Source organism: Cryptomeria japonica, chromosome 11 (assembly GCF_030272615.1).
Source record: "Cryptomeria japonica chromosome 11, Sugi_1.0, whole genome shotgun sequence".
NCBI lineage: Eukaryota > Viridiplantae > Streptophyta > Pinopsida > Cupressales > Cupressaceae > Cryptomeria > Cryptomeria japonica.
The window spans coordinates 585,517,536-585,589,624 of record NC_081415.1 but is presented as its reverse complement, the minus strand read 5'-3'; positions in this window follow the sequence as shown (position 1 = coordinate 585,589,624).

The window sequence follows — 72,089 nt, the reverse complement described above, 5'->3', positions numbered from 1 at the left end:
TGCCTGAAACTGTGCATTTTTTGAAACTTTTAATGGCGCCTTGCCTGGGGCTTTCATTTGTGAATGGGATTTGATGTTGCTACCAGAGGAGACCACGTGAGGAGCATTGGACTGGTTTATATTTGCTTTGAAAACCTTGAACTTTGCCTTCAAACACTACGTGAGAGGTGAGGTTTGTTTGCTCCACTCCAATCTCCATGTTACGCAGAAGAGGGGAGCTGAAGATTGTTTGCATTGGTTTGAATTTTTAAAATCTTTCAATTTCCATACACAGCATGGGAGGATTCAGGCATACACCAATTGCATTTTTTGGAGGGCTCACGTGGAGGGAGGGTCTGATTGTTGAAGTCTTGCCTGCTGCACATTGTATTTGTTTTAAAAGACTCCAGCTGCTGGCAAACATGCATTTGAACTTTGCTTTAAAAAAAACACATTGCCTTCTGATGATCACACAGGGAGGACTTTACTGGCATTTGTTTGAATGGTTTCCTTTTAAACTTGTATGTTCACCACCACATGAACTGCCAATTTCATTTTGTTTGAAGTTTTTGAGCCCTCCAAACTCCATCTTCAACGCTGCAAAAGGAGATTTAATTTTACACCTGCCAAATGCATTTGTCTGAAAGTTTATTGTTGTTGTAGCTGCTATCAAAGGGAGTTTCAATGCACTTGGTACCTCCAATGCCACGCACACAATAGAGAAAACAAAATGGCATTTGCTGCTAATTTTCTTTTGCTCTCACACTCTCCACGTCCAGCAATGGCTTCTGCAGGCTCCTTCAAACACCACGTGAGAGAGGTCTTTGGAGGTTGTTCCCAATATTCAGCAAGATGACTGGGCTTCACTCTTAAATCATAAATGATTCACTTAGGTTGCTGATTTGTAGTTGCTTGAATGACTCTAATTGGAAAAGTTAAGAACCATGCCAATCCGCAATGCTAATATCATACACCACCATGAAAGTTGAAATTCTTCTTTCCATACCATGCTACCAAACAATAAGACTAAGAACCACCACTCATGGTCTAGTGAGAAGCTAGGGTCCATAATCTCCTCCTATCTGGCTTTCACTTTAAACCTTGAATCATATAACATATGATTTTAAAATAACAATTAAAACTTTGCCTGAAAAGATGCCTGGAGCAACAAGTCAAGTCGGGCCCCAGAGTGGGTCTGACTAAAAAAATTTCGTTTTCAAGCTACTGGCCTCTGGAATATCTTAGGAACCTCAAACAAACCTCTGGAATCGATCGGCACCACTTTTGGATCATAAAATTGCATTTTACATCCTTCAGGCAATTACGCCACAATTTTCGCATTTAATCGCGAAGACGTAATTTTCAAACCTGTCAAAACACCTTTCTGGAGCTAGCCATCTGACAAGCGTGTACTTTGATATACAAGGATGACATCTACCAAACGGTTTCTCAAGATGAGTCCCGAGTGAAGAGATATTAATTTCCGAAAACGGCCAACTGGCTTTGTCGACACTGCGGACCTGATGAAGTCAATGTTCTGGCAACACATGATGCCTTTCTCAAAAATATCAAACGACCTCCGTAGGCTCTCAAATTTGGAACATAGGTACCTTTAAGTACATGTTAAATATTTGAATTCTCAGTTTGATCACCAGACTGACAGGATGCAAACGGTGCGCTCACCAAAACGGCTACATTAACTGATCTAACACTGGAAGTGCGGATAACTGAATTTGATGGCAAAATGAATCCTTTTGAAAACCGATCAAACGGATTGATAAAAGCTTGAAATTTGAAATGTAGCTCACCATTTATACCAAAATTAGCCCGGAACAAACATTCTGACATGACGCTCACCGGGACATTTTTACACTTGTGCAAACATCACAAACTACAAACGGATTTGGCTATGAAAACGGAGCAAACGGATTCGTAAGGACTTGAAATTTGAAACATAGCTCACCATTTATACTGACATCAACCTGGAAGAAACACTTTGGCATGATGCTTACTGAGGCAAGTTTTACAATTGTGCAAAACAGGGCTCCGACTAGCTGTCGAAACAGGGACTTGCCAAAACACACAAACTGCAAACGGATTCGGTTTTGAAAACTGAACAAATGGATTCGTCAAGACCTAAAATTTTGCAGGGTGACTCACATTAATGCATGCAATTGAATCCATTTTGAATTTTTTCATGATGATCAACAGGGCAAAAGATGTAATCGCTCAAAGAAGGCTACTCCATAAAATCTGCATTTGTGCCTAAAATGCACTTCCAGCTCACCCCTCAAACTGGGTACCTCATAAACTTATCCAAATTGAATTCTGAAAGTTTCACATCACTGAATAGGCCAAATGAAAGGTGTGGGACATGAATCCCGAGCCTTACCCTTTGAAAATCAACTCGCTCCATTTTACCCCCTTGCTAGCTAGGCCATTCAAACTGACTCATTCGGGTACTTTTCTGACATGCAAGGCAAAATTTTGAAATGGGCCTCTAAACTTGATTCAATTTTAATCAGTCCCAACAAGCACTTGGTTGATTTTCTCTCACATGAAAAAGTAACACTTAGTCACTTTGCAAGAGCACTATCTTCTTACATACAACAAATCTAACTATGTCTTTGGCTTACATATTTATAGACTGGTTTTCCTACCAAAGGCCAATTCAAATTCTAGGCAGTTAGGGTTTCCTCCTCATCCTTGAGGAAAACCAAGTCCAATTGGATCTTGCTCGATTTGATCTTTCACACAACCAACTGTACAACTTTGCCATTTACGTGCCTCCTAGATCACGCCTTCCATCTCTAGCGATCTGATTTTTACCCTAGTGGCTAGTCTCTTGGTCAAACACCAAGATTTGGTTCTATTGTTTCCTTCATCCACCTCGATCTCCTCAGCCACTCTTAGCTAGCTCGTAGTTTTCCTCCAGACCTTGACCCGCAAACCCCTACAACAACTATGCAACATGTCCCATGATTTGTGGGATCTTCCATTAATATCGACCAACCTTGCAACTACCCTATCGGTTCTCATTGCTTCTTCATCTAAATGCAGGTCTGCCACCTTTACTCCATGTTGACCAACTGCCAACTTGACTCTTTTATGTCAGTCCAGATAGGATCACCAACCAAACACACTACCGGTTCCTCTTTCCTATCGGTATACTAAACCTGTCGATATCTCACATTCTATCGATTCACTCATCATGTCTATACTTTGTTGAACTATCAGTGGAACTCCTTGACCAGTCATCAGAAATGTCTATCCTAAGCATGCTCATTCGCTCAAGGTGGGAAGAAATTTTCATCTACACCTTGTCCATATTACCGATGGACTTACATACCACTAAGCACTCTTGATGACACTTTGTCATCAATCTTCACCAGACACCATCTTCAGTCAGGCTACATTCCTCTCTTTGTATATGCTCAGCCATGCCTTCTCCTTGATCAGCTTAGACCATCTCTCAGCCGGTTTGTCAAGATGACAAACACATCACTCTTATTCTTTACCGACATTTCAACCTACCTTATCTGTCAATCCGGTGCATAATATTGTTCTCATGCACCTAAGACATTCCCTCAATTCACTAGTAGATCTGGTGTGAACCTTCATGTACTTTCCTTTACCTCTTCACTCTTATCTCACCAAACTATAATGCACATAATGCATAATAGGAGATAAGCTCCACTTACCGGTGGAGTGACACCTTGTTTTCTACATCCTACAATGTACTCATGTGACTTACCTATTTGTGAAACATATCTTCAAACATGAACATGTGGTCTAGTGTAGGCACATTCATTGTCTATCATTTCTTCATATGGTGATTGCATTCTTCATCTAGTGGGAGTCTTGTTGTTCTGCAACCTCACACATTCTGGTGACCTGTTCATTCTTCTATTCTAGTGTTGATGTGATTGAGGTAACATTCCGCCTCTTCATCACAAACACCATCCAAGCATCCGACCCTTCCTGCTTGCCCATTGTTGGTAACCATAGATTGTTAGCACAACACTCATCAGTTGACATCCTTTCCTTGCCAATGATATACTATGTCGATACCATTCCATCCACACAAGTCAGGCACTAACATGTATATTGGTGTCACCAGTGATCACTTCCCTTACTTCACTGGTGTTCTGCAACACACAGTGATATCCAAGATATCACATCCTGTACTCCTTCATAACAGTGTTGCACATACATCTCTACTATCGATAGTCATCCCATATTGGTTGACATCAATGACAACATAATGCCAATATATAGGATATAGGGAAACTTAGTGTAACCAATTGAATTCAGTTTCCAGTTCATGTATTTTGGCTGCATATAAGATGACGAGGGATATTATCAAGTTAGATCTTTGTGGTTGGATGCTTGAAGAGTTATTGATAAACTTAGGAAAGATTAAAGGTGAGAAGAAGGGCACCTTCTGGTATGGAAATTTATTAGTTTACTTAATGATATACTTCTTGAATGATACACCTAATTCTGGTAGGAAGCAATGGGCTTTTGACATCTTGGTAGGAAGATAGTTAAAGCAATCAATTTCTGCATTGGGAAGTTTGAGAGATGATAAGGTATGGGGTTACTTTAAGGCTTTTCAAAAATATATGAGGTCTAGAATAAGAATACTTGAGCATATAGTAGAGAAATACTCTACCGACATTTTTTTTATGGTCAAGAATGATGTGACTCTCATGGAGACAATCAAGCCCTAGAAAATTTGGATAGAGGAAATGGGATATGAGGTGGACACATATATTCTTGATGCCTATGCAAAAATGCTAATTGATGCAGAAATAGATGAGGCAAAGAAACCCTATGGAACTGCACAAAAGAAGATTCTAGAGGTTGAAACAGAGTTCAACCATAAGAAAAGGAGAAAACAAGAAGGAAAGGCAAGCAAGTTTGTACATGAAGATTCTAAGGACATTAAGGTACTCATTGATGCTATCCCAGAGAAAGGGAGAAAGAGGAAGGATCTGGTAGTTTACATTGAACCTATGACTACAGACTTAGAGTCTAAAGATAACACACCATTAGCCTTCAAAAGGGTTGTGAGGAAGAAACTGGAAGAACCTAAAATGGAAGCAAAGAAACAACTAGTTAGGAAGGTCACCATCAAGTTACCGGCACAAAAGCAAGCACCCAGGGCTACATCAATAGCTGCATCTAGTACTGTTAGAAGGAGGAAGAAGAGTGACATTGATCTGGCACTAGAGATTGGTAATGTGACTATTATACCACCTATGAGTTGTGCTGAAATTGTTGATGAAATTACTAAGGATGGGATGCTTAAAAATGTTGTCTTATTATGATAAATTAGAAGTTGATGAACAAAGAGAGGTAGAGGAAGCAATGCTATTGTATTTGGATATTTATAAGAAAGCATTAATAGAAATAGAAGATCAAATACCAATAGAGTTATATAACATGTTAGATTCTAGAAGGTAATTTGCTATGCAAGAAGACAAACACATTAAAACGCAAGAACTTTTATCTATTTGTGTTGCTATAACTCTAGATGAGATGGAAAAGACAATTGAGGCTATTGACAGGAAGGTATTCAATAGTAAACATATAATAACTAACCTAATGTTAGGAAGGATGAATGAGGTAATACAATAAAAATGAAAGTCTTGGATCAAACTTTTGGGAGAACATAGAGGATTCTTTACTTCACCGGAGACAAAAATAGAGACTATAGATACACCAGCTGAAGGGAAAGGAAAAGGGATCATGGGTATTCCACCCTTAGTTTTGAAGAATATCAAGATAGCGGAAATTGAGCCACTGGTAAACATAAATGTATAGACAAATATTGAAACACTGGTTAATGTAGAGAACATTGTATAAGATTCTAACATTGAGGATAATTTTTCTCTGGATACTAATGTATAGGTTGAGGATACTATTCCTAGAGAGGAACTGACAGTTGCATAGACTACACGAAGTGGTGAAGCCACCGGTGCAAGTGAGGAGGTAATAAAGGATAAATTGTCTGAGAAAATAGGGGAATCTGGTAGGGAACCAGTTGCTGGTACATCATTATTGACAATTGACACTTCTCTAGTGGAAAAGAAAACCATCATAGAGATGAGTCCCACAGAACTGATGACAATGGCTACTCAGAAACTGGTGAAGGAGGGAACCACAGACAAGGGAATTATAGATCAATCCATAACTATTTTGCACAAATTGGTCCTAGAATGTAAGATTGAAAATAAAGCAAACCCTTTCGGTAAGCTTAAGGTAATAATTGAGCACATATCAAAATACTTTCAATTCTTACAACAGATCTCTATCCAGCAAGCACTTGAAAGATTCACTCAAGCTAAGAAAGTTCCTTTTGATCAGATAATTGAGAGAGAGAAGAAAAATATTGAGGAGAAGCTAATTTTGATAGAAAATTCTTTAAAACAATGTACTAACATATATAGGGTATGTTGCAATACTGAGATTCTTACAACAAAAGTAGATGAAAAGATAAAAGAGATACAGGACAAAATTTCTAGTAATGCTAACTCTTTTGATGGACTAATTTTACTGACAACATCTATTGATGGACAAATTTTGACTTTGGAAAGCCAAATTTATGCTCTTGAAAAGGAAAGAGATAAGATCATTCAGAGAGCCAGAAATCTCAAAGGTTTGGTGAGTCCACGATTAGATTCACTTGGTGTATATAAGAAGGAATGCATGGATATGCTTGGTAAGCCCACACCGGTAGAAGTGAATGAGAAACAATCACTTGCATATTTACTAAGTGGACTTGTATCTATCTCTGGCACATTGAAAACTAGTTGGGATACTTATATGAAGTTAATGGAGAAAGCTTACCCAGAAATCTTGAAACTGGTCAAACTTCGGTGAGACATTTTTGGAGGTATTCAGTGTACAGTACTTATTCTTTGACCTATTTTTGGGCATTGATGTCAAAGGGGGAGAAGTATAGATGTGAAAAATAATGAAGGATTCTATACATTAGGTGGAGTTATAGGAATTTTGGAGATATCGAGCATTTTTCATATTCAGCTCAGGGGGAGTAGGGCAGGATGAAACTGACAATTGAAACCATGACCATTTTTCACATGAGTGTTGCCATCAATGCCAAAGGGGGAGATTGTTGGCAATTAACACTCTATTGCTTAGGTTTCTTTATGTTGTCATTTATGGAAACATGATTTTGGGTTTTAGCTTCATATGGTGTACCAATAGGCACTTCATAGACTCTACACTGGCATCGGCACCAGCACTGACAGGATAGAAGATTTCTTTGGTAACCAGTAATGCAGGCTGACATGGTATGGTAAAGGTAATCGATATTGGAGGCTGACACATCTTGGATTTGGCATCGACAACTTGTTTTAATTTTTATTCATTTTTGTTAAATGGCCAACATGTAATCTGATATTGTATATATCTTTGTAAGCTAACATAAGGCATAAATTTATATAGGGTATATAGAATTGATTTATTAGATCATTTTAAAATAAGAATGGGCATGTGAAATGGATATGTGAATGTAATGTAATGCAAAATATATCAGAGAGACTATGTATGTGAGGAATTCATTGTAAGGGTTATTCTGGTACAGAGGTTTAGGGTTTTAACTGAAATAGAAAAAGCTTAAACTGGAACTGTATTATGGCATATAAGATGCTATCCTAGTAGTTCACACTTCTTTGGATTGCTGTCTGGAGTTGTATGTAGTCAGTGAGTCTCCTTTGTGATGAGCAGTGTGCTCTAGGCTGTAAGCCTTCCTGCAAGTGCAGGCCCATCATATATTGTAATATCTCTTCATATGGCCAGTGGATTGATATTGTGGGTCACAAATCCCACTGTGGTTTTTCCTCTTTGAGGTTTTCTACATATAAATATGTGTGTTATAGTTCTCATTTATGTGTTTGGCTTATTGGTTGCATTACTTCTTTCAATTCTATTTATACCAGTAAACTAGTTGGTGAATGAATGTTTTGTTAAGGCTAAAATCTTATATTTAGGTATAACACTGATTCACCCCCCCTCTCAGTGTTATTGGTTTCCAACAATTGGTATAAGGACTGTTGGTGATGATATATTGAAGGACTATTGGTGATGATATATTGAAGGATTTTTGGTGATGATATAGTTGATATGATAAGGAGAATGATGGCATGGTGATGTATGACTGGTATAGATTGAGATATTGGTTGGTGACTTGGTGATTAGTTATTTGTGTTGTCATTAATGGCAACTATGGCAATTTTTTATTCTTGGTTACTTTGTCATCTAGGTTTACTAGTGTAACCTAACCGGTAATAGATTAAGTTGGTGAGATGAATTGTGCAGTTGATAAACAAACTGGCAAATAAGACTTTAACCGGTAAACATGAAACAGTGTTAAACTTAAGAAATTGGCTCTTAAGATTGATGACAAATTAGGTGTCGCGGTTTGAAACACGTGTTTATATCATTGTAATGAGTCAATAAATAGAACCACATCATGTTCTAATAACTAGAAGTGATGTTTGTGATTTACTGTTGTATTTTCTATAGGGTTTTAGTAGGGTTTTAGAACTGGTAACAAGATCTCTTAACCGGTGATGCTTCATGGTTTGGCGGTGAATTTCATTATGTTCATAACTTGATGGTGATGTTTCACAACCCATGTGAGAAATTAAAATATTGTTTTGGCATGATTAAGGATGGAATTTCTTGGGAAACATAAAAGAGTATGGAAGAATGTTTTGAGGGTTTGACTGCTTATCGGATCGATGTGCGGTGTCGTGTTATGATTATTCAATGGTAGAAATTGTCATGATATTTGTTGTAGTAATCTGTATGATGATTTTTAATCATTTGTGATGATCTATGATGTAAATTCATTTGAATCTTGATGTATCTAGGGTTTTGTAACCAACAAAGATGTAAAGCATATTTAGGTAAGTTTTGATGAAGTTTATTATATCGGTAATCTAAGAAAAGAGCATGTAGCCAAACCAGAGGTGTGTGTCTGCAAGAGTGAAGCAGATTGGAGCTCAAGTGGATCTGCACAAGCAAGCAGGAATTTCTATTTCTAGATCATTCTTATGTTGTTCCCTAACAATTGCAACATGTTCAAAATCCCTTAACCAAGTAGGTTCTAACAAGCGTTGTTCATGTAAATCCCTTAACTGGGTAGCTCAACAACTTGAGTTTAAATCCTCCTGCAAGGTTTCTTCTAATAGGGAAAAGCTTGTAACAAAGCTCATATTGTAAATCCCTTGACTAGGTGACTCCTAACAGGGTCTTCACCTAACCAGGCATCATTGCAAGCTCCTAACCGGGCTAGACTCCTAATAGGGTGCATTCTGAAAGACTGCATTATCTTGTGGGTACCAATTCCCACCGATGTTTTTCCCATTTGGGTTTCCACACGAAAATCCTGGTGTTCATATGGTGATTGATTTGTGTTTGTGTTAAGTTGATATCTTTCTATTACATGCATGATATGGAACACTTAAATGAGCAGTTTGGTAAATCTGATTAGTAGATTGATTTCAGTGGCTATTGGTACTAGTTATGATCTGTTTTGGTGTAGTATTGATCAGTTTGGTTTAAGATTTCACTTTTTTTGTTTATACTGATTCACCCCCCCTCTCAGTATTAACTAGATCCTCTAAATAACAATTGGTATTAGAGCATTATGTCCTCTATGTGTAGGAAGCTTAACAGCTTGAGGAAAAGATCTAGAAGAAAATGATGAAGGAGGGTTTGAAATTTACTAAGGACAACTACACAATATTGAAAGACAGAATGAAGATTAATATCTAAGGTATGGGTTCTCAATTTTGGCAACATGTTACTACTAAATATGTACCTCCTACCAGTCCTATAACTCTAGATCAACTTAAGAAGCATCAGGAAAACAAGCAAGCACTGGAAGCCATTGTAAGTGCACTATCTAATAATGAATACATTGATGTACATGGATTATAAACTGCATTTTAAGTTTGGGAGAAATTAGAACTAATCTATGGTGGTGATAAACATGTTCAAAAGGATAAGGAAGAGAGTCTTGGAGGTAAACTTGATGATATGAGAATGGTAGAAGGTGAAAATATAGCTCAGTATAGACAAAGGATCAAAGAGGTTGTTGGTGGTATTAAAAGTATTGGAGTAAAGATTGAAGATGACACTATTGTAAGTAAGATGCTTAGAACTCTTTTACCTACCTATGCAATCAAATTTTCTTCTATTCAAGAGTTAAGGTTAGTGAGTAGTGATAAGGTCACTATTGATTCACTTATTGGTAAACTGACTGCATTTGAATTGAATAATTTATATAATAGTGTTTCTAAGTCATCTGAATCAGCTTTTAAGGCATCTATAATTGATGCACATGTGAGAAAAGGAAAAGATATATGTCAAAATGATGATTGCAGATCAAGTCATGGTGGTAGTAGGGGAGATGTGGATGATGAAGACAACTTGATGGATTTTGAAGCTCTTCTGGCTAAGAGACTTCTGAGAGGCACTGGTAAATATAAAGGTAAACTACCTCTTAAGTGTTTATCTTGCAATAAGATTGGACATATAGCTGCAAATTGTCCTAACATTGATAGAAAGGAGAAATTTAGGAAATATAAAGGAAAAGGGAAGAAACAATTCTATGTTGCAGTTGGTGAAGGAGTGACTGATGAGGATTCTAAAGATGATAACAATGAGGAGATTATCTTTGTTGCTATAAAAGAAGATTTGTCTGATGAAAAGGCTTTGGTATCTCAGTTTGACTCTAGTGATGAATGGATAATTGGTAGTGGTTGTTCACACCACATGATCTGTGATAAAAGATAATTTATATCTCTTGAAGAATTTGATGGTAGTGTGGTAAGATTTGGTAACAAATCACCTTGTATGGTTAAAGGTAAATGATCTATCTCTCTGAATGGTAAAAGTAATGCAGATGATGTTTATTGGGTATAAGGCTTAAAACATAACTTATTGAGTGGTTGACAAGTGAATGAAAAAGGATATTGCCTTGAATTTAAGAGTGGACTGTGCGGGATCATGGGATGCAAAGGAGATTTGATTGCTACTGGAAAACAAACCAGAGGTAATCTATTTCATCTAAATGCTAATGTGAATAGTTATTTGGTGGCTAGAATTGAGGATAGATGGTAATGGCACAGAAGGTTTTGTCATGTGAACTTTGATAACTTGATAAGGGTCAGCAAATCTAGTATGGTGAGAGGTATCCCATAGCTTGTGAAACCAAACAATGTGTTATGTAAAGAATGTCAGACGGGTAAGATGACTTCTACATCTTCCAAGAGTAAATTCTTTTCTTCTGAGAATATTCTTGATTTAGTGCATACTGACTTATGTGGTCCTATGAGGACTACGAGTTTTTATGGTGATAAGTATTTTATGATTTTTACTGATGATTTATCAAGGATGATGTGGGTCACTTTGTTGGAATCCAATAACACTAAGAGGGGGGTGAATCAATGTTATACTAGAAAGAACAATTTTAGCCTTATTAAAACATGCATACACCAATCGGTATACCGGTACATATAGAATTGAAATAAGTAAAACAATCAATAAGCCAATCACAAAAATGAGAATCATAACACATATAATTATATGTGGAAAACCTCAAAGAGGAAAAACGACGATGGGATTTGTGACCGACAATATCAATCCAATAGTCATATGAAGAGATATTATAAAATATAAGGGGCCTGCACTTGCCGAAAGGCTTACAACCTAGAGCACACTGCTCAATCACAAAAGGAGCCTCACTGACTACATATAAATCCATACTAAAATCTAGAGAAGTGTTGAACTACAAAAGATAGCATCTTCTATACCATAATATAGTTCCGGTTAAGCTATGTCTGTTTTGGTCTAGAACCCTAAACCCTTTGCTAGAATAACCCTTACATAAAAAATCCTCACATACATAATCTCTCTGATATATTTCACATCATATCAAATTGACATCTCCATTACATTTCCATTATCATGATTATATGAAAATGATCTAATCCAACTGACCTATATACCCTATACAACTTATCATGCCTTATGTCAGCTTACAAAGATTATTACAATATCAAGTTACATGTCAGCTAGATAACATAAATACATGAATAACAAAAACAATTGTCGATGCTGGATCCAAGAGATGTCAGCTTCCAATATCGATAACCATATTCTAAATCATGTTAGCCTGATTTTACGTTAACCAAAGAAATCCTTCTATCTGTTGGTGGCGGTGCCAGTGTAGTGTCTATGAAGTGCCTATGGGTACACAATTGAACTAAACATGAAGCCAGAACAAAACATCATGTTGCCATCAATGACAACATAGTGTAACCAACCTATTGAGTGTCAATAGCCAAAAATATCCCCGTTTGGCATTGATGGCAACACTTATGTGAAAAATGGTCAAGATTTCATCTGTCAGTTTCATCCCACCTACTCCCCCTGAGCAGAATATTCATCAATGCAAAAATGCGAAATACTCCATGCCTCCATATCTCCCCCTAATTTATACAACTACTTATTTTCCTTTTTCACATCTATATCACTCCCCCTTTGACATCAATGCCATCAAAATTTCAAAAGAATGTCAAAGATCCAAAACTGTACAACAAATATCCCAAAAATATCTTATCGGAGCTTAACAAATTTGAAATTTTTTGGATATGCCTTCTCTAATAGCTCAAGATAAGTATCCCAACTAGATTTGAAAGTGTCAGAAATATATACAAGTCCATTTAGTATATGTGCAAAGGATTCCTTCTCATTTAGCTCTGTCGGTGTGGGCTTTTCAACCATATCCATACATTCCTTCTTATGTACACTGAGTGAATCCAACCAGGGACTCACCAAACCTCTAAGACTTCTGGCTCTTCTTATGATTTTGTCTTTTTCTTTCTCAAGAACAAAAATTTGGGCTTCCAAAATCAAAATTTGAACATCAATGGATGTAGTCAATGAGGTCAATCCATCAAAAGAATTAGCTATACTTGCAATTTTCTCCTGAAATCCCTTTATCTTCTTATCCACATTAACTATAAGTATATCTATGTTACAACATACCGTATAAATATTTTTTACATTGTTTCAAAGAATTATCTATCAGTTTCATCTTTTCATCATTCTTCTTCTTCTCAGATTCAATCACCTGATCAAATGCAGCTCTTTTAGCCTGTGTGAACCTCTCCAGTGCTTTCATATTTGAAATCTGCTGCAAGGATTGAAAATATTTTAAAATGTGCTCAGTAATTGTCTTAAGATTGTTGGATGGGCTCGCTTCCCTATCAATCTTGCAATCTGGGACTAGTCTGTGTAAAACAGTGATAGACTAATCAATAATCCCTTTATCCGTAGATCCCTCCTTCATTAATTTATGTGCAACCATCATCATGAATTCAGTAGGACTCATCTATTGGTATTTTGGTATGGTTTTGTCAATGATGTCAACACCTACTAATACACCTACTTTGGAGATCTAGCAACATTCATCGGCAAGCAAGTAAATTGTGCAACAGTTACTGGTATATGGTTCACCGGCAAGATATATTGTTCACCGGTACCTGGAATGATATGGAAGACACTTGGCAATGTCAAAGACATCATGTGGACACTTTATTTTGAAGAAATAATCATTGGTATATTCATATTTGCATATTTTCTTTTACCAGCAAATAGGTCTAGGTTATCTAGGGTTACGCCGACAGGTTTATCTTTTCCAGATCAGCACGACACACTATGGAGATGATTTATTATTGTTGTAAATGCATTAAGCCGACATGTTCAATCGGTTATTGCATCGGATATTATATTGTTTGTAAAATATTTTTATTGTAATATCTTGTAGAGCCGACCTACTAAAATTGGTCTTAGGGTATGGTATAAATGTAAGATCTTATTTGTAAGATCGAATGTGGAATGCGAAAAGAACTAAGTGAAGGTATAGATGAGATCAAGCAGGGATATACATGAAGACATCATTTGAAGGTGAAGTTAGGTTTTTGTAGAAGCATATAAGCATTACACCAGTACTGAATCCAGCATATGAAGATTCTATTTTGAGCAGTACATTCTTATTGGATTTAACCATCCAACTGTAGTCAGTGTGACTCCCATTTTGTGATTGAGCAGTGAGCTCTAGGCTGTTGGTCTTTCTGCATGTGCAGACCCCATTTATGTACACATACTATCTATAGTAGTATCATCTGATTGTGGGTAAGGTTTCCCACCATGGTTTTTCCCCTTACAGGGTTGCCACATACAAATATTGGTGTCATGTGTTGTGGATGACTTTATGTTTATGTTTCATGTATTAATCCTTACCGGTATAGCAATTTACTGTTAACACTGTCTACCAGCATACTTAACTGGTTTACTAGTATTAAGCATTAAGTTGGTTAATAAGTTTTTGGTTCAAATTTATTTCACAACTGATTCACCCCCCCCCCCCCCACCCCCCTCTCAGTTATCTCCGGGACCTAACTATTGGTATCAGAGCCTAGTCCTCTTTTGTAGAAGTTTAACAACTTGAGGAGATCCAATGTCTACTAATTATTTTAGGAAGGACAGTCCTAAACTTGATGGAACCAACTATGGGATATGGAAGTTCAAAATGGAGACACATCTAAATTGTATTGGTAAAGACATCTGGGAAGTTACTAAGAAAGGTTTTATTGCTATTGTAGTTGGTTAGATTGCTCCAACTACCTTACCTAAAGATGAAGAAAATGATTGCAAAGCAAGAGAAGCACTTTTGAGCGCATTATCAGATCAACAAATCATGGGATTATCAGATAGGTCTACTACTAAAGCTATTTGGGATCATTTGGAAACACTGAATGAAGGAGATTCCATAGTCAAGATTGCAAAACTTGAAAGCTTCGGAGTCAGGTATGAACATTTGAAAATGGAAGAAGATAAAAGGATTTCTGCTTTTATGGAAAGAGTAAATGAAATTGTTTTGGGTATTAAATGTTGTGGAGGAACTCTGAGTGAGGATGAAATTGTTTCAAAAATCTTAAGAGGTTTTCCACTGGCATATAAAATGAAGGTTATCGCTATAAATGAATTGAGAACAATGCCTAATACATCAGTAACTAGGGATACATTGATTTTAAAACTTTCAGCCTTTGAAATTGAGGAATTTGGTCCTGTTGCTATAAAGACTGATTTAGCCTTTAAAGCATCAACATCATCTTCTCCATCATTTGAAAAATCAGACTGGAGAGCCTTTTATGAAAGAGAACTTGAAGAAACCAGAAAGGAGAATGAAGAGCTTGAAGAACTTGAAGCACTATTTGCAAGGAAAATGCCAAAAGGTCCAATTGGAAGTAAGTATGAAGGTAAAGCACCCTTTAAATGTTTTAACTGCAATAAGATTGGTCATATGGCTTCAAGATGCCCTGATAGACATGCTAGACTAAAAGAAGAAGCTAGAAGAACATACAAGCCTAATCCTGAATATCAGAGATACAGATTTAAAAGGAACAAAGACAAATCTTGTTACATTGTTGATGAAGGTGTGACTGATGATTTTGATGAGGACCTAGCAGATAATGGATGGGTTTTTGTTGCTATAACAGAAGATCAACCAACACCTATTGCTCAACCAGTATAACAAGCCCTAGCAGCTAAAGTTGAAGCAAAGGATGAATGGATTATTGACTCAGGATGCTCCCATCATATGACTAGAGACAAAGGTAAATTCTTGAACTTTCAAGAATTTAATGGAGGTTTACTAAGATTTGGAGATGACAAAGCCTATTCAATCAAAGGTAAGGGTTCAATATCTCTTGACGGTAAACATACCACTGACAATGTCTACTATGTTGAAGGATTAAAGCATAATCTTTTAAGTGTTGGTCAATTAGTTGAGAAGGGATTTCAGTTACAATTTAAAAATGGCAAATGCAAAATCATGAATAGAACTGGTTTGGAAATTGCAACCGGTAATTAGACTAGAGGCAATATCTTTCATTTGAATAATAGTGAAAAGGCATGCTTAATTGCACACATAGATGAAAGTTGGTTATGGCATAAGAGACTATGTCATGTAAACTTTGATTGCATGGTAAAAATCAGTACTTCTAAGGCAGTTAGATATCTACCTAAAATTGTGAAACCTCAGAATACAATTTGTAAGGAATGTCAATTTGGAAAACAAGTTAGAGCTAGTTTCAAAAGTATTCCAGAAAAATCCAATAATGCTCTTGACTTAATTCACACTGATTTATGTGGTCCATCTAGAACTAGAAGCTTACAAGGTGATAGATATTTTATGCTATTTATTGATGATTATTCTAGAATGTGTTGGGTTACTTTTCTCAGAGAGAAGTCAGAAGCACTTGGAAAGTTCAAACTATTCAAGGCAATGGTTGAAAATGAAATCGGTAAGAAAATCAAATGTTTAAGATCAGGTCAAGGAGGAGAATTCACATCTAAGGACTTTAATACATTCTATGAAGTGAATGGAATTATAAGACAGTTATCAACACCTTAGACACCATAGCAGAATGGAGTTGTTGAAAGGAAAAACAAAACTATCTTGGATGCAGCTAGAAGTATGTTATCAGAAGCAAATCTACCACATGTGTATTGGAGAGAGGCAGTTAGCACTATTGTCTATACATTCAACAAAGTTCACATCAAAGGTGAAACTGGTAGGACCCCTCATGAACTATGGTTTGGTAATACTCCTACTCTTAAGTATTTCAGAATTTTTGGAAGTAAATGTTATATTAGAAGAGATGAGTATATTGGCAAATTTGATCCTAGAAGTGATGAAGGAATATTTCTTGGTTATTCATCTAAGAGAAAGGCATATAGATGTTTTAATAAAAGATTGCAGAAAATTGTTGAGAGTACAAAGATTGATGAACAATTCAGAGGAACTTCAAGGTATATAGACTCTGAACCAGCAACAGAAATTGTGACAAATGAACCTATACTGAATCCACCAATACAAAATGAACATCCAGTTACCCCGATATCATCAAAAGATTCCACAATAATTGAAGAACAACATCAAACTAAGACACCCCAGTATGTAAGATTGAATCATTCTGAAGATCAGATAATTGGAAACAAATTTAAAGGAGTTATGACAAGAGGAAGATTGGCAAATGAAGAGGTATGTCTTATTTCTCAAATTGAACCATCATCTATAAATGAGGCATGTGAAGATAAATTTTGGATTAAAGCTATGGAAGAAGAATTAGGACAAATTGAGAAAAATAATACTTGGACATTAGTTCCTCGGCCTAAAGATAAAAATGTAATTGGAACTAAATGGGTATTTAGAAACAAACTTAATGAAGATGGTAAGGTTGTTAGAAACAAAGCAAGACTAGTGTGTAAGGGATATTCTTAGAAAGAAGGAGTTGATTACAATGAAACCTTTGCACCGGTAGCCAGAATTGAGGCAGTTGGATTATTCTTGGCTTTTGTAGCTCACAAGGATTACAAAGTTTATCAAATGGATATTAAATGTGCATTTTTGAATGGAGATCTTGAAGAAGAAGTATATATTGAACAACCTGATGGATTTTCTTTAATAGATGACAATGATATGGTTTGCAGGTTAAGAAAAACTCTGTATGGATTGAAACAAGCCCCAAGATCTTGGTATGCAAGGTTGGATAAGTATCTTCTGAAGATTGGTTTTACTAAAGGAAATGCAGATAGCAATTTATACTACAAAGTAACTGTAGCGTTGAAAATTGTATGCACTTGCTAAAGTGGTACAATTTCACACTTGGTTTAGCTCCCGCCTTGGCGCATCTTGCACTTTGCATCGCATTTTCCCTTTAGCACTTAATTAATCAAATTAATTAGGTCTAAGGTCCTATTTCATCATCTTCCAGTTGGCCCCTTTCATTAAAGTGTGTCACTTTCATTTTATTCCTCCAATACATCATTTAATCAAAAACCCTAATTAGGTCCTATTTTGAACTTGGGGGCTTGATTTCGGGGGTCAAAACATCTCGAAATCACCTGTAACTTTGGGATTATCTCTAAAATTATCATATCCGATGGCCCTGAAAATTTGGTGAAAAGTTGTCGAGACCATGGCGCCCGGAGTGCACATGGTCCCCGACATTTTTCTTGAAATTTTAGGAGTGCAATCCAATTATAAAATAAATCTTAACCCCAAGAAATTGGCGGGAGATTCAATCTCTAGGTCGGCCAAAAGTTGAAATTAAGACCTAGGGTTTCATATATAAGAGCTCTCTTTCTTCATTTGAAAGGATCCAAATTTTGGTTTCAGGGGCCTTCTATGCAGCGAAAGAGTAGATCTTTGAAGACTTCAACAACATTCAACATCCATCTATCAAGCATTGATCAATTTCATTCATCCATTTAGGGCTTTGAAGACATTGAAGAGCAATATGGGATCACCGACTGAAGATTGGCTTGTACCCCTCCCTTGGGGTTGGGTATGATTTCATGTTGTTTTCATGTCTTTTCATAAGCCTCATTATATCATTTGTATTCATGATTTAGATCACTTTGCATCTTGATTTGGAGCATTTACATTATCATTTACAAGCAATTAGGGTTTACTTTCTAGGTTGCTCTAGTTTGCTTACTTGCATTTTAGGATCTTCCACACACACAAGGTCTGCACACACACTACTTTTACAATACAACTTGGCTATTCATGGAGGTGAAAATCACCAAAGCGGGGGTTTGAATAAGGCAAAACCCTATATAGCCACCCACCGTACCTTTTTAGATATAAGTGCAGATTTTAGGATTCGGATGACGCCGCAAGTTGCAGATCCGGCAGAAGCAGACAGAAACTAAGCTACACACCAAATTTTAAGGCAAAAGACTAGGATAGGGGCGTGGGGTGCCCTGGTCCTGCCAGGACAGGGGCACTAGGTGCCCTGGTCCCTGGGACAGGGGTACTAGGTGCCCTGGTCCCTGGGACAGGGGCGCTGGGCGCCCTGGTCCCTCTGTCAGACAACAAGTTTCAGCATTTCCGACAGCTTTTCAGGTTGCAAAACAACAGTTTTAGGAGCAGTTTCAGGGGCAGAATCAGGATAGTGGCACCTGCGCCCCCGTCCTGAACATTTTCACTCAGATTTTAACTCTGAGTACGCATTTGCATTCTTGTCTTGTCCTTGTGTTTACAACTTTCCATTGTTTAATCTCAATTCTGCAATCTTGTTATTAGTTCATACTTGCACTTTGGGGTTAGGTATTGAACTTGCATCATTTTATCTTTCAATTACAACAAAGGAATAGAAACCCTAATAGGTAGCCCGTGGCTCTCTCTTCCACAAAAAGAAGTAGCCAATTGTGTGATACCTCTAGGCTCTTTCGTATTCCACAATGTATGTCAAAAGGTAGGATTAGGGCATGTTAGCCTAGTCTCGCTTTTTCCCCTACACATTTTGGTGAACCCGACGTGAAACTTATTATTGCTTTTTCTTGCATTGCATTTGTTAGATCTAGATCTAGATTTAGTGTGTTTCATTTAAGTTTCATTTTCATTAAAGAAAAGAAAAAAAAAAGGAAAAGAAAGAGTGTGTTTCTTTATTTCTTTGCATTGTGTGTTTAAGTTTTATGCAATTTTTATTTCAAAATGTCAGATTTTTATTTGCAAGATGTTCATATTTATGATGATGTATGAAATTATGTTGATTATGAGTATAGCCAAGATGAATTAGATGAAGCTTTAGATGATTTTTTGAACCCTAAAGATACCAAACCTTCATTTTACCAAAAACTCATAAACATTGTTACTATGCCATTTCGTTGTGATGAGAAAGATAAGTCGAATGATTCCTCTCAAGGGTACATTCCTATCAACTCTTCCACTAAATCTAGTAACATGGTTGTTTTCAATGATCCCCTCTATGAAGAGATGTCTCCTTTTGAATCAAAAGATAAACCTTTTAATCGATATGATCATGCTTTGTTGGATGATGCTCTTGATGACTTTGTGGCTTTATCGAAATCTTTAAACAAGAACAAAACTTCTAAATTAGTTAACATGATAAACCTGAATGAGCATAATAAGCCTCTATTTGGAGTCCAAGGTGCTTATCCTTGTCCCACCTTTCAAGTTCCTAAATCACCTCTCCTTACTGTCCAAGGAGGGTATGGTCATGATTCCTTTCTTACTATGAATAAACCTATCATCACTGTGCAAGGCAGAAAACCTATAAGTCCTTATAGTTATGCCAAGCAATTAACTAGAGAGAGTTATAATGCGGTTTCCCATACTTATAATACTAGAAATAATAGGCAGCATAATCCTCCTCCTATTTCTCCAGTTTCTCTTCCTTATCCTCAACCAATTCTTCCGCAAGCTCCATGTATTTCACAAGTTCTTGGTAAGGAATATGATCTCATAGAACAACTTAAAGCTACCCCTTCTAAGATATCCCTTTGGGATTTGATCCAAACTTCTTCCACTCATCATGGAATGTTACAAGATGCCTTGAAAGATTTGAATGTTCCTCCACCTAATACATCTAGTAATATAGTGTCTTTGGTTAACTCTATGATGAATCCTAAAGCTCAAATTGTGTTTACTCAAGATGAATTGCCTACTAGTGAAATTCAACATCAATATGATCCCTTGATGATTGTGGTTATCATAAATGACACTGCTATAAGATGAACACTAGTAGATAATGGCTTTGGCCTTAATGTGTGTAGCATTAATGTATTGCATAAGATTAATGTGGATACATCCCTTATTAAGCCTAACTCTCTTCCCATTCGAGGCTTTGATAATGTGGCTAAGTCTTCATTAGGTATTATCACCTTACCCATCACAGTGGGACTTGTTACTTTGCCTACTCCTATCCATGTTATGTCAGGAAATCTAACATACAACTTGTTATTAGGGAGACCTTGGATTCACAGTATGCAAGTTGTCCCCTCTACATTGCATAGACAAGTTAAATTTATTTATAACAATAAGACATATACCTTGATAGGTGATACTAATTTTCAAGCTTGTTTGCAAACATCTACTTCCAAAGGGAGTTCTTCTAAACCTTCCTCTTCTAGTGATGATTCTTTAAACAAGATACCTATGGACGAATCATCACCCTCTGATAATCAAAATTCTTTGGATGAGCCTAAAGTTCCTGAAGAAGATTCTTCTCAACTTGAATCTACACATGAAAAGGCTTTTGATCCTGAGAAGGTTCTTGCAGAAGATGATTGGGGATCTCTTGATTTTAATCCCACCTTTGTAGGTGAGTATAGGGTTCCTCCTAGAGAGCTTAAAGTTAAAAAGAAGGAAGAAACTAAAGATCAATCAATCTTACCTGAACCTATGAACAATAATTTTGTGGCCGCTTCTCAAACTTCTTCTCCTCACACCTCTAATCCTGAAGAGTTTGATTCTTTGTCTTACGAAAAACCACCTTCTCTTTCTGAAATGGCTAATCGTTATGGTCATGTTTTTCATATTTTAGCTAAGTATGGGTATAATGGAAATGGTTGTGGCGCTCACAAACAAGGGATAAAGGTTCCTCTAGGGAATAATCTTTATGATGAGACCTTTGGACTTGGTTATAATCCCTACAAGTGCACTAAAGCTTCTAAGAGACTATGTATTAATGTTAATGTTATTTCTACATCTCTACCAATGAGACAGCTTGAGTATATTGATGGGGATCCTTCGTGTGCCTATGCTTTGGATGTCTTTCCTACCAATGATGCTTTAGCTGAGTTTTTAGGAGCATATGATACTCTTCCTCGTTATCATCACAATAGGGGATTTCCTTATTGTTTGAACACTGAAGCTTATTTTGGAAAAGAGACTGATAATGATGAGATTGTGGAAGAATTCCCTCAGTTAAAGGATATTATTCAACAAAGTAATCTTCTCATAAGTGACACCATTGATGTTAAGATGGATCCTTACAATGAAGAAAAAGTTATTAAAATTGGAAAGTGTTTGGATGAAAAAGAACAAAAACAATATGCAGATTTATTGCATTAATTCCCTGAGATCTTTGCTTGGACATACTCTGACATGCCTGGTATAGATCCTAAGATTGTTACTCATAATATTGTCTTAGTTCCCAATGCTGAGCCTTTGAAACAAAAGATTCGAAAAATGAATCCTAAGGTAGCTTTGCTTGTTAAGGCTGAGATTGAAAAATTATTGGATGCTGGATTTATACGCCCTATTGATTATTCCCCATGGATTTCAAATATGGTTGTTGTGGCTAAATCAGATAATAAAATAAGAATGTGTACTGACTTTCGAGATTTAAATAAGGCTTCTTTAAAAGATGATTTCCCTCTCCCAAACATTGACATGATAGTTGATTCTACAACAGGACATGCTTTGTTATCCTTCATGGATGGTTTTTCAGGATACAATCAAATTTTCATTAATCCTCAAGATCAATTCAAAACTGCTTTCACCACTCCTTGGGGTACGTTTTGTTGGGTGATGATGCCTTTTGGACTTAAAAACGCCGGCGCAACTTATCAACAAGCGATGACCCTTATCTTTCATGATTATATGCATAAGATTTTAGAAGATTATGTTGATGATATTTTAGCCAAATCCATTCTTCGTATAGATCATATTAAGATCCTTTGTCAAATCTTTGAAAGAATTCGTAAATATCACATGCGCTTGAATCCCTGAAAATGTGTTTTTGGTGTGGATAGTGGAAAACTATTAGGATTCATAGTTTCGCATCATGGGATTGAGGTGGACACTAAGAAAATAGATGCTATTGTCAACATGCCACCTCCTAGAAATGTGTCTCAACTCAAAAGCTTACAAGGAAAGATTCAAGCTATTCGTAGGTTTGTATCTCAACTTGCAGATCGTACTTTTCCTTTTACTCAAATTCTCAAAAAGAATATCACTTTTCAATGGAACGAAGATTATCAGCAAGCATTTGAAGATTTAAAAGTATATTTGGCTAATCCTCCTATCCGTCAACCTGCCAAACCTTATAAACCCTTTCTTCTTTATACAGCTGCTTCCTCTCATGCTCTCGCAGCATTATTGGCACAACATGATAAAGATGGTAAGGAATGTCCAGTTTATTATATAAGTCGTACCTTACTCGATTATGAGACCTGATATTCTGCGGTAGAAAGACAATGCTTGGCCTTTGTGTTTGCAACTCATAAATTGAGACATTATCTTTTAAATTCAGAAGTCCACGTCATAGTAAAGTTTGATCCTTTGAAGCATCTTTTCTCTAAAACTGATTTATCAGGATGCCTAGCTAAGTGGTTTATGATGTTAACTAAATTTGACCTTAAATTTGTTTCACAAAGAGCAATTAAAGGGCAAGCGTTGACCGATCACTTAGTTGAGGCCCCTTCACCTTTCTCCTTCCCTAACCCTGAGTCTTTTCCCAATGACTTCATTCTTTGTATAGAGAAAGATGAAACTTGGGAGTTATACTTTGATGGCTCGAAGTGTCGTACGGGATCGGGGGCAGGTGTTGTTCTAATTTCTCCTACAAAGAAATCCATTCCCTAATCTTATCATCTCAATTCTCTATGTACCAATAACATTGCTGAGTATGAGGCTCTTATAGTAGGAATAAAGGCAGCCTTGGCTTTGAATGTAAAGCACATACATATTTATGGAGATTCTCAATTGATTATAAGACAAGTAACAGGACTGTATCAAGCAAAACAAGACAAATTATCACAATATAAAGACCTTGCTATCTCTTTGTTACAAAAATTTCTTTTCTTATACCATGGAACCTGTTCCTCGAAAAGATAATCGACATGCGGATGCACTCACATGTGTGGCTTCTCTTGTATCTTTAGAGGACCCTGTGGTTGATCTTAAATTTGTTATTCATAACCTTATTTCTCCAGCTATTATAGATGATTCTAGCTTGGTGACATATTGTGACTTTATAGACTCAGATGAATGGTATTCACATATCGTAAGATACTTGACCGATGGTACCTTTCCTAATTCTGCAAATAGGAACACTAGGGCTAGAATCCGCAAGCTGTCTACTAGATATATCATTCTTTCTAATGTTCTTTACCGAAGGGGTTATAACGGTCTTCTCCTTCGCTGTCTTAACAAATCAGAAATCCCTATTGCTCTTGAAGAGGCACATTCAGGTACCTGTGGGGGGCATTTTGGAGGCAAATCCTTGGTTCAAAGATTGCTTCGTATGGGATACTATTGGCAAACTATGCAGAAGGATTCTTTTTCATTTGTTAAGAAATGTCATCAATGTCAACAACACAATAATTTGATTCATGCTCCTGCCTAAGAACTTCATTCTCATGTCGTTTCTTGGCCTTTCTCTACATGGGGATTGGATCTCATCGGTAAAATCTCTCCTCCTTCATCTCAAGGACACACTTTCATTATAACTGCAACAGATTACTTTACAAAGTGGGTAGAAGCTGTTCCCCTCTGCTCTAGTACTGCTGAAGTGATTTGTCAATTTCTTCTAGAAAACATTATTTCTCGATTCGGGATACCTTCCACTATAATCTCAGATAATGGGACATCATTTAAGAACAAGGACGTGAAGAAATTCCTCGAGAAATATCATATCAAACATCAATTTTCTACACCATAGTATCCTCAATCAAATGGTCAAGCCGAATCATCCAATAAGATAATTGAACAAATTCTTTGCAAAACCGTGAATAAGCATGGTAAGGATTGGAGTACTTAGCTAATCTATGCTCTTTGGGCCTACCAAACGAGTGTACGAATTGCTACAGGAACTACCCCTTATAATCTTGTTTATGGTGCTGATGCTATTATGCCTTTAGAGTTACAGATTCCATCACTTAGAGTTTCTCTCAAAGGTATAGTAGATGATGACTCTTATAGAGAACAAAGACTTCAATAGCTTGAGATTCTTGATGAACAGCATATAAATTCTCTTGAGCATATTCAAGCATATCACAAAACTCTACAACGAAGCTATAATGATAAGGTTATTCAACGTTCCTTCTCAGTAGGTGACTTAGTTCTCTATGAGAATCAGCGCAATGTGAATACCTTACTTGAAGAAAAGGGAAAATTTAGTCCTAATTGGCTTGGACTGTATATTGTTATTGAAGGTTATGGATCAGGTGCTTACAAAATAGCGGATGTAGACGGTACGCCTCTTAAAGAACCTATAAATGCTATACACTTGCGTAGATACTATGCTTAATTCCTCATTCCTTATCTTTCATTTCATCTATCTTCTTTTCAGTTCTTCAAAATTGGATAATATGTTAGCATATCTTTGTTAGACCAAATAGAATTAAATGATATTCTGTTTAATCTATATTGCTTTGTTTTTGACAAGCGTGTTTCTTTACTCTATAGTTTGTCTTGAATTTATTTATGTAAATTGCAAAAGATTTACATTTCCATTATGCTGGCATATTATACAATGTCTTTATGTGTTAAGTAGAATTGTATCTAGTTGTGTTTAAGTTTAAATTAAATCACATTAGTTATATGATTCTTAGGCTTAACACATATTTCTTCTCTATCATCAATGTAGTACTTGATTAAATATTTTATTTAATTAAGTCACACATGTATCAATTTAATCATGGAGCATTGAGAAATCAATCAAATGGAAATTAAATTCAGAACATACATGTACATCTACCAAATGTATTAACTTTAATCAAAGCAAAATATACATTGTTTTAGGCATTAAAGATAACACGTTTGAGACAAAGAGAAGCATGAATATATATATATGTGGATCATGTTTTCATATACAAAAGTAGGTCACTATACATCCAAAATGTGACCTATCCTACATCATCAGATCATCTCCTATCCCTAGGGCTAGTGGCTGGAGAGTGATGACTAGACGCTCTCTCCTGATCCGGCCGTGAAGGTGGACCCATAGGTGTATAGCATGATATAGACTGTGAATGACTCTGAGAGGAACTGCTACGATCCCTATCCATAAGGATCACGTGATACGAGGTAGCCTCGGCCTGAGCTGCTGCTAGGTCACGCTGTGCCCGCTGAAGGTTTGTCTAATAGAACTATCTCTCTCTCCCTCCATATTTCCACCTGTACTTGAAATGGGGAAAACAAGTCCTCATGCCGACCCGTTTTCCCCTGAGGCCTATAAGCAACCTGTGAGGAACTAGGGATCTGTGCCATCATGGAAATATCTGTCACTGCTTGCTGGATCAAGGAGTGCCACTCCTGCACATTAGCTGTAGTAGTAGAATGGATTTTGTATTAGTACCATTCTATATCATCAAAACATTAATCAATCAATATAAACCTACTATACCTGGATCTCCCTTGCGCTAGTAGGGATCGTGATATGGTAGCATCTGTGACTGGGAACTACTAGGCTCCCCATGCTCAAATGATCTGTGCACGATGGGTACAGGTCTCCGTATTGCCTCGTGTTCCCCCTTTTAGGGAATAAGAGGAGGATCCAAGGCTATGGTATCATCTCCTGAATGGTGGGGAGCTACATCTGACTCCTCCTCATCCTCATCTGCATCCTCACCCACATCCTCGTTCTCCTCATCATCATCTCTATCTATATCATCCTCCTCTCCCTCCTCCTCCTCGACACTAGGCTGATCTCCTATGGGTGGATCAAGATCTCCTGCCTCCTCATGACCCTCTCCCTCCTCTGGCTCCTCCGATCTGGATCCCTGATCCTCATCTTGGTCTCCATGTCTTGATGGACCTGGATGGCCTATCAGGTAATCTGGTGGAAAGATAGGCCCTAGGTATGTCCTCACAAACCATGAGAGATACCTGCACTATGCTCTGGGATCTGCAGAGTAATCAGTGACCACATCCTGATCGGAACCCTCTATATCTATAATCTTGATATCATTTATCGTAGGTCTCGCTACTACTCCAGGTCTGGGAAGGACTTGTGAGTGTCAAGTATAAATAGGTACATCGGCTAGAACACACTGCCCTAGCCCAAACTGCCTCCATACTCGGTCAAAGTAGAATGGGACTATGATATGTGAGTATTGCCCTCTCAGTAGGTGGTTCCTCTGTAAGCATGCTAGCTGCCTCTCCATTCCATCCCATCTGTACATCCGTAGATATGGTCTCCATACTGTCACCTCAGCTGTCAATCTATCGAATGTCACTCTCCAATATAGTAGATCCCCAAATCTCCACTTGTTGGTAAGTGGATAGGCAAACACCCTAGGTCGCTCGCTGGCCACACTCATCGAATAGCCGACAGGCCTGGTGCATGTGAAGTGCTCAAATATCCACACCTGTAGAAGTGTGCATGTCATCAAGCTACAACACTGTCCAAACACATACTCCTCGAGGTCATGATAGAGATGTGCAAGCATACTCCAACCCCAAGCATATATTCTCCTATGTCTCTCCATAGCCCTGATGCACCATGTGAGACCCCCATGCATGTGTGTACCTCGCCCATTAGGGCAGACAGCTAGTGCAATGATGGCAATCATAAGATGTCTCACAAGGGGCACCTCTTATGTAGGATGTAAGAGCCAACTGATCATGATGTGACCTCTCATCTCACTCGGCATGACTCTCCCTATGCAGTATATCTACTCCCTCTGATAGTCCTCCGCTGACCGATCGGTCACGTATGTCATAGTGGCTCCTCTGATAGGTAGGAGAAGTATGCGGTACACATCCTCAAGTGTAACTGTCATCTCTCCTACTGGGAGATGGAATGTACATGCGTCAGGATCCCATCGCTCCATAAGTTCCATCAACATCGCAGGATGGAATCAAATGGCCAGCATGAGGATCACATACCATAAACCCACTTTTGATAACGTATCCCTCTCTGCCTGAGTCAGCCAGGGAATCTGATCTTGCAGACTGCGAAGAATCTACCCCGCAGTGTGCTCTCTCATGTATGGGAGACCCTGCAATGCAAAAACATCAGTGTAATCAGTACTCAATCATCAAACATACTCATCTAATCATCTACATGAAAAACGAAAACTGTCGAACATCGAAAGCTAACCCTGACACCCCTTGCCAAGTCCTGATAGGGACCATGGCGCTCTGTCAGGGACCATGGTGCCCTGATAGGACCATGGCACCCTGGGTGGGACCCAGGGTCAGATTCTAGGGCGCGCTTTTGATCACAGAAACTCAAAGTCAACACAAATGCAGAATGTCAAAGTCAAAGTTTAGTCAACTCACCTCGTCCAGTGGCTCGTCACCGATCACGCCCTGTCACATGATCTCCATCCTTGTGGGATGCTCTGGTCATCGTGAAGGCATGATGATGGCTATGTGGGCTCCGCTGCAATGAACAATACTCAGAAATCAACAAACTGACAAATGCAATAGTCACTTTCGAGGTATATACTTTCATTCCTTTACCTTTAATTTCAAAACCCTAATTTTCCTCTATCACTCATTTCATCATAACTTGAGTTTGGGAGATGCGATTTTCGAACCGTTTGTTGTGTAGGAATCATATTTTCATTCCCTTACTCCCTAGATGTTCCAAAATGTGCTTTGATGAAGCCTCTTCAGTGAACATCTCTCATCAATAATCTCTCACACAATTTGTCGTAAGTAAACATGCTATCCTGTTTCACCTCCCTAAAAGGAAGCCGAAATAGGGGGGGCATATAGCTACTCACAAATTTCATCACTTTCCTTAGTAAGCATTAGGTGATTTTGTGATCTAACATGTGTTTTGTAGGGTGTGGTTCCTAACTATGTACTACAGATACCGCTGGGGGCTTCGTTCGACAGACTTATGGATATATCCTTTTTCAAATAATGTTTACTTTCCTGTACTTTAGCTTGCATATGCACGTAGTACTCATATGACCGCTAAAGTGGGGGCTAAATGTAGCATCAAAAATTGTATGCACTTGTTAAACTGGTACAATTTCACACTTGGTTTAGCTCCCACCTTGGTGCATCTCGCACTTTGCATCGCATTTTCCCTTTAGCACTTAATTAATCAAATTAATTAGGTCTAAGGTCCTATTTCATCATCTTTCAGTTGGGTCCTTTCATTAAAGTGTGCCCCTTTCATTTTATTCCTCCAATACATAATTTAATCAAAAACCCTAATTAGGTCCTATTTTGAACTTGGGGGCTTGATTTCGGGGGTCAAAACATCTCGAAATCACCTGTAACTTCAGGATTCTCTCTAAAATTATCATATCCGACGGCCCTGAAAATTTGGTGAAAAGTTGTCAGGACCATGGTGCCTGGAGTGCACATGGTCCTCGACATTTTTCCCAAAATTTTAGGAGCACAATCCAATCATAAAATAAAGCTTAACCCTAAGAAATTGGTGGGAGATTCAATCTCTAGGTCGGCCAAAAGTTGAAATTAAGACCTAGGGTTTCATATATAAGAGTTCTCTTTCTTCATTTGAAAGGATCCAAATTTTGGTTTCAGGGGCCTTCTATGCAGCAAAAGAGAAGATCTTTGAAGACTTCAACAACATTCAACATCCATCCATCAAGAATTTATCAATTTCATTCATCCATTTAGGGCTTTGAAGACATTGAAGAGCAATAGGGGATCACCGACTGAAGATTGGCTTGTACCCCTCCCTTGGGGTTGGGTATGATTTCATGTTGTTTTCATGTCTTTGCATAAGCCTTATTATATCATTTGTATTCATGCTTTAGATCACTTTGCATCTTGATTTGGAGCATTTACATTATCATTTACAAGCAATTAGGGTTTACCTTCTAGGTTGCTCTAGTTTGCTTACTTGCATTTTAGGATCTTGAACACACACAAGGTCTGCACACACACTACTTTTACAATACGACTTTGCTATTCATGGAGGTGGAAATCAGAAAAGTGAGGGTTTGACTAAGGAAAAACCCTATATAGCCACCCACCGTACCTTTTCAGATATAAGTGCAGATTTCAGGATTCGGACGACACCGCAAGTTGCAGATCCGGCAGAAGCAGACAAAAACTGAGCTACACACCAAATTTTAGGGCAAAAGACCAGGACAAGGGTGTGGGGCACCTTGGTCCTGCTAGGACAGGGGCACTGGGTGCCCTGGTCCCTTTGTTAGACAACAAGTTTCAGCATTTCCGATAGCTTTTCAGGTTGCAAAATAGCAGTTTCAGGAGCAGTTTCAGGGGCAGAATTAGGACAATGGTGCCTGCACCCCCATCCCAACCATTTTCACTCAGATTTTAACTCTGGGTATGCATCTGCATTCTTGTCTTGTCCTTGTGTTTATAGCTTTCCATTGTTTAATCTCAATTCTGCAATCTTGTTATTAGTTCATACTTGCACTTTGGGGTTAGGAATTTAACTTGCATCATTTTATCTTTCAATTACAACAAAGGAATAGAAACCCTAATAGGTAGCCCATGGCTCTCTCTTCCACAAAAAGAAGTAGCCAATTGTGTGATACCTCTAGGCTCTTTCGTATTCCACAATGTGTGTCAAAAGGTAGGATTAGGGCATGTTAGCCTAGTCTCGCTTTTTCCCCTACACTGTAACTAATGATGACATCTTGATTATTGAAGTATTTGTTGATGATATAATCTTTGGAGGAGAAGATGGATTATGTAAGGAATTTTCTCTTGAAATGCAGCAAGAATTTGAAATGTCTATGATTGGAGAAATAAAATTCTTTTTAGGTTTGCAAATTTCTCAGACTGATAAAGGTATATTTTTGAGTCAATCCAAGTACTTGAAAGAATTACTAAAGAAATTTGGGATGGAAAACTCTAAACTAGTAAGCACACCCATGACTACAAATGACAAATTATCTCAAAGGGATGTATCTACACCTGTTAATCCAACTAGATACAAATCTATGATAGGAGGTTTACTGTATCTGACACAAACCAGGCCTAATATTATGAATGCAGTATGTATTGTTTCTAGATTTCAAATTAATCTCAGGGAAAATCATGAATCAATAGTGAAAAGGATTTTCCGGTACTTACAAGGCACAACAAATCTTGGATTATGGTATCCTAAAGATGAAAATTTTGATCTATGTGCATACACAGATGCAAATTGGGCAGGAGATATAGATGATAGAAAGAGAACCACTGGAGGAGCATTCTTTCTTGGAAAGAGATTAGTTTCTTGGTTGACTAAGAAATAGAGTTGTACATCTTTATCAACAGCAGAATCAAAATATGTTGCAACAGCAACTAACTGTACATAGGTATTATGGCTTAAGAAAATGTTGAAAGACATAAAGGTAAAATGCAAGGAACCTATTACTATATACTATGATAACACTGCAGCAATTGATATATCTAAGAATCTAGTATTACACTCTAAAACAAAACATGTTTCTATTAAACTGAATTTTCTAAGGGAAAAGGTCGAAGAAAAAGAGATAAAACTAGTTTATGTGAATACTAAAGAACAGCTTGCAGATATTTTCACAAAACCTTTGCCTAAGGAGACTTTTGAGTATCTCAGAGATCAGCTTGGAGTCATACCTCCACCGGTAGAGACCTAGACAGTTGATGATTGTCATCAACCAACAAAACTAAAAGACAAATCTTTTATTCTAGTATTTGATGAGGAAGCTACTTCTCAGGGAGAGTAGTTGGTATATTGAATTGGTTGGTATTTTGTATGAACTTGACCTTTTGTGACTTTGGCATTTGATGTCAGAGGGGGAGAGATATCTATGGAAAAACACATTATCTTTTATTGGGAGAGATTTTAGGGGAGAGATTTTCAAAAACACATTTGAGAGATTGGTATTGTTACTCCCAGGGGGAGAAATAGAGATTGTTGGTTTTTGTATTTGGCATTTCTGTTTTGGCACTTTGATGGTTTTTCCACCTTGTGTTGCCATCAATGCCAGAGGGGGAGATTGTTGGTATTTTGGTATGGTTTTGTCATTGATGTCAACACCTACTAATACACCTACTTTGGAGATCCAGCAACATTCACCGACAAGCAAGTAAACTGTGCAACAATTATTGGTATATGGTTCACTGGCAGGATATATTGTTCACCGGTACCTGGAATGATATGGAAGAAACTTGGTAATGTCAAAGACATCATGTGGACACTTTATTTTGAAGAATTAATTATTGGTATATTCATATTTGCATATGTTCTTTTACCGGCAAATAGGTCCAGGTTATCTAGGGTTACACCAACAGGTTTATCTTTTCCAAATCAGCATGGCATGCTATGGAGATGATTTATTATTGTTGTAAATGTATTAAGCCGGCATGTTCAATTAGTTATTGCATTGGATATTATATTGTTTGTAAAATATTTTTATTGCAATATCTTGTAGAGCCGACCTACTAGAATTGGTCTTAGGGTATGGTATAAATGTAAGATCTTATTTGTAAGATGGAATGTGGAATGCAAAAATAATTAAGTGAAGGTATATGCGAGATCAAGTAGGGATATACACAAAGACATCATTTGAAGGTGAAGTTAGGTTTTTGTAGAAGCATATCAACATTGCACCGGTACTGAATCCAACATATGAAGATGCTATTTTGAGCAATACATTCTTATTGGATTTAACCATCCAACTATAGTCAGTGTGACTCCCATTTTGTGATTGACCAGTGAGCTCTAGGCTGTTGGCCTTTCTGCATGTGCAGACCCCATTTATGTACACATACTATCTGTAGTAGTATCATCTGATTGTGGGTAAGGTTTCTCACCGTGGTTTTTCCCCTTATAGGGTTTCCACGTACAAATATTGGTGTCATGTGTTGTGGATGACTTTATGTTTATGTTTCATGTATTAATCCTTATCGCTATAGCAATTTACTATTAACACTATCTACCGACATACTTAACTGGTTTACCGGTATTAAGCATTAAGTTGGTTAATAAGTTTTTGGTTCAAATTTATTTGACAACTGATTCACCCCCCCCTCTCAATTGTCTCTAGGACCTAACATCATCCCAGTTATGTTTTTCTTTACAATATGCGAGTATTAATTGACAACAATGATGGACCTGCTATCGGTTCCCTGTCAGATTCCACTTTCTTCTCTTCTGATGATTTTTCCTTTATAGCTTCCTTACTTGCACCGGTGGCTTTGCCACTTGGTGTCATCTTTGTAACTATCTGTTCCCCTGTAGGAACTGTAACCTCAACCTATATATTTGTATCTTGTGCATTAGTATCTTGTACAATATCAGCCTTTTAACTCTCTGTATTAGCCAATATCTCAACATTTATCTATACACTTGTATCTAATGGGGGCTTAATTTCAATTATCTTAATGTTTTCAAAATTGAGGGTGAAGTACCCATAGTACCCTTTCCTTTTCCTTCAATCGAGGTGTCTGTAGTGTCTTTCTTTGATACCGGTGAAGTACAGAAACCTCTGTTCTCTCCTAAGAACTTAACCCATGCCTAGTGGATCTCCTTTATTATCTCATTTACCCTTCCTAGCATAAGACTAGTTATTCTATGTTTGTTGTTAAAGACTTTTCTATCTACCACCTCAAGTATCCTTTCCATTTCCTTTGGAGTAATAGAAACAGAAGTAGATAACATTTCTTGAATTTTTATGTGTTTTTCTTCTTGCATTGTTGATAGTCTCCTAGAATCTAACATATCATACAATTCTGCCGATATTTTATCTTTAATTTCTATTAAGGATTTCTTATAAATATCCAAATATAATAATATTGCTTCTTCTACCTCTCTTTGTTTATCATTCTCTAAATGATCATAGAAAAACTATACATTCTTTAACATGCCATCCTTAGTGATTTCATCTTCGAATTCCAGAATGTCCAAAATGCCTGTAAACCCCAAGTCTTCAATGTTCTTATATGTCGGTTTGACCTTTCCAGAATCTCCCATAAGCTCGCTCATGTACATATTTTTTATATCAGATGTTCCCAAATCCTCAATGTAACAATGTATGTATTCCCTAACATCTTTGACATAAAAAACTCCCTTCGAAACATGGGAAAATGCACCAACTAAATCTTACAGGGTAGCCACATGTGGATACTGCTTGAAAATTGTCTTGGGGTGGTCCTTAACCTCTACTACAATCAAATTGGCAACAAAGATAGGAATATATGATGATCCCGCTTCCATGATTAAGGATAAATACTTGATGATTGCTTCCAGTGAAACCCTTAATAAATTCTTCCAATGGTTGGTGAAATTGCTCAAGAAGATATCTGATCACATTGAATAGCCTTTGATTGCTCTAAATCACTCTTAATCACACTGAATCACTCTGAATGCAAGGTGATAAAAAATGAAGTGAATTAGACCCTTTATCCTCTGAGAAAAATCCTAATCTTTCATTGACATCAATGACTGCCGATGAAAGATACCAGATCTCGAACATAACATATCCATGCCGAATAAGCATCTCCAATGTCTGGAACATCTTCCAGAACCTCTTCCCGGGGTATATGCAGTATCTTCATGAATTTTGCCTACCCCTAAGGCATCTTCCTTAGTTATCGGATGAGCTACCTACCAGTGCAGGAGCAACTTCCTTTGCCAGATAAGTAACTGGTGCATTCCCATCTGTTGATTCTTCTTCAATCTTCCTGACCCATCTTTGAGTATGATCTTGCTGAATTTTACTAACCATTTCTTTCCCTTTCTCATTTGATCCTCCATTACCAACCGATGGATTTCTGCTTCTACAAAATTTAGCAATATGTCTAATCTCATTACATGCATTACATGTAACATTGTTACTTTGAAGTGCTTTGCTAAAACCAATATAATTGCTTGACCTACACTAATTAGCCATATGTCCAAATTTTCCACATGCATAGCATTTAACATTTATTCTGCAATATTTTGTCTTCTGACCATACTTATTACATTTAGAACATTTACCGGGAGCAGAATCAAGGTTCTAATTTTCTATGTTTCTATATTTCTTAGCTATGTGGCCAAGTCTATTGCAAACAAAACATCTACCATTAAATTTATAAGCATTAAATTTCCTTACCAGTGCCTTATGGTTTTGATCTTCATTAGTAGTACCGAAACTCTATCCTTGCTCAAATCCAAGTCCACTAGAATCTCCAATCTGCCTTTGTCTCTTCAATAACTCATCTAGCTATGTTAAGCTAATCTTGAATTTTTACTTGTACTCACTTGTAGCAGTTAGATCTTCTCTCAAAATTATCATTTGTTTCTCAAGCTCTTGTTCATTACTTTGGGATTGTACAAAATCAATTCTCAACATATCATTCTCATGAACCAACCTACCACATTCTTCAAATTTGTTCTTCAGGGATACATCAAGATTTTATTCCTTTTTCTTTTGGTCCTCAATCTCCTTAGACATCCTCATAGTTATAGCTTGCATTTCATTTCTCATAACCATGATCTCTTGACTTAATTTTTGGCATTGTTCCTTACATGTATCTTTCTCTTCATCATCTTGATTTTTGCAAAAGTTCCTTCCTCCTAGCTTGAATAGATGATAGCCTCTCTTGTAGGACAATAATGAGTTCCTTAGCAGAATCCAATTAATCTTCTAGCTTTAAGTTCTTCAACCTTTCAGTATCATAATCTTCAAGTGCCATCTCAAGTTGCTTCTCCAAGCCCATGTCCATGGATTCCGGATTCAGAATCTTCCTCAAGATGTTAAACTTCCTCTGAGGTAAAAATCTCTAATACCAATTGTTGGAATCCAATAATACTAAGAGTGGGGGGTGAATCAATGTTATACTGGAAAGAACAATTTTAGCCTTATTAAAACATGCATACACCAACCGGTATACTAGTACATATAGAATTGAAAGAAGTAAAGCAACTAATAAGACAATCACAAAAATGAGAACCATAACACACAAAATTATACATGGAAAACCTCAAAGAGGAAAAACCATGATGGGATTTGTGACCCACAATATAAATCCACTAGTTATATGAAGAGATATTACAAAACATAAGGGGCCTGCACTTGTAGGAAGGCTTACAGCCTAGAGCACACTGCTCAATCACAAAAGGAGCCTCACTAATGACATATAAATCCATACTACAATTTGGAGAAGTGTTGAACTGCAAAAGATAGCATCTTCTATGCCATAATATAGTTTTGGTTAAGCTCTATCTGTTCTGGTATGAAATCCTAAACCCTTTGTTGGAATAACCCTTACATAAATATCATCACATACATAATCTCTCTGATATATTTCACATCATATCACATTCACATCTCCATTACATTTCCATTACCATTATGATATCAAAATGATCTAATCAAACTGACCTATATACCCTATACAACTTATCATGCCTTATGTCGGCTTACAAAGATTATTACAATATCAAGTTACATGTCGGCTAGATAACATAAATACATGAATAACAAAAACAATTGTCGATGTTGGATCCAAGAGATGTTGGCCTTGAATACCGATAACCATACTCTAAACCATGTCGACCTGCATTGCCGGTAACCAAATAAATCCTTCTATCTGTCGGTGCATGTCGGTACATAGGTGAACCAAAACATGAAGCCGAAACAAAATACCATATTGCCATCAATGACAACATAGTGAAACTAGCCAATTGAGTGTCAATTGCCAACACACTTTTCTAAAAGAAAAGTTTGGAGCTTTCGGTAAATTTAAGGCCTTTAAAGCCTTAGTAGAGAAGGAAACTGGGAAGAGCTTGAAGTGTTTGAGATCTGACTAGGGTGGTAAATTCAATTCTAATGAGTTTGTGAAATATTGTGATGAGCAGGGAATAAAGAGGCAAATGTCTGCACCTAGGACTCCACAACAAAATGGAATTGCTGAGAGAAGAAACAAGACAATTGTGGAAACAACTAGGACTATGCTGATACAAGGAGATGTACCAAAGATATTTTAGAGAAAAGCAGTTAGCACTGTTGTTTACACTTTGAACCAGGTTTTTGTGAAGAAAGGTAATGATAAAACACCTTATGAGATTTGGTATGGAAAAATCCTAATGTCAATTACTTTAAAGTTTTTAGGAGTAGATGTTTTATTAAAAGAGATGATTTTACTAGTAATTTTGATGCAAAGAGTGATGAAGGAACATTTATTTGCTATTCCACCAAGAGAAAAGCTTTTAAGTGTTACAATAGAAGGACAAAGAATATAGTTGAGAGTGTGAATGTTAAGGTTGATGAATTCTTTGAAAAACCTGATGAGATCAACATATCTGAGCCTGCAGATGATGAAGAAAAAATAGTGTTTATTGAACCGGAAGTGTTGAAATAGGTGCTCAACCGATTGATGATGAGGAAGTTGATGAACATGAAGAAGAAGTCACTGCACCGGAACTGGTAATCCCAAGATATGTAAGGCTAAATCATTCAAAAGACTAGATTATAGGTGACAAGTATGTTGGCGTGCTAACTAGAAGAAAAATCAAAGAAAATCCCTATCTGATTTCAACTATTGAACCAAAGACAGTTAGATAAGAATTGAAATATGATGACTACATTAATGCAATGAATGAAGAACTAGATCAGATTGAGAAAAACAACACATGGTCTCTTGTTCCTAGACCGGAAGATAAAAATGTGATTGGTACAAAGTGGGTCTTTAAAAACAAGTTAAATGAATATGGTGAGGTTGTGTCAAATAAGGCAAGACTTGTATGCAAAGGGTATGCACAAGAAGAAGGTGAAGACTATGGTGAAACCTCTGCACCAGTGGTAAGAGTTGAAGGTGTTAGAATGTTACTTTCCTTTGTAGGTTTTAAAGGTTTTAAGGTCTATCAAATGGACGTTAAATCAGCTTTCCTAAATGGTATTCTTGAAGAAGAATTGTATATAGAACAACCGGATGGGTTTTCTTTGACAGAGGATAAAGATATATTATGTAGGTTACACAAGGAATTATATGGATTGAAACAAACATTAAGAGCATGGTATGCGATACTACATGCACATCTGATTAAGATAAGATTCCAACGAACCAGTTAGGATAGTAATATTTATTTCAATACTGAAGGAGACAAAATGTTAATTGTAGAAGTTTTTGTTGATGACATAATATTTGGTGGAGATGATGATTTGTGTATGGCTTTTTCTGATGAAATGAAGAAAGAGTTTGAGATGTCTCTGATCGGTGAGATAAAGTTTTTCATTGGGTTACAGGTCCAGCAGCTAGAAGGAAGAATTTTTATCTATCAGACTAAGTATGTGAAAGAAGTTTTGAAGACTTTTGGGATGGAAGACTGCAAACCGGTTGGTACTCGAATGGTGACAAGTTGAAAATTATCAAAAAGAGGATGATTCACCCTCTGTAGATGAGAAAGAATACAGGTCTATGATTGGAAATTGCATTATGTTGTTCACAGTAGACCAGATATTGTACATGTTGTTGGTTTAGTTGCCAGATTTCCAAAGAGTCTCAAGGAGATAGACATGGTAGCATTAAAAAGGATATTCGTGTATCTAAAAGGAACAATTGATAATGGTTTATGGTATCCTTACAAAGGTAAGTTTTCTTTGAAATCTTTCACATATGGAGACTAGGCTGGAAATGTTGATGACCGAAAAAGCACAACCGATGGAGCTTCTCTTCTTAGAGGTATACTGGTATCTTGGACTAGTAAAAAGAAAACTTGTGTATCATAGTAAACTATAGAAGCAAAATATGTAGCTGTATCTATGAATTGTACATAGGCTATTTGGATGAGACATGTTTTGGAAGGTTTTAAGAAGAATATGAATGAATTGATGATTATTTATTGTGACAATACTAGTGCTATAAATATTTCTTAAAATCCAGTGTTACATGAAAGTAATAAACATATTGAATTGAAACATCACTTTCTGAGGGAGAGAGTACAGGAGAAGTAAGTGAGAATGGAACATGTGTCTAGCAAAGAGCCATTAGCAGATATATTCACTAAACCTTTTCCTAAGGTGACCTTTGAATATCTCTGAGGTAAATTAGGGGTCAGACCCCTACACAAGATCAACTAAGATGCAGGTGACGCATCAATCCAATAGACTTATTGAATATTTTTCACTATGGATTGATGAGATGTGGGCTACTGATACAGAGGTCAACAACAGTAGGGTGATAAACCCACACACACACCTTTGGTCTTCTCTTGCAAGTTATGTTTCACACCTCAACTGTGAAATCAACTTCTCACCACTAACCAGATTAACACACTCCTGCTCACTTCCTAAGACCTATCAGGGTCTTCCACAATGCTTATTTGAAACACAAGGCAAGTATTGGTCTTTGAGGACTAGACAAGCCCACCAGTATAGGTCTACTGGTACATGTTTCATAGTTTTACCGATGTCGGTTTCACATTTTACTGATGCTGGTTTCATAGACTTACCAGTATAGGTTTACCAACTAGTAGCCCTAATTCACTGTCTTCTGGGACTTTTCTCTAAATAACATCAAACAACACTTTAAACAAACTTAGTTTTTAGACACCCTTTTGGGATCACTATCAAATTTGAAAAGATTATATTTCCATCTTATTCCCGCACTCTTCAACACCTACTTGGTTACAGGACTAATTCATTAGGTTAGACCAGTCTCACAAAAGAGGTATGGAGAATGGGATCACAGGAAGGTTCCAACCTTTCGGGAAGTTTCTCCTATGTTCAAATACCCAGTTTCAACACTTCAACTCATCTTCTCATCATTGTTCATTGTCTATTCAAAGAAACTCATCTAATCTAATCTAAATCCTCAACTGATTTAGACTAGGGCTTGGTGGCACTATACCAACCAACTCCTCTGACCTCGCCCCTCTGGAATCTCAAAATATGCATCCCTAACTAGCATTCTACCCATGGCCATCGGATTCCAATGAGTAGACTGCAAGTTAGGGTCTTACTTGCATTATAACACTTGAAAAGAGAGGGTTTCAATCTGCAGAAAATAAATGTTTGTAACTTCTAATAAAATTTACCTTGAGAGGTCAGACCTGGTGCATTAGAAAGTTGTTTTAGAGTCACTCCTAACTAGAACAAAACTTCATCATAAATTCTCACACTTTGTACAAATCGTACAGAAACCCTCTGTATGGAGAAATCAAATTTGTCTTATTTTCTTTCTCCACCAAACTTTACAAAACCTTCTTCAACCGACTTCCTATGGTTGTCCACGCATATATAAACCTCTTCTAATATCCATAACCAACTTTTGAATAGTTAGGACCATTGGAGATGTAGTTGTCATTCTACTAGTAACATTGAAAAGTTGCTTGACAATAAATGCAACATTTTGCAATGTTTGAACAACACCAGTTATTACTACCTATTACTACCTAGACTAGTCATTATTTACTCCAACACCTAATACAACATCCTAGACATACTCACTTTGACAAAATCAAAATTCCAAGCCTTCATAGACCTCTAGGTTTATATGCTCACCTAAGAGATTATTTACCATACAAAATAGGCATTCAGTTACATCAAGGTTGATCATTGATCCAACCCACAATTATAATTATGGAAAAACAAAGAGTATCCTTCTCCTTCAAATCCCTCATGAATTCTTTCTCATCTACTAACATGACACTAGTCACAATGTGTCTGTCTTTACTATCATCCAGGAGAGGGGTCATGGTAAAATTCTCTTCATTTTTGTTGATGGTGTAGACATTCTTTCTACCCTCATGCCTTGCATCTACATCATATTTCCAATGCCTACCATGTAACAAATGACAAGCATCCATTTCTACCACATCACACAACACTCTATCCTTATATTCCCCAATTGAAAAATCTACCCAAACGTTTTCACTAATCAACACTTGTTGTCCTTTATTCAACCAAGATACCTTATAGGGATAGGGATGAGGTATTCTTTGCAAGTTAATCTTAGTAACCTTTTCAATAGAAGCTATGTTATCTATGGATCCAGAATCTACAATAACCTTACAAACTTTACCTTGTACCTTGTAGGTGGTTCTGAAAAGAAACTTCCTCTAAGGTGGTTCTTTGTTGATTGGTTCCTTCAAGAGAGTCCTTTTTATCATCAAGAGCTCTCCTTGATCCGAGTTTGCATATTCTAAAGTTGATGTGTGGTAGGAGGTCATGCTCTGACTATCTTCCTCTTGAATCAAATGTTCTCTCCTTTCACCCCCTTGACCATCATTTCCTTGCTTCTCTGGACACCTAAAGGATTGATTTCCCACCTGGTTAAAAGAGAAATTCCTACCGGTGAAAACACTGGGTCCTCTTCCACCAAACCTTCCTCTTCCAATTTCTCTTCTCCCTCTAAAACTACCTCTGTTCCCTCATTCTCCCTTAGGTTCCTGACTGCTGGTTTCTCCTTGGATTCTAGGGTATGATCCTCTACCATTGAATCTACCTTTACCTCTGAAATTTATACCCCTTCCTCTATTATGGTGTTCTCCTCACCTTTTTTGCTTCTCCTCAATCCTAAGTTCCATTTGATAACACTTATGCACTGATTTGGGATTAAACAAATTGAGTTCATCTTGAATGTTAAACTTAATTCCATTCATGTTCCTTGCTAACTTTTGTGTCTCACTCTTCGGTATCTTTGCTTTGAGTGTCATTCTATGGAACTCCTTGGTGTAGGGACTAACATCTAGATCTTTTGCCTCAAATTTTGTAGCTTCTTATGTAGGATTATCTCATAATCCTCGGGCATAAAATGCTTCTTAACTTCTGACACCATCCTTTTCCATGAAGTGATGGGGTTCTTACCTTCCACCATTCTTTCCCTTTGCAGGACATTCCACCAACTAAGGGTCAGGCCTTTCAATTTTGACTTAGCCACCTTTACCCTTTGGTTATCCTTCACCTTTTCATACTCAAAATAGTTTTCTAAGGCCTCAATCAATTCCATGCACTCCTTTGGATTCATCTTCCCTTGAAACATAGTTAATTCTTCCTTGGTGTCTCTTCCACCTACTTTCTTAAGGGCTTCGATTAATTGCCTTTGATCTATCGGTACCACTGGTTCCTCTCCTTGTTCTTCTTCTTCTTCTTCTTCTTCTTCTTCTTCTTCTTCTTCTTCTTCTTCTTTTGATTCTGGGCCAACTTTCTTCCTAGCCTAATCCTTCTTTAGCTTTGCTAGTTTTGCTTCCATCCTTTTGTTCTTGGCTACTAGCTCCCTCACTATCCTAGCCAATTCCACATTGGTGACTCGAGAGGGTATATCTTCTTCACCTTGTCCCTTTGTTCTATCTCCCATACTTCAAAATCTTCCAAAGTTCTTCTAAAGCTCTGATACCACCTGATGCAGAGGTTGGCAATAGTAGGGTGATAAACCCACACACACACCTTTGGTCTTCTCTTGCCGATTATGTTTCACACCTCAACTATGAAATCAACTTCTCACCACTAACTAGGTTAACACACTCCTGCTCACTTCCTAAGACCTATCAAGGTCTTCCACAATTCTTATTTGAAACACAAGACAAATATTGGTCTTTGAGGACTAGACAAGCCCGTGATATAGGTCTACCAGTACAGGTTTCATAGTTTTACCGATACCAGTTTTACAGTTTATCGATGCCGGTTTCATAGACTTACCGGTATAGGTTTACTAGCTAGTAGCCCTAATTCACTATCTTCTAGGACTTTTCTCTAAATAACACCAAACAACACTTTAAACAAACTTAGGTTTTAGACACCCTTTTGGGATCACTATCAGATTCGAAAAAATTAGATTTCCACCATATTTCTGCACTCTTCAACACCTACTTGGTTACAGGCCTAATTGATCAAGTTAGACTAGTCTCACAAAAGAGGTATGGAGAATGGGATCACAGGAAGGTTCCAACCTTTTGGGAAGTTTCTCCTATGTTCAAATACCCAGTTTCAACACTTCAACTCATCTTCTTATCATTGTTGATTGTTTATTCAAAGAAACTCATCTAATCTAATCTAAACCCTCAACCGGTTTAGACTAGGGCTTGGTGGAACTATACCAACAAACTCCTCTGACCTTGCCCCTCTGGAATCTCAAAATACACATCCCTAACTCGCATTCTACCCATGGCCATTAGATTTCAATGAGTAGACTGCAAGTTAGGGTCTTACTTGCATTATAACCCTTGAAAAGGGAGGGTTTCAATCCGTGGAAAATAAACATTTGTAACTTCTAATAAACTTTACCTTGAGAGGTCAAACCTGGTGCATTAGAAAGGTGTTTTAGAGTCACTCCTAACTAGATCAAAACTTCATCAGAAATTCTCAAATTGTGTACGAATCGTACGAAAAACCTCTGTATGGAGAAATCAAATTTGTCTTATTTTCTTTCTCCACCAAACTTTACAAAACCTTCTTCAACCAACTTCCTATGGTTGTCCATGCATATATAAACCTCTTCCAACATCCATAACCAACTATTGAATAGTTAGGACCATTCGAAAAGTAGTTGTCATTGTACTGGTAACATTGAAAATTTGCTTGACAACATTTTGCAATGTTTGAACAACACCGGTTATTACTACCTAGACCAGTCATTATTTACTCCAACACCTAAGACAACATCCTAGACATACTAACTCTGACAAAATCCAAATTCCAAGCCTTCATGGCCTAATAGACCCCTAGGTTTATATTCTCACCTAAGAGATTATTGACCATACAAAATAGGCATTCAGGTACATCAAAGTTGATCATTGATCCAACCTACAATTACAACATAAATTAAATGAAATGAAATGAAATGTGCTCTGCACTAGCTACTCCTCAGGGGGAGCAGCTAAGATGAGGTTAGCAGAGATGATGGAGACAACAACAACAATGATGATGTTATAAGATGCATTTGCTATCAATGTCAAATCGGATAATGTTGGCATGATTGGCTTAAGTGATGATGATGTTTACATATCAGTATAAGGATTGTTGGTGATGATATATTGAAGGACTATTGGTGATGATATAGTTGATATGATAATGATAATGATGGCATGGTGATGTATGATTAGTATAGATTGAGATATTGGTTGGTGACTTGGTGATCAGTTATTTGTGTTGCCATTGATGGCAACTATGGAAATTATATTCTAAATTACTTTGTCATCTAGGTTTAGTGGTATAACCTAATCAGTAATGGATTAAGTTGGTGAGATAAACTGTGCAACTGACAGACAAATTGGAAAATAAAACTTATATCGGTAAACATGAAACATTGTTATACTTAAGCAATTGGCTCTGAAGATTGATGAGGAATTAGGTGTTGCGGTTTGAAACATGTGTTTATATCATTGTAATGAGTCTATGACCAGAACCACATCATGTTTTGATAACCGGAAGTCATGTTTGTGATTTACTATTGTATTTTCAGTAGTGTTTTAGCAGGGTTTTAGAACCAGTAACAAGATCTCTTAATCGATTATACTTTATGGTTTGGTGGTGAATTTCATTATATTCATAACTTCATGGTGATGTGTCACAACCCATGTGAGAAATTAAAATATTATTTTGGTGCAATTAAGGATAGAATTTCTTGGGAAACAATGAAGGTTTCTTGGGTCATCAAGGCTACAAATTTTTGTGACAATAGGTTCCACCGACACATCTAATACCTAGGACTGTTAGATAGATATGATACCATGAGTAAACTAAAAGGGGAGGGGTGAATCAATTTACCATTAGAAATCAGAACTAATTCATATTAAAACCATTAAAATGGAGCACAATAAAGGATAGAACATATAAGCACAGTACACACAACACCAACATTTTGACGTGGAAAACTGGGTAAAGGGAAAAACCATGGTGGGAAACCCTACCCACAATCAAATAATACTTCTGCAATAGTATGTGAAATTAAAATGGGGATTGCACTTGCAATCAGACCAACCACCTAGAGTTCACTGCTCATGACAAAAAGAAGTCTCACTGACTTACAAAAACATTGGGATACAATCCAGAAAGAATGAACTATGAAAGTAGCGTCTCCTAATGCTTGATATAGTTCCGGTTAAGCACAAATGTCTTCCATACAATATAAAAACCTTCACTGAATGGTATATCACTTGTTCGCACATAAAAAAACCTCTGATAATGTAGACATAACCATCGATCCCATCCATATGCAAATTACATGAATAAGTCACCTATAAATATAGATCATCAACCTTATTGACAAGGTCAGCTAAACCCTAAGCCCATAAACCCATCATTAAAAAAATTACATTACACGGTATCACCGAACCAATATTATGATTTACATTACATAGCATGGACCTAAATCAAGTAACCAAACAATTCCATCCACCAAAAATTCTGCTAAGATCAAAATACAATACACTTCACCAACCCATAGAAACCCTTAGTGAAGTAACACAGAAAGTCTAACCGGATCCAAATAGAACCACCATAATAGGATGCTAGCCAATGCAAAGTCACCAAACACTCAGAATATGATCAATAAGCACCTTAAACATGATAAAATTGATTCCATAAGCCGGACTAAAATTGTCTGACCAAAACACCAAATATCACTTCCTGGTAAAGCTAACCGGTATTGAGAAATACCAACCAGGAACATAAGCGATAGTTACCGGAGCACCAAAACATGAACCAACAGAATATGGAAAACAAATAACCATATAGAGTAAGCATCCAAAACTAATTCCAGAGATTTGATAATACCAGATCAGAATCATAGCCAAAACCAAGATGATCACCAAGACTAACCGGGATAGGCCCAACCGGGATAGCCTCCAACTGAGATACAGTGTTGACATCAATGACAACACTTAACCAAATCTACAATATTTCCAATAATCTTCCCCTTTGGCATTGATGACAACACTAAATATGAAAAACATCCAAGTACCAATGAATGCCAACAATCTCCCTCAAAGATATGACTAATTTTCACATGACTACCACCTCTCCTCCTTTGAGATCAATCACAAAGGATGGATACCAAGTTAAAAATTCTCAACCAAATAGGTGACTACTCCCCTTGAGTAGTATCATCATCTCATAAACCCGGATCAAAGAAAATATCTAATAAGCTTACCGGATTGATGCATTCCTGCATCTCTAAGTCTCTTCTGGAGGGTTGGTTGTTGACATATTGGTATAAGGACTCTTGGTGATGATATATTGAAGGATTGGTGATGATATAGCTGATATGATAAGGAGAATGATGGCATGGTGATGTATGACCAGTATGGACTGAGATATTGGTTGTTGACTTGGTGATAAGTTATTTGTGTTGTAATTGATGGCAACTATGGAAATTATTTATTTTTGATTAATTTGTCATCTAGGTTTACTAGTGTAACCTATCTAGTAATGGATTAAGTTGGTGAGATGAACTATGCAGCTGACAGGCAAACTGACAAATAGGACTTTTTTAATTGGTAAACGAGAAACAATGTTATACTTAAGCAATTGGCTTTGAAGATTGATGAGGAATTAGGTGTTTTTGTTTGAAACAAGTATTATATCATTGTAATAATTCTATGACCAAAACCACATCATGTTTTGATAACTAGAAGTCATGTTTGTGATTTACCGTTGTATTTTCAATAGGGTTTGAGCAGGGTTTTATAACTGGTAACAAGATCTGTTAACTGGTGATGCTTTATGGTTTGGTGGTGAATTTAATTATGTTCATAACTTGATGGTGATATGTCACAACCCATGTGATAAATTAAAATATTGTTTTGGTACGATTAAGGATGGAATTTCTTGGGAAACAATGAAGAGCATAGAAGATTGTTTTAAGGGTTTGACTACTTATCAGATCGATGTTCTGTGTCATGTTATGATTATCCAATGGTAGAAATTGTCTTGATATTTGTTTTAATAATCTGTATGATGATTTGTAATGATCTATGATGATCTATTATGTAAATTCATTTGAATCTTGATGTATCTAGGGTTATCTAACCAACAAAGATGTAAAGTATATTTAGGTCAGTTTTGATGAAGTTTATTGTTTCGGTAATCTGAGAAAAGAGTGTGTAGCCGAACCAAAGGTGTGTGTCTACAAGAGTGAAGGACATTGGAGTTGAATTGGATCCAAACAAGCAAAAAAGAAGTGTTATTTCAAGATCATTCATCTGTCATTCCCTAACAGTTGCAATAGGTTCAAAATCCCTTAATTGTGTAGGTCCTAATAGGCCTTGTTCATGTAAATCCCTTAACCAAGTAGCTCAACAACTTGAGTTTAAATCCTTCTGCGAGGTTGCTTCTAATAGGGAAAATATCCTAACAAAGCTCATATATAAATCCCTTGATCAAGTGACTCCTAACAGGGTCTACTCCTAACTGGGTATCATTGTAAGCTCCTAACCAGGCTAGGCTCCTAATAGGGTGCATTCCAAAAGAGTGCATTATCTTGTGGGTACCAATTCCCACCATGGTTTTTCCCATTTGGGTTTCCATGTGAAAATCCTAGTGTTCATATGGTGATTGATTTGTGTTTGTGTTAAGTTGATATCTTTTTATTGCATGCATGATATGGAACACTTAAATGAGCAGTTTGGTAAATATAATTATTAGATTGATTTCAGTGGCTACTGGTACTAGTTATGATCTGTTTTGGTGAAGTATTGATCAGTTTAGTTTAAGATTTCATTTTCTTGTTAATACTGATTCACCCCCCTCTGAGTATTGACTGGATCCTCTAAATAACATTGGCAACCCCCAAATAATCTTTGAGATATGCAAAAGTATCTTTAGGAAATGGTTTAGTTAGAATATATGCAATCTACTCCTTAGTAGGCACATAAACCAATCTGACTTCCTTTGCTTCAACCTTTTCCTTCAAGAAATTGTCCCTTATAGAAATGTGTTTTGATTTGGAATGAAATACCAAATTCTTTGATCTATCAATAGCAGCAATATTCTCACAGTGAATAACAATAGGCTCATCATAAATGTTGAATACTATGTACCACTAAGAGGGGGGTGAATCAGTGGTTCCTAAAAACTTTTCTTTTTAAAAAAAGCTTGAAATACTAGTTATCAACCTAAACACTAAACCAACAAACTAGTAAGATAAGAGAGGATATCAAAATAGGAAAAAACACAAATGCATAACCCACAACACCAAGTGTAAGAGGAAAACCCAATATGGGAAAAACCTCGATGAGAAATGCTGCTAGAGTCTACTAGTCCAATCTAGCCTCACAATGAAACAATTTGATTACAATAATTTAGGGCACCAACCCAAGGAGCACCAACCCCTGCACCAAGCTCCAAATTGGTGTTGTATAATGCAATACAATTTTGATACATCTATAGCACCTAGTTGCAAATAAGTTCTGCAACACCTGATCAATGGATTTTTGCCAGTTAACAAACTCCTCTTCTTCACTGGTTCTCACACTACCAGTTATCACATTACTCTTTCTGATCACTCACCGGTTACTTCCAACCTTTCTTTTCTCTCTCTCAACCTCACACTTCACAGTGTCACTCTTGGATGTCTTTCTAACCAAACACTACTCACCAATATGCTTGACTATTTAGATTGTAATAGTTTACCGATTACTTTGTCTCTACCAGTTAGACCCTCTCACCGGTTCAGTCTGCTAATACACATTGTAACACTCTGAGAAATAACTCTAAGGCAGATTATCTTTCTTTCTTAGGATCTCTTTCCTCTCACACCTCACATCAAGCATCAACTGATTTGAGTCTTGAGCTAACATATTTATCTTTTAGGGTTCCCTCCAAAGAAGCATTCAAATGGTGTCATGTTAGGTTTAAAATTCACCAACTCGATCTATATTAGATTTGATTTGATCTTCTTTTCTAGAATGGTGATCTACATCACACCAAACATCACCGCCATCTCATCATTTTTTGATGTGCATTTTCTATTTTAGAATGTCTATCACATGCTTTTCTACGTTTCTCTATCAAATGCCATTAATGGCTCAGTCATTTCCTTTGGAAAGAAGGTACAAAGATGAGATCTTCTTGCAGGGCCAGTTCAATCATCTTGCCACCTTGTCTTCCTCGAGCCGGAACATTCTGCCAGCCTCCCATGCTTTGAGGGTTTTCATTGAAGCTGACCTGCTTGCTGACTGTTACGTCGATGAAGACTTCACCGAACTCAGCATGATCACCACCTAGTTTCCATCTCTCATCCTTGTTGACATCCACCTATGCTCAGTTTGCTATGTTGGTTTGGCATCCTTCACCAACCAAGATTGACTACCATTTCAACTCACCTTATCAGTATAACCTAACTTCACTGGTATTCCTTCATACCTACTGACCTCTTCTTTGTTGGTTGATCAACTTGGCCTTCCATCAAACATGTTGGTCCTACTACTTAGTCCATTTACTGACAGCATTAAACTTCTCTAAGTATACCAGTCTACATCCTTCAGTTCTTCACTTGCTTGCTTGCTTTGCCTTGCTGGTGGTCCTTCTTTATCGGTAACATACCTTTCTATCTACTTACACAAATATGGATTGAAATCATCATGTTTTACTTCACCCATATGGATCACCACTACTTACCCACTAGTGACCATGCCAAACTAGTTGACATAAATGATAACCTAATCCCAATAATGCCAACAATCTCCCCCTTTGGCTTTGATGTCAACTCACTATGAGTCTTTTCACTAGTATATTTCTCCCCCTTTGACACAATGAAAAAGGGTTAGGGTACTTCATTCATCCCCCTTTTATTCATACCTACCTCCCGCTTAGTCAAATATTCACTTAGTGATTACAGCCGGTACTGAGACATATAACCCTGAACTTTCCCTAGGGTTAACATGTGGTTCAAGAGATATAGATGCTACTATGAACTCCCCCTGAACCATATAACTCCTTACAACCTTAAGTGCATGAGGCACGTGACACAACACCCAACTTGTGTCTTAACTACTCAAAAGTGCTTACCAACAATGGTTTGGTAAAGATGTTTTCCACTTGTTCTCCTATAGGGGCATATTCCATCTTTAATTCCTTCCCTTCAACCTTTTCTCTGAGAAAATGATACTCCATGGCTATATGCTTTGTCCTTGAATGCATCACCAAATTCTTTGATATGTTGATGGCACTTTAATTGTCACGCTGGATGGGAATAGGATCAGAGATGTCCACCTATATGTCCTTGAGGGTTTGCTTTATCCAAATCACCTGAGAGTAGCATGTAGCAACAACAATGTATTCTGCTTCAACAGTTGATAGAGAGAGTGAATCATGCTTCTTGCTATGTCATGATACCAACCGGTCACCTAGGAAGAATGCCACACCACTTGTTCTCTTCTATTCATCAATGCAACCTACCCAATCAGCATTAGTATATGCTTCCAAAATGAACTCCCCTTGTTTAGGGTACCATAAACCATAATTTAGTGTCCCTTGCATGTACCTAAAAATTATGGTTACGACATTCATATGCGACTTCTTAGGTGTTGCTTGAAATATAGGCACCATGCACACTACCTGCACTTTATCCATTATAGAGGTAGTAAGATACAAGAAGATGCCTATCATGGATCTATACAATGTCTGATCTACCAACAATGATTCATCATTCTTTCTTAATTTGCTTCGGGTCACCATGGGGGTACTCACCGGTTTGCAGTCCTCCATTTGAAACTTCTTTAACATATTCTTTGCATACTTGGTTTGTAAGACAAAGATTCCCTTCACTAGCTGTGATATTTGCAAACCAAGGAAGTATGTCAATTCTCCAAGCATTGACATCTTAAATTTTGACTGCATCTGATCAGCAAAATCTTTGCAAAGATTGTCCTTGTTTCCTCCAAAAATGATGTCATCTACATACGCAACCACAATGATCATGTGATTTCCATCTGCCTTGATATATGAATTGTTGTCAACACTCCCCTTTTTGAATCCTTGCTCCTTTAGATACTGATCTAGCCTTGAATACCGTGCTCTAGAAGCCCGTTTTAAACCATACAGGGCTTTCTTCAACTGACACACAAAGGTTTCATCATCATGTAACAAAAACCCTTTTGATTGCTCCTTGTACACTTCTTCTTCCAAATTTCCATTGAGGAAGGTGGATTTTACATCCATTTGTTATATCTTATAACCCTTGTAGGCTGAAAAAGCTAGAAACATCCTAATTGCTTCTAGTCTGGCCACCGGTGCAAATTTTTCTTCAAAATCAATGCCCTCTACTTGAGAGTAAACTTTGCACACAAGTCTAGCTTTATGCCTAACAATTTTACCTTCTTCATTCATCTTATTCCATTAGACCCATTTGGTGTGAATGATGTTCTTGTCTTCTAGTCTAGGGACTAATTTCCAAGCCTTGTTCTTCTTAATCTGCTGCAACTCTTATTCCATGGCATCCATCCATTTCTGAGTTTTGTTGGCCTCATTGAATGTCTTAGGTTCCACTTCATTCATGAGGCACAAATTGACTTGTTCATTATTTTGGGCAAGTATTCTCCTAGTCTACACACCATCACTCTTATTACCTAAAATTTCCTCTTCTGGGTGATTCTTTTGCACATACCGGTTAGGGACCTTATTGGATTCTTCTTCTAGCTCATTGTTTGACTGAGACTCTTTACGTTCATTACTTGAATCATCATACTAGTTTTCTTGTGCTCGTCTTCCTTTATGCATTTCCTCGTCAACTCTTATATGCACACTCTCAATGACTCTTCTTAGTCTTTTTTTGTAGAATTTGTAGGCCTTACTATTTGTTGAGTAACCAAGGAAGATCCCTTCATCACTCTTGGAGTCAAAACTACCTAAACCATCAATGTCTCTCTTGATAAAACAATTGCTTCAAAACACCTTGAAGTATTTAAGTGATGGTCTCTATTCATACCACAACTCATAAGGTGCCATTCTATTGTTTGTTCTTAGTTGAACCCGGTTCAAGTTATATGCAGCAATATGAACATCTTCCTTCCCATACATGTCCGACAAAATCACCTCATTTAACATGGTTCTAGCCATTTCCTTGGCTATCCTATTCTTCCTTTCTACCACACCATTTTGCTATGGTATCTTGGGGCCCGAGTATTGCCTTATGATTACATGTCCTTCACAGTAATCTTCAAACTCATTTGATGTGAACTCTCCACCCCGATCTGATCTTAGGGATTTTAGCTTCCACCCACTTTCCATTTCTACCATCTTTGAGAAGATCTTGAATCTTTCAAATGCTTGTGATTTATCTTGGAGGAAAGTGACCCATGTCATTCTTGAATAGTCATCAATGAAGAGCATAAAATATCTTTCACCGACAAGAGCTCTTGTCCTAGTAGGACCATATAGATGTATATGTACAATTTAAAGTAGTCTTGAGGTGTTGTGTTATTTTTTCTTGAAGCTCACTTTAGTCTGCTACCCTTTCATACATTCATCACAAAATGTGCTCACCAGTTTGATAATTGGTGGTATATTTCTTATATACCCCATTTTGCTTACTGCAACTAGACTATCAAAATTCATGTGGCCTAATCTTTTGTGCCACAACTATCTTTCATCCACTTGTCCCAACATGCATTGGGATTCAAAACAATCTTTCATATTGTATAAATTACCATCTATCCTCTTGCCTTCGGCTATAGTCTAACCGGTACTCTCCTTCTTTATCTAGTAGCCGGTAGAATCAAAGGTGAATTTATAACCTTTGTCACACATCTTACTCACACTCAACAAATTATGCTTCAGGCCTTCCACATAATACACATCATTTGATTTCAGTTTTCCATCAATTTTTAGAGTACCTTTTCCCTTTATCTTGATAGATGAGTTGTCTTCAAACCTTATCAAACCACCATTTCAGTCTTCAAGTTTGATAAATTTATTTTTATCACCAGTCATGTGGTTGGAACAACCACTGTCTACAACCCATAAATTTCTTATTTCAGCATGTAGGGCAGTCTGCACTATCAGACTTGATTCTACCTTGTCCTTTTCTTTCTCATCCCAAACCAGTTGAGTTTCCCTCTTCTTATTAGCTGCATTTTTGTGCTCCAATTTGATTACTAGTTCCTGATCAGGATCTATCCTCTTCCACTTGATTTTCCTATTATCACAAATCTTTGCTATATGTCCAAACTCTTTATGGTTATAGCATGTCACATTTACATTGAAAGATGAATCTTTGAAACTATTGTAAGATGTTGGTTTACTCTTCCTACATTCAAAACTCCTATGACTAAATCCATTGCACTAATAAAAAACAACATTCATATCCCACAGTGCATTAAATGGATTTCTACTTTCATAACTCATAGTGGGCTTATTTGTTAATCTACAATCAGCTATCCTATGTCCAAATTATTTACACTGGTAACAATAACCATGAAATTTTGGAACATAACGGTTAGGTTGCCTTGGTCCTACAAATGTCTGCCTCACTGGGGGTCTTCCTTTCATGCCACTACCTCTAGTAAATCCTTCATGAACAACTCTTGCATTTCTCCTAAGATTTGCATTTTGGTACATTGAATGTGGCCTCTGGTTCATTGATTGTGTATACCAATTTTTGTGACGGTTTCTAATAGCTTCTGCATAAGTCTTCTTGTCAATATCCTTGTTTGATGTGAATGTCTTCTTCTCCTCACCTTCACTTAAAGAAGTGAACTATATCTCCTTATCCAATGTGTCTTTTCTATTTGAACTTTGTCCTTCTTCAAATCCTAAGCCACCTATATCTTTAGATTGCTTCTATTTTCTCAACATTTTGTCCATGGCTTCTATGCTACCCTCATATTTGCTTCTCACTTTTAGTTCATCCTTACTCTTTTCAAGCTCCTTTCTAAGCTTCACAATATTTGCTTCTAGATCTTGATGGTCCTTTTCCTTTTTCATCAGATTAGAGGATGTAACTTCACATATCCTCTTGGCTTCTTCCAACTAAAGTTTCAAGTCAGAGATAACTTGATTTGACTCATCTAGGGATTTCTTCAAGAGACCTTGTTCTTCTGTTGTAGCAAGCTTGAGCTTCTTGAGTTATCTTCTTGTCTTACTTAACTCCTTAAGAGAACTTATGAGCTCACCTTCTAGATCCACTTTGGCTTCAAGGTCTTCTTCTTCCTCATCTTCACCAACCGGTTCATCTAGTGCCATAAAGAGATTAAATTCTCTTTCATTCTCATGGTAGTCATCTTCTGATGCACTTTCTTTATTTGTGGCATCATCCTCAATAGTATATAAGCTATTATGCTTCCGGTAGCTTCTTCTTCCTTACCAGTAGACATTCCTTTCTTTGTCTTTACCATAGTTGAAACATTTGAGTGGCAACTTACTTTTATACTTGTTGAATCCTCTCTTGAGCTTTCTGACAAAGTTTGCTACCTCGACATCCGACTCTTCACTGGATCCTTTATGAGCAACCTCTTCCTTGCCCTTTTTGGTGGAGTTGAACGCTGCCTCTTTCCTTGAGGATGCTTTATCAATTGTTCTCATTTCATAGGCTGTTAGAGAGCCAAATAGTTCATACATCATGAAGGTCTTTAGATCCTTGTCTTCCTCTATGGGAGAAACCTTAGTATCATACTTAGATGTGAGAGATCTAAGTACCTTCTTGACAATAATCTCATCAACAATTTCTTCTCCAAGTCCTCTGATGGTGTTCACAGTTTCATCTATTCTGTGAAGGTAGTCTACAATCTTTTGTTCATCTTTCATCTTGATACCTTCAAGATGACCTCTTAGTGATTGTAGCTTGGCCTCTTTGACTTTGGCATCTCCTTCAAATAATCTCTACAATTTATCCCAAGTCTCCTTGGTGGATGCACAATGCGTGACCTTGACAAACTCATTATCCGACAACCCGCTTAAGATAGCATGTTTAGCCTTTGTATTATTCTCATACTCCTTCTTAGCATCCATATCAGTGGGAGGAATACTAGGGACAATATACCCATCCTTGATAGACATCCACACATCAAAACGAAGGGAGGAAATATATGTGTCCATTCTTCTGCTCTAGAAGGCATAGTGAGATCCATCAAACATGGGGGCTTTTTCGGAGGTAGACTCATTTCTTGAAATTGTGTTCTTTGACCAAAATCTACCCAAGTGAGAGAAATCTTTAACCAACCGGGAACCTAGGCTCTAATACCAATTTTTGAACACAATGTACCACTAAGAGGGGGCTGAATTAGTGGTTCCTAAAATGTTTTCTTTTGATACCAAGCTTGGAATACCCGTTATCAACCTAAACACTAAACCAACAAACTGATAAGATAAGAGAGGATATCAAAAGAGGAAAATACACAAATGCATACCCACAACACCGAATGTATGAGGAAAACCCAATATGGGAAAAAACTTGGTGAGAAATGTTGCTAGAGTCGACTGCTCCAATCCAACCTCACAATGAAACAATCTGATTACAATAATTTAGGGAATCAACCCGAGGAGCACCAACGCCTAATGATATAGGGCACCATCCCAAGGAGCACCAACCCTTGAACCAAGCTTCAACTTGGTGTTGTATAATATAATACAATTTTGATACAATTATAGCACCTGGTTACAAATGAATTTTGCAATACCCAATCAATGGATTTTTGCCAGTTAACAAACTCCTCTTCTTCACTGGTGCTCACACTAGCAGTTATCAAATTACTCTTTCTGATCACTCACTGATTACTTCCATCATTTCTTCTCTCTCTCTCATCCTCACACTTCACAGTGTCACTCTTGGATGTCTTTCTAACCAATCCCTCCTCACCAATATGCTTGACTGTTTAGACTGTAATAGTTTACCAGTTACTCTGTCTCTACCAGTTAGACCCTCTCACTGGTTAAGTCTACTAACACACAATGTAACACTTTGAGAAATAAATCAAAGGAAGATTATCTTTATTGCTCAGGATCTCTTTCATCTCACACCTCGCATCAAGAATCAACTAATTTAAATCTCGAGTTGGCATATTTATCTTTTAGGTTTCCCACCAAAGCAGCATTCAAACAATTTTGTGTTAGGTTTAACCTTAACCAACTTGATAAGTATTAGATTTTATTCGATCTTCTTTTCCAGAATGATGATCTGCATCACACCAAATAGCACCATCATCTCCTCACTTTTCAATGTGTGTTTTCCATTATAGGATGTCGATGACATGCTTTTCTGCATTTCTTTATCAAATGCCATTAATGGCTAGTTTTTTCCTTCGGCAAGAAGGTACAAAGATTAGATCTTCTTGCAGGGTTAGTTCAATCTGTTAGATAATTCAAATAACTGGAAGACAACTGAAAGGAGGGGGGTGAATTAGTTGTCACAAATTACTAGAACCAAAACAATTAATACCAGTATAGCAGTTAAACCAATTAGACATAAACAATAATCATAGAATAAAAGTCATCCACATAACACCAAGATTTATATGTGGAAAACCCGATAAAGGGAAAAACCATGGTGGGAAGCCTACCCATAGTCATATAATACTTTTGAAGTATGTATGTGAATTACAATTAAGGGGCCTACACTTGCAGGAAGGCCAACAACCTAGAGCACATTGCTCTTCACAAAAGGAGCCTCAATGACTACATAGAAATCCAAACTACAATCTAGAGAAGTGTTGAACTGCAAAAGATAGTATCTCCTATGCCTGAGTACAGTTCTGATTAAGGTCAATACCAGAGGACTAAATCCTCTTACATAAACCCAATTCAATATCTAATGATCGACCAGCTCCTTTTCCTAAATGATATTACATTATTCATACATTACATTCCTTGACCATGACCTCTAACAATAACCATGATTATCTACAATGAGATCTTACATCTATATATACAAACCCTCGACCATAAACAATTAGGTCAGCCACCAGATAATAAACTAATTACATAATTACAAAACATATCAGCCTTAGACCAAACAAATAATATTCAACACATAAGACATCCCGAAAATACATCGATAGGTCCAATCCACACGTTACATTAAAGTCGGTCCATAACCTACATCAACTGGGACCCAATATAGGTCCACACGCTACATCAATGATCTCCAATCACCAAGTCTCAAAAATGATTACCAACAACATCCTGGAACTCCACCAGAAGCTGAACCAACACCATTTATGGAATTCATCAAAGATCTGCATCAAAAGTTCTGCCAGAGAAACCCTCGTCAAAACCAGAAACTAGGCTTCTAAGCAAGAAAATTAGCATCTGATCATCAGACCAAAACCAACTGACCAAATATGAGCATGAGTATCATCAACAAGCCAATTCCATCACCAAACTATACCAAATCCTACCGGATCATGCCAGATCTAGATCAACCAAAAGCCACTCACCCTATTGGGATTGGAAGGGTGTCGGTAAAGCATCCAAATAGCTAGTGTTGGCATCAATAACAAAAAATAAATGTAAAACAATCATCTTCCCACCTCATCTTCCTCGAGCCAAAACAGTCTGCCATCCTCCCAGGCTTTGTGGGTTCTTCATTAAAGTCGACCTTCTTACTGACTATTACATTGATGAAGACTTCAACGAACTCAGTGTGATCACCACCTAGTTTCCACCTATGCTCGGTTTGTTTTGTCGGTTTGGCATCCTTCACCAACCAATATTGACTACTGGTTCAACTCACCTTACTAGTATAACCTAACTTTATGGGTGGTCCTTCATACCTGCTAACCTCTTTTATGTTGGCGGATCAACTTGGTCTTCCATAAAAAATGTTGGTCCTACTACTCAGTCCATTTATTGACAACATTAAACTTCTCTGAGTATACTGGTTCACATCCTTTAGTTCTTCACTTGCTTGCTTGCTTTACCTTGCCGCTGGTCCTTTCTATCTGCTTACACACATATGGATTGACATCATCATGTTTTACTTCACCCATACCAGTCACCATTACTTACTCATCGGTGACCATGCCAGACCAATTGACATCAATGAAAATCTAATGCCAATAATGCCAACAATAAATTACCCTTATATCTTTTAACATTTGTTTCATCCATAAAATATCAGTAGAGTTGGTAGCAGCAGCTACATATTCCACTTTAGTAGTAGATAATGAAGTACAAGATTTTTTATTGCTAAGCCATGAAAAAGACTTCTTCCCAAGAAAGAATGCATCGCCAATAGTCCTCTTCCTGCCATCCACATCTCTTGCCCAATCAAAATCTATATATGCACATAATTTGAAGTCATCATTCTTTGGATACCATAACCCAAGGTCTGTTGTACCTGCCAAATACCTGAATATCCTTCTAACAACAATATCATGAGTTTCTCTATGATCTAACTGAAATCTAGAGGCAATACAAATAACATTCATAATATCAGGTCTAGTGTGAGTTAAGTACAACAATCCACCAATCATAAACTTTTCAAATTCATTCTTCATATCATCAACAATTTTCATGCATAGACTATCTTCTCCTCCAAAAATGATATCATCCACAAACACTTCAATGATCAATATGTCATCATGCTCAATTTTGTAATATAGGTTACTATCAACATTACCTTTTCTAAAACCAAGTTTAGAAATATATTTGTCTAATTTAGCATACCATGCCTTAGGGGCTTGTTTTAGTCCATATAAAGCTTTGTTCAATGTGCAAACCATGTCCTTGTCTTCTGATAAAGAAAATCCATCAGGTTGCTCAATGTAGACTTCCTCTTGAATATCTCCATTTAGAAATGCACATTTGACATCCATCTGATATACTTTGTAGTTCTTGTGTGTAGCACAAGCAAGAAAAAGTCTTACCGCTTCAATTCTTGCAACTAGGGCATAAGTATCACCATATTGCAACTCCTTCTTCCTATGAATAACCTTTGCAAACCAATATAGCCTTGTTCCTCACAATTTGACCTTCCTCATTCAATTTATTCCTATAAACCCATTTAGTTCTAATAAAGTTCTTGTCTTTAGGTCTAGGAACTAGTTCCCATGTCTTATTCTTTTCAATCAGATCTAATTCTTCTTCCATTGATTTTATCCAATTTTCATCTTTACTTGCTTCAATAAATGATTCCTGATCAATTGGAGAAATCAAACATACCTCCTCAGTAGCTAGCCTTCTCCTAGTCATCACATCTTTTCTTTTATCTCCAATGATCTAATCTTTAGAATGATTCTAATGAAAGAAAAGCATGTAGATGTTATAATAAAAGATTGCAGAGAATTATGGAGATCACTAATGTCCAAGTGGATGAGCAAAACATAAGTCAAATAAGAACTTATGAGAGAGAAATGATAGTGGAAACGATCATAACTGAACTGGTAGCACCTACACCAGAACATAATGTTGAACCTGTTACTCTGGCAGTATTAGAAAATTCAAAAGTAATTGAAGATCAAAGTAGAGGAATAGAAAATCAGAAGACTCCTAAGTATGTTAGGTTAAATCATTCAAAAGATCAAATCATTGGAGACAAGATTAAAGGAGTGATGACAAGAAGAAGGCTAGCAACTGATGAGGTATGTTTAATTTCTCAAGTTGAACTGACATCAATAATTGAAGCATGTAAAGATGAATGTTGGATGAGAGCTATGGAAGAGGAATTAGATCAGATAGAAAAGAATAATATATGCACTTTAGTTCCCCGACATAAAAATAAGAATGTTATTGGGACTAAATGGGTTTTTAGTGTTAGATAGTTCAAATAACCAGAAGATAATTGAGAGGGGGGGGGTGAATCAGTTGTCACAGATTACCAGAACCATTAGCAATTAAAACTTTAATACCACGACCCAAAACATTAATATTAGAATGCTTAAACCAATTAAACATCAACAATAATCATAGAATAAATATCATCCACATGACACCAAGTTTTATACCTGGAAAACCCCGTAAAGGGAAAAACCATGGTGGGAATCTTACCCATAGTGAGATAATACTTCTGCAGTAACTATGTGAATTAAAATTGAGGGGCTTGTACTTGTAGGAAGGCCAACAATCTAGAGTGCACTGCTCATCACAAAAGGAGCCTCACTGACTACATAGAAATTCAGACTACAATCTAGTGAAGTGTTGAACTGCAAAAGATAGCATCTCCTATGCCTGAGTATAGTTCTGGTTAACCTCAATACCAAAGGACTAAATCCTCTTACATAAACCCAATTCAATCTCCAATGATCGACCAAATCCACTACTTGAATGATTTTACATTATTTGCACATTACATATCCATTTTCCATTCCTATCTTATGATCTACAATGAGATCTTACATCTATATACACAAACTCTTGACCATAAACAATCAAGTCGGCCACCAGATAATAAACCAATCACATAATTACAAACCATGTTGGCCTTAGACCAAACAAATAATATCCAACACATAATACATCCTGAAAATAGATCGAGAGGTCCAAGCCACACGTTACATTAAAGTCAATCCATAACCTAGATCAACCGGGACCCAGTATAGGTCCACACATTACAACAATGATCTCCATCCACCAAGTCTTGAACATGACCACCATCAACATCCTTAAACTCCACCAGAAGCTGCACCAACACCAGATATGCAATTCATCAAAGATCTTCATCAAAATCTTTGTCAGTGAAACCCTCGCCGGAACTAGAAGCCAAGATTCTAAGCAAACATGATAGCATCTGATCACTAGACCAAAACCAACTAACTAAATATGAACATGAGTATCATGAATAAGCCAATTCGATAACCAAACTACACTAGAGCCTAACGGATCATGTCGGATCCAAACCAAGCCAAAAACCACTCAACCTACCGAGACCAGAAGGGTGTCAGTAAAGCATCCAAACAACTAGTGTTGGCATGAATAACAACAGATAATCAATTCTTGCAAAAGGCCAATAATCTCCCCCTTTAGCATTGATGGAAAAACTAGATGTGAAAAAGTACCAAGAAATGCCAAACAAGTGTCCCCCAATGGAAGACAACCAACAATATCCCACATACAGATGTAGAAATGAAGTTCTGAAACAAAGACCAAACTCCCCCTATGAATGATATCTTTGTAAAGCTCTGAATCTCTCCCTCTATCAATATCTCTCCCCTTTACTTTTTCTTTTTCACATCAATATCTCCCCCCCTTTACTTTTTTTCTTTTTCACATTAATATTTGTCCCCCTTTGACATCAATGCCATAAATCTGACATAAATATCAAAGCAAAAGCACAAACCATTGAAAATCAAAGCTAACTACTCCCCTTGAGAAGTAGCATCCCCACATCAGTGCCAAAATGAATAGTATATCTGATAATGCATACCAGACTGATGTCAAATTGCATCAATCAATTCTCTACTAGAGGGGCCGAAACTCCCAATCTGTCTCTCGGGTTCTCAAATGATTCCTTAGGAAAAGGTTTAGTGAAGATATCTGCAATTTGTTCTTTAGTGTTCACATAAACCAGTCTAACTTAATAGATATGTGCTTTGTCTTAGAATGAAATACCAGATTCTTTGATATATCATTAGCAGTAGAGTTATCACAGTGAATAACTACTGGTGCATCACAATCCACCTTTATATCCTTCAATATTTGCTTCATCCATAGAACTTGTGTACAGTTAGTAACATTAGCAACATACTTAGCTTCAACAGTAGATAAAGAAGTACATGACTGTTTCTTTTTGATCCATGAAACCAACTTCTTTCTAGGAAATAAATCTTTATTGAAAGTATTTTTCTGGTCATCAACATCTCCAGCCCAATCAACATCTATATATGCACATAAAATATAGTCATCTTTCTTAGGGTACCACAAACCATAATCTGATGTACCTTGCAAGTATCTAAAAATCCTTTTCACCGCACTCTCATGATTTTCTCTAGGATCACTCTAAAATATTGAAACAATACAAACATCATTCATTATGTCAGACTTAGTTTGAGTCAAATAAAGAAGACCTCCAATCATAGATTTGTATCTTGTAGGATTTACCGATGCAAAAACATCTTTTCTTGTCAATTTCTCACTTGTAACCATAGGAGCACTTATCGGTTTAGAATCTCCCATACCAAATTTCTTCAACAATTCCTTAGCATACTTAGTTTGACAGATGAAAATACCTTTGTCAGTCTAAGTAATCTATAAACCTAAGAAAAATTTCATCTCTCAAATCATAGACATCTCAAACTCTTTCTCCATATTCTTAGAAAATTCTATGCATAACTTATCTTCACCTCCAAAAATAATGTCATCAACAAATACTTCAATAATTAGTATATCATGATCGGTGACTTTATAGTATAAATTACTATCAGCATTAAACTTGGTATAACCAAGCTTCAAAAGATATTTATCCAACATTGCATACCAAGCTCTAGATACTTGTTTCTATCAATATAAAGCTTTCCTTAACCTGAAAAACCATGTTTGTATCATTTGATAGTGAAAAACCATTAGGTTTCTTAATATAAACTTCCTCATCAAGATCCCCATTCAAAATTGCACATTTAACATCCATCTGATAAACCTTATAGTTTTTATAAGCAACATAGGCAAGAAATAATATTACAGCTTCAATCCTAGCTACAAGTGCAAAAGTATCTCCATAATCAATTCCTTCCTTTTGAGAATATCCTTTACAAACCAATCTATCCTTATTCCTTATAACTTGACCATCATCAATCAATTTATTCTTGAAAACCCATTTAGTTCCAATATCATTCCTATTTTTAGGTCGGGGAGCCAAAGTCCATGTCTTATTTTTCTCAATCTGATCTAATTCTTCTTCCATAGCTTTCGACCAATATTCATCTTTACATGCCTCAATTATTGATACTGATTCAGCTTGTGAAGTTAAACATACCTCATTAGTTGCCAATCTTCTTCTTTTCATTACTCCATTGTTCTTATCCCCAATGATCTGATCTTCTGAATTATTCAATCTCACATACCTAGGAGTCCTTTGACTCTCTGTTCCTCTTACCTAATCTTTAGTTATTGTAGAATTTTATGATACTGCCGGAGTAACTGGTTCAACTCTCTATTCTAGTAAAGGTGCTACCAGTTCAGATATAACCATTTCCACTGTCATTTCCTTTTCATAAACTTTGATTTGACTTCTATTTAGCTCATCTAATTTGACATTAGCACTCTCCACAATTCTCTGCAATCTCTTGTTATAACATCTATATGACTTTCTTTCATTAGAATAATGAATAAATATGACTTCATCATATCTAGGATCAACTTTGCCAATGATATCATCTGTCCTAATATGACATTTACTACCAGATATTCTGAAATACTTAACTGTAGGTGTATTGCCAAACCATAATTCATAAGGTGTCTTACCAGTTTCTTCTTTGATATGTACTTTGTTGAATGTATAAACCTTTGTTCTCATTGCTTCTCTTCAGTAGATATGAGGTAGACTAGCTTCTATCATCATTGTTCTATCAGTATCCAAGATAGTAATGTTCTTCCTTTCCACAACTCCATTCTGTTGAGGTGTCTAGGGAGCATAATATTGTCTTCTTATACCATGCTTCTCACAAAAAATATTAAACTCACCAGATGTGAATTCTCCACCATGATTTGACCTCAAACATTTAATCTTCGATCCTGTCTCAGTTTCCACTTTAGCCTTAAAGATTTTAAACTTTTGAAATGCTTCAGATTTTTCATTTAGAAAAGTAACCCACATCATTCTAGAATAAGCATCAATGATTAGCATGAAATATATATCACCTTGAAAACTTTTAACTCTAGAAAGGCCACACAAATCAATATGATTAAGATCAATAACATCATTTGATTTATCTTGCATACTCCTAAAAGAGGTTCTGACCTGTTTACCCATTTGACATTCTTTACATACCGGATTATAGGGCTTCATTATCTTAGGTATATCCCTAACTGCCTTAGGTGAACTTATCTTCATAATGCAATCAAAATTCACATGACACAACCTTTTAGGCCTTATCCAACTCTCATCAATCTGTGTAATCAAACATGTCTTCTCATCAGAGTTCAAATGAAATACATTACCCTTTGTCCATGTACCAGTTTCAATCTCCAAACCAGATCTGGTAATGATTTTGCATTTTCCATCCTTGAACTATAATTGAAATCCCTTATCCACCAATTGTCGTACACTCAAAAGATTATGCCTTAAACCTCCAACATAATAAACATTGTCATTATTGTTCTTACCATCCAATGATATAGTTCCTTCCTTTGATCATACATGCTTTGTCATCTCTAAATCTAACTAGACTGCCATCAAATTCTTGCAAAGATAGAAACTTCCCTTTATCTTCAGTCATATGCTGTGAACAACCATTGTCAATTACCCATTCATCCTTGTCTTCAATTTTAGCAGCAAGTTCCTTCTCTTCAGGCACATTCTCTTTCAGTGCTAGAACATCTTCCATGATAGCCAGGAACACCCATTCCTTCCCATTGCCGGTACCACTAGCAGAGTCTTCTATCGGTTCATCATCAAAATTAGTAATGCCTTCCTCATCCGTTATGTAGCATAATTTGTCTCTATTTTCCTATAATTATACTTGTTTTGATATCCAAGATTAGGCTTAAATGATCTTCTAAATCTTTCTTCAAATCTTTAATTCCTTTTAGGACATCTAGATGCAAAATGACCAATCTTATTACATGCAAAACATTTAAAAGGTGCTTTTCCTTCATACTTACTTACTATCGGTCCTTTAGGTACTCTTCTAGCAAATAGTGCTTCAAGTTGCTCAAACTCATCATCTTCTCTCTTCATATCTTCCAATTCCTTTGCATATAAAGCTTTCCAATCTTTCTTACCAGTTGTAGATGTAGATTCATGAAAAGCAAGTTTAGTCTTCACAACTCCAGAAGGTCCAAATTCTTCAAGCTCAAAAGCAAATAGTTTCCCAACCAAGGTATCTTTGTTGATAGATGTATTAGCCATTGTTATCAACTCTTTAATAGAAGTAGACTTCATTTTGTAAGCTGGTGGTAGGGCTCTTAGAACTTTAGAAACAATTTCATCTTCGCTTAGAGTTCCACCACAACATTGAATTCCCATAACAATCTCATTTACCCTTTCCATGAATGCAGTAATCCTTTCATCTTCTTCCATATTCATATTTTCATATCTCACCTAGTAACCATCAAGTTTAGAAATCTTCACTGTAGGGTCACCTTCATTAAGAGTCTCCAACTTATCCCATATAGCCTTTCTAGATGATTTGTCTGTTAATCCCATTATTTGTTGATCAGAAAGTGCATACAAGAGGTCTTCTCTTGCTCTACAATCATTCTCAAGCTCCTTATCCAGGTTTGTTGAAGGATGATTGCCAGATGCCGGATTATAAGGTGTGACACCATTTTGTGTGATCTCCCAAATCTCCTTGCCAAGACATCTCAGATGAGTCTCCATCTGAATCTTCCATACTATGTAATGTATTCCATCAAGCCTCAGAATATCCCTCCAAAAGATAGCTCCAGATGAACTGGATGTATTGAACTGTTAGTCTCCATAGGATCTTCCTCAAGTGGTTAAGCTTTATATAGAGAGGACTAAAGCTCCAATACCAATTGTTAGATAGTTCAAATAACTGGAAGACAACTGACAGGGGGGGTGAATCAGTTGTCACAGATTACTAGAACCATTATCAAGTAAAAATTTAATACCGCAACCCAAAACATTAATACCAGAATAGCAGTTAAACCAATTATGCATAAACAATAATCACAAAATAAATACCATCCACATGACTATGAGATTTGAGAAATACAAAACCACAGGAGCCTAAATATCTCTGCAAGTTGAACAACCTCTTACAAGGAGAAGCAAGGAAGCAAATAAAAGAAAAAAACAATACACAGAAAATATGCTCGAAAAGATGAGAGCTCAATATTCAGAAAATGTGTAATGTGATAATGATACAAGGAAAAGAAAATTAACCTCTAATAGGTCAAGAAACCCTAAAAGGGAAAACCTAGGCTTGCACATAATAATTAATAAAAGAATCAATTATTATGCACCTAATGTTAGCTTAAGTGTAAAAAGAGATAATAGAACTTAAAGAATTAAACAAATATTGTTTAATTAATCAAGTAAAGACCCAATTACTCTAACACCCCCCCTTAAGCTAGACTTAGGGAGAAGCTAAAACCAAAAATAGCTACTGAAAGTAGGAAAGATGGGTCCCGACAACAAGGCCTGATCAGGTACCCAAATACAATGAAATCTCTATGAAACAAAGAAAAATGAGAAAACCTAGTAGGAAAAACCTCCTCTCCAAACAGAGATAAAAGAACATGATGAAAGAAGAAGAAGGAAGGAAGGCCTCATAAAGACCCCTCAAGGACAACTTCCTTCACCCCAAGCATAGAGCGCAACAGAAGATAGCATGACAATGCAAAAGGTTTCGTAAAGATGTCAGCAACCTACTCAGTAGTGGGAATGTACTCCAAAATGAGAGAACCATCCTAAATCAACTGGTAGATAAAATGCATGTGAAGCTCAATGTACTTCGTCTGCTAATGCTATACAAGGTTCCAAGAAATATGAATAGCACTCTGATTGTCACACCAAAGAATAGTGGTACTATAAGGAGGAAAACCAAACTCAGTCATCAACTATCGAAGCCATAAGATCTCCTAGTTGGCGAGCACAACAGCTCGATACTCAACCTCTATAGATGATAATGCATGAGCAATCTACTTCTTGCAAGACCTTGTGATAGGACTAGAGCCAAGACAAAAAAAAAAGCTAGAAGTAGACTTCCAATCAGTGACATCACCAGCCCAATTTGAGCCAGTGTAGTCTACAATGTGAGGTTCCCCTGAGCTGTAGTGAATGCCATGAGAACTAGAGCCCTGAATGTACCACAAAATATGTTTGGCAGCTTACCAATGACTCTCATGAGGATCATGGGAGAATCAAGAGACAAGGCCAACTGCAAAGGAAAGATCAAGATGGGTGTGAGTTAGGTACAACAAACTGCCAACCAACTACCTATAAAGTGTAGAATCTACTGAAGGAGTGGGACAAGTAGTACTCAAAACAATCCCTGACTGAAAAGGAGTGGGAGCAGGCTTGTAATCAAGCATTCCAAAGTGCCAAAGCATGTCAAGAGAATACTTCTGCTAGTAAATGTAGATCCCATCAGAAGATTGAATCACCTAAAGACCAAGGAAATAGTATAGAAGACCGAGATCTGTCATCTCAAACTGGTCCATCAAGGCTCACTGAATATGCTGAATCATAGAGGATGAGCTACCTATTATGAGGATATCATCAACATATAGTACAAGAATTAGGATCTCACCCTCAAGAATCTGAATATACACTATGTGATCAGAATGACTGCGAGTGAAACTAGTGGAGAGCAAGAAAGAGTCCATCTTCTCATGCGAAGCTTGAGGGGCCTGTTTGAGACTATACAATGAATGTCGAAGTCTGCAAACCAAAGAACTATCCTGCACAAATCCCTGAGGCTACTCCTTATAGATTTCATCCTATAGGTCCCCATGCAAGAAGACACTCTTCACATCCATCTAAAAAATGGGCCATCCCCGAGAAGCTGCAAGAGATAGTACAAAGCGAATAGAGTTCATCTTGGCGACAGGGCAAATGTCTCGGAGTAATCAATACCCTCAACCTATAAGAAATCCTTTGTAACAAGACGTGCTTTATACTTATCAATCAAACCATCAATGGGATACTTAGTGCGATACAACTAGTGGCACCTAACCATCTTTCTGCCCTTATGAAGAGGACAAAGATCCCAAGTATGATTCCTCATCAAAGAAGAATACTCCTCCTCCATAGCACAATCCCACTCAGGGTGTCCTGTAGCCTCTAAAAACTTCTGAGGATCATCTGAAATGGCATGACTCAAAGACTATAACCCATAGTATGAGAACTAGTGCAACGAGTATTGGAAGGATCATTGGCCATAGAACTTGCCGCCTCAATAGTAAAGCGAGCCCACTTGGGCATCTGAGGTGGAGTAGGTGGAGGTGGGGATGGTGGATCATCAGCACCATCATCAGAATCATCCTCAAAATAATCCTAAAGAGATGCAATAGGAGGAATAGGCAGAGGAGTAGACACTAGAGTTAGGGTATCCACTGTGGGAAGGCACTCATCAAACTAAACATCCCATCAAAATGGGACCTCTTTGGAATCAGGATCAAACAACCTATGCACCTTAACATCCTTACAATAGCCAACAAAAATGGGGGTCGGCTCTTCCGCTCCATTGCATTCCTCTGAGCATCAGGAATAAAAGCCCATGCCTCACTACCAAATACTTGGAAAAAAGAAACATCAGGCTTGTCATGAGACCATGTCTCCTCAGGAGTCATATGTCAAATCGCCTTGTGAGGCATTTGATTTTGAATATAGTTGGCAAAATTGACTGCCTCAGCCCAAAAAGACAAATCCATTGACTGGGACTAAATCATACAATTCACCATCTCCCGTAAAGTTTTGTTCTTGCACTTAGGGACACCGTTCTGCTGAGGGGTGTAGGGGATAGTAAACTAATCCTGCAAACCATGCTCACTGCAAAAATCTCTGAAAGCTTGATTCACATACTCCCCCCATTATTTGTACGTATCCATCAAATAGAACAACCAAACTACTTCTCTATAAATGTCTTGAAGATTCGAAATGAATCAAATACATCAGATTTGTACTTAAGAAAGTACACCCATGTGCATCTGGAGAAGTCATCAATAAAAGTGAGTGCATACTTGGCCCTAGAAAAAGGAGTGGGAAATGACATAAGATCACTGTGAATCAACTCCAAGGGTGCCAAAGCATGAGGGGCTCTTCCCTTCGGAAAGGGATCTTTGTGATGCTTGCCAAGCACACAACCATGACAAACACCATTAGTGTAGGAAATCTATGGGAGCCCAAGAACAAGTGCTTGTGTACTCATCTTCTGAAGATATTTGTAATTGACATGACCCAAGTTCTCATGCCAAAGCTTAGTCACTGAATAGGCATGTGCTATAAGAGACAAACTTGCACCCGCAAAGGGCCTAAATCCATCAAATCTATACAGATGAGATGCAGTATCAACACTCCTAGTAGCTACAACCAAATCAGAGTCATGGAGGTCCCAACTAACCACATCATGTGGTGAGAACTCAATTGTCTTACTAGAGACAGAATGGCAAATCTGATAAATACAACACCATAGGAGCCTAAAGATCTCTACAAGTTGAACAACCTGTTACAAGGAAAAGCAAGAAAGAAAATAACAAAAAAAAAACACACACAGAAAATATGCTCTAAAAGATGAGAGCTCAATATTCACAAAATGTGTAATGTGATAATGATACAAGGAAAAGAAAATTAACCTCTAATAGGCCAAGAAACCCTAAAAGGGAAAACCTAGGCTTGCACATAATAATTAATAAAAGAATTAATTATTATGCACCTAATGTTAGCTTAAGTGTAAAAAGAGATAATAGGGAACTTAAAGAATTAAACAAATATTGTTTAATTAATCAAGTAAATACCCGATTACTCTAACAATGACACCAAGATTTATTCGTGGAAAACCCGGTAAAGGGAAAAACCATGGTGGGAAGCCTACCCATAGTTAGATAATACTTCTATAGTAAGTATGTGAATTATAATTGAGGGGCCTATACTTGCAGGAAAGCCAACAACCTATATTGCATTGCTAATCACAGAAGGAGCCTCACTGACTACATAGAAATCTAGACTACAATATGGAGAAGTGTTGAACTCCAAAAGATAGCATCTCCTATGCCTGAGTACAGTTCTAGTTAAGCTCAATACTGGAGAACTAAATTCTCTTACATAAATGCAATTCAATTTCCAATGACTGACCAAATCCTCTACTTAAATGATATTACATTATTCGCACATTACATATCCATTTTCCATTCCTATCTTATGATCTACATTGAGATCTTACATCTATATATATAAACCCTTGACCATAAATAATCAGGTCAGCGACCAAATAATAAACCAATTACATAATTACAAACCATGTTGACCTTAGACCAAACAAATAATATCAAACACATAAGACATCTCAAAAACACATCAAGAGGTCCAATCCACACGTTAGATTAAAGTCAGTCCATAACCTAGATGAACTGGGACCCAGTGTAGGTCCACACATTACAAAAATAATCTCCATCTGCCAAGTCTCAAACATGATCACCATTAGAATCCTGAAACTCTGCCAGAAGCTACACCAACACCACTTATGCAATTCATCAAAGATCTTCATCAAAAGCTCTTCCAATGAAACCCTCGGTGGAACCAAAAGCCAAGCTTCTAAGAAAATGAGATAGCATCTGAACACTAGATCAAAACTAACTGACGGAATATGAACATGAGTATCATGAATAAACCAATTCCATAACCAAACTATACTAGAGTGTACCGTATCATGCTGGATCAAAACCAAGCCAAAAACCACTCAACCTACTGGGACCAAAAGGGTGTCGATAAAGCATCCAAACAACTAGTGTTGGAATCAATGATAAAACATCAATGCAACACATAATCAATTCCTCCAAATGTCCAATATTTAGGAATAAGGCTAGATTGGTTTGTAAAATATATTCTCAGAAGGAAGGAATTGATTATGATGAGACTTTTGCTCCAATAGCTAGGATTGAAGCTGTGAGATTATTTCTTGATTTTGTTGCCCATAATAACTACAAGGTTTACCAGATGGATGTTAAGTGTGCATTTCTGAATGGAAATCTTGAAGAGGAAGTTTACATTGAGTAGCCTAATGGATTTTCACTTTCAGATGACAAAAACATGGTTTGCAGGTTAAGGAAAACTTTATATGGATTGAAACAAGCCCCTAGAGTCTGATATGCAAGATTGGATAAATATCTTTTGAAGCTTGGTTTCACTAAAGGTAATGCTGATAGTAATTTATATTATAAGATCATTGATGATGACATATTGATTGTTGAAGTCTTTGTTGATGATATCATTTTTGGAGGTGAGGATAAGTTATGTATGGAAATCTTTGATAATATGAAGATTGAATTTGAGATGTCTATGATTGGGAAGATGAAATTTTTCTTAGGTTTTCAGATTACTCAGACTGATAAAGGTATTTTCATCTATCAAACTAAGTATGCTAGGGATTTGTTGAAGAAATTTGGTATGGAAAATTCTAAACCGGTTGGTACTCTTATGGTTACAAGTGAGAAATTGACTAAGATAGATGCATCAACACCGGTAAATCCTACAAGATACAAGACTATGATTGGAGGTTTGTTATATCTGACTCAGACTAGACCGGATATAATGAATGTAGTTTGTATTGTATGAACATATCAGAGTGATCCTAGAGAGAATCATGAGAGTACTCCAATACTCTTAAGTACTCCAAACTTCATGATGCCAACAATATCCCCCTTTGGCATTGGTGGCAAAAGATCTAGCTAGATTGAACTAGATCTCTCCCATATTCACTGCCTTCTCTGCCTCTACCGGTGGATCTCTGCCTTCTCTACCTCTACTAATAACTACTTATATACTTAGTCGTTGTCTACCTCTATCGATACTACTCTGCCTCTATAGGTGGATCTCTGCCTTCTGATATGTACAATCCACTATACATTCATTCTCCCCCTTTTTGCAACAATGACAAAGAATAAAAGAATCAAAGTATACAAAATAATTTATGAGTGTAAGTCAAAAATTTCTTTGAAATTGACCTTAGCAGCCTCCAAAGAAGATTCCCATGTAGGCTTTAATTGTTTCATGGTGATGATTTATCCATGAAAGTGTGTGACCAAATCCTCCATGTCATCCATTATATTGCACTCAGGTCTACTGATGAGGCCTTCTGCTTGTTTCACATTGCCTTGTAATAAATCAATGAAAGGGATAAGATAGCACTATATCTCTAGCAGATTCAGAGCATGTTTCTCATGTTCGTCTTTCAACTTGTTGATTTCATGAGTCAACTATTTGAATTTTTCACTGAAAGTTGCTATGGAGCTTGTAAGAGGATCAAAGGAACCTAGCAGATCTTGAATTTCCTGTTGAGTCTATACTCTTTTGACTTCAAGATCTTTTATGAAATCAGGGAAGTTTGAGAATCTGACCAAAAATTGGCCAACTTCCTTTAAGATTGATTTCACATCTTCAGTGTTGGTAAAGAGAGCAACTTTTTCAACTAATGTTTGCTCCATCAAGTGCTCACCTCTTTTGGTTTCATACTGCTTTGCTGCAACCTTCTCCAGATCGGTTGCCTCTGAGTTGATCGCTTTGACAAGAATTGATCGATGATAGGTGCATTCTCATCAACAGAAATATCAAGAATGAGATAAGATAAGATTATCTTTGCAGTATTAAACATTCTTGCCTTCTTTTTCTTTTCTTTAAG